Source organism: Arachis ipaensis, chromosome B4 (assembly GCF_059453495.1).
Source record: "Arachis ipaensis isolate K30076 ecotype BB chromosome B4, ASM5945349v1, whole genome shotgun sequence".
NCBI classification, from domain to species: Eukaryota; Viridiplantae; Streptophyta; class Magnoliopsida; order Fabales; family Fabaceae; genus Arachis; species Arachis ipaensis.
In genome coordinates this window covers 116,399,276-116,471,364 of record NC_142439.1, presented here as the reverse complement: position 1 = coordinate 116,471,364, position 72,089 = coordinate 116,399,276, and the positions used below count along the sequence as shown (strand labels likewise).

The 72,089-nt window shown below is 35.5% G+C and overlaps 3 protein-coding genes, 1 non-coding gene and 2 pseudogenes across 4 annotated transcripts; 2 read left to right on the top strand and 4 right to left on the bottom strand.

Annotated features, from left to right (window-relative positions):
• Positions 1-8,543: 8,543 nt before the first annotated feature.
• Positions 8,544-8,651, bottom strand: LOC148568895 (small nucleolar RNA R71). The gene has a single exon (XR_015882688.1). It is a non-coding gene; the product is annotated as a small nucleolar RNA R71 (small nucleolar RNA).
• A 6,732-nt stretch (positions 8,652-15,383) lies between these two features.
• LOC107636930 (protein FAR1-RELATED SEQUENCE 5-like) lies at positions 15,384-18,154 on the bottom strand (annotated as a pseudogene).
• An 8,934-nt stretch (positions 18,155-27,088) lies between these two features.
• LOC107639693 (uncharacterized) lies at positions 27,089-29,465 on the top strand. The gene is made up of 4 exons (XM_016343262.3): positions 27,089-27,160; positions 28,310-28,437; positions 28,732-28,975; positions 29,397-29,465. Exons 1-4 carry the CDS (start codon positions 27,089-27,091, stop codon positions 29,463-29,465), a joined length of 513 nt encoding a protein of 170 aa, XP_016198748.1.
• A 4,585-nt stretch (positions 29,466-34,050) lies between these two features.
• LOC110271553 (receptor like protein 24-like) lies at positions 34,051-38,083 on the bottom strand. The gene has a single exon (XM_088485465.1). It carries the CDS (start codon positions 38,081-38,083, stop codon positions 34,745-34,747), a length of 3,339 nt encoding a protein of 1,112 aa, XP_088341591.1. The 3' UTR covers positions 34,051-34,744.
• A 1,998-nt stretch (positions 38,084-40,081) lies between these two features.
• Positions 40,082-40,657, top strand: LOC110271552 (uncharacterized). The gene has a single exon (XM_021122525.1). It carries the CDS (start codon positions 40,082-40,084, stop codon positions 40,655-40,657), a length of 576 nt encoding a protein of 191 aa, XP_020978184.1.
• A 21,402-nt stretch (positions 40,658-62,059) lies between these two features.
• On the bottom strand, positions 62,060-65,031 carry LOC107636933 (receptor-like protein 49; annotated as a pseudogene).
• Positions 65,032-72,089: the final 7,058 nt, after the last annotated feature.

Here is a 72,089-nt window from a genome sequence, read left to right as displayed (position 1 = left end):
GGAAATATGGACGAAGTTGTCGAGATGTTAATATGAGAGCATAGGCGAATTTTTCTATTTTTTGGTAGTTCAGTTCGGATCCTTGCAGTGCTTTGCTGATGAAGTATATAGGTTGTTGCCCACTGTCGTCTTCTCGGACCAATGCTGAGGCTACTGCCCAACTTCCTACTGCGAGGTACAATATAAGTGGTTCTCCTTCTCGTGGCCGAGTTAGGATAGGTGGTTGTCCCAGGAACCTTTTGAAATCTTAGAAGGCCTGCTCGCACTCCGTTGTCCATTCGAACCTCTTTCCCTTCCTTAGAGTGGCGTAGAAGGGTAGAGATCTTATTGCCGATCTGGCTAGAAATCTGGACAAGGCTGCCAATCTTCCATTGAGTTGTTGTACCTCTTTGACGCAAGTCGGGTTTTTCATATTGAGTATGGCCCGGCATTTATCTGGATTCGCCTCGATTCCTCTTTGCGTGAGCATAAAACCCAAGAATTTGCCAGCTTCTACTGCGAAGGTGCATTTTGTAGGGTTAAGTCGCATGCCATGCCTTCTTATAGTGTTGAATACCTGGGTGAAGTCGGACAGTAGCGTCTCTTCACTTTGTGTCTTTATTAACATGTCGTCCACGTAGACTTCCATGATTTTCCCGATGTGGTCTGCAAAGACCTTATTCATTAATCTTTGATAAGTGGCTCCTGCATTTTTGAGTCCGAAAGGCATGACGATGTAGCAGTAGTTTGCTTTTGGGGTTAAGAATGAAGTTTTTTCTTGATCGGGTGGGTACATCGGGATTTGGTTGTATCCCAAATAGGTGTCCATAAACGAGAGGTATTTGTATCCGGAGGAGGCATCCACCAGAGCGTCGATACTTGGGAGTGGATAAGGATCCTTTGGGCATGCTTTGTTGAGATCAGTGTAGTCGGTGCACATCTGCCACTTCCCATTTGATTTTTTCACCAAGACGACGTTAGCTAGCCATAGTGGGTACTTAACTTCTCTTATGAATCATGCCTCCAGTAAAGCTTGTACCTGCTCTTCCACAGCTTGGGATCATTCTGGTCCGAGCTTTCTACGTCTTTGCTGTACTGGCCGAGATCCTGGGTAAATTGCCAGTTTGTGGCACATTAATTTAGGCTCTATGCCCGGCATGTCTGCGGCCTTCCATGCAAAGAGGTCGACATTGTCTCGTAAGAACTGTACGAGCGATTCTTTTATGTCTCCTTTTAGGATTGTACCAATATTGGTGGTTTTGTCTGGGACATCTCCGATCTGGACTTTTTCTATTTCGCCGTCGGGTTGTGGACGAAGTTCTTCCCGTCCTCGAACTCCCCCGAGTTCGATGGTGTGGAATTCCTCTCCTCTTCCTCTAAGGTTTAGACTTTCATTGTAATAGCGGCGCGCCGTCTTCTGATCTACTTTTATCGTAGCTATTCCTTCTGTAGTTGGGAACTTCATGCACAGGTGTGGGGTCGAGACTACTGCACCGAGCTGATTTAACGTTGTCCGACCTATTAGGGCATTGTAGGCTAAACTCACGTCGACCACGATGTAGTCTATATTGAGTGTCCCTGACCGGTTTCCTTTTCCAAAGGTTGTGTGTAGTGAGATGTATCCAAGTGGTTGGATTGGAGTGTCTCCCAGCCCAAACAGGCTGTTTGGGTACGCTCTGAGTTCTTTTTCTTCCAGGCCAAGTTTATCGAAGGCAGTTTTGAACAAGATGTCGGCCGAGCTTCCTTGGTCTATCAATGTGCGGTGGAGATTTATGTTGGCCAATATGATAGTGATGACCATGGGATCGTTATGTCCCGAGATGATGCCGGATGCGTCCTCTTTAGTAAAAGTGATTGTGGGGATGTCAGGTGCTTCCTCAGCTCCCTCGATATGATATATATCTTTAAGATGTCTTTTGCGAGATGATTTGGAGATCCCTCCTCCCGCAAATCCTCCGTGTATTATGTGGACATGTCTCTCAGGTGTACGAGGTGGTCGTTCAGTCTGTCTGACATCTTCGTCCCTTCTTCTTTTTCTTGGTTCATCTGCTTGGCTGGCTAAGTACCGATCTAATTTTCCCTCTCTTACCAGTTTTTCTATGACATTTTTTAAGTCGAAATATTCGTTGGTAGAATGTTCATAGATTCGATGGTATTCACAATATTCAGCCCGATTTTCTCCTTCTTTTTTTTGAGTGGTTGAGTTGGGGGTATCTTTTCAATATGGCATACTTCTCGGTAGACATCTACAAGATATACCCGAAGAGGGGTGTAATTGTGGTATTTCTTGATCTTTTCTCCGTGCTGATCTTCTTTTTTCTTGGATTCTTTATCCTTTTCTCGGGAGGAGTAGGAGAATCCAGATTTTGAGGTCTCTCCTAGTCAAGAGTTTTCCTCCATGTTGATGTACTTCTTTGCTCGTTCTTGCACTTCGTTCAGAGATGTGGGATGTTTTTTCGATATAGAGTGGCTAAAAGGTCCCTCTTGCAAGGCATTGATGAGACCCATAATGGCGGCCTCTGTTGGTAGACTTTGTATGTCCAAACATGCTTTGTTGAATCTTTCCATGTAGCTGCGAAGACTTTCCCGATCTCCTTGCTTGATTCCTAATAGACTTGGGGCATGCTTAGTTTTGTCTTTTTGGATGAAGAATCTGGCCAGAAACTTCTTGGCTAAGTCGTCGAAGCTTGATATGGACCTAGGGGCAGATTGTCGAACCATTTAATTGCTGTCTTTGTTAAAGTAGTCGGGAAGGCTTTGCAGTAGACTGCATCTGAGGCGTCGGTAAGGTACATTCTACTTCTGAAATTGCTGAGATGATGGCTGGGATCTACTTTGCCATCGTATAAAGTCATGTCAGAAAGTTTGAAGTCCTTTGGGATTTTGGTCCTCATGATCTCTTTGGTGAATGGGTCTTGGTCCTTACGGGAGCTATCTTCGTGACCGGATCGAGTAGTTTTGGTCTTGAGATCTGCTTCGAGTTTGTCCTCTAACTCGTGGCATCGCCTAACTTCCCTTCGTAGGTCTCTCTCAGCTTCTCGTTGATGCTCCACCTCTTTTTCGATTTGTTTTAGGCGGTCTTGAAGTGCCTTCATAGCTTCCGCGTTTCGCGAATTCTTGTCTTTGTTAGGTTGAGGAGTATTTTTTGGTGTAGTATCCGCGTTTTTGTGCGGCGTTCTATCATCTAGATCAGAGTTGTGGTCATTGTCAAGGTTGTCCGCCATAATGATGGGATGACTTCCAGGTTTCCCGGCAACGGTGCCAATGTTCCGAGGGTTACCTGAAACTTTAGGTCGATCTCAGACGAGATCTTCTTTGCTAGTTGGAGATGACATGTCCGGCTGGTGAATGGCGGTCGGAGTAGTCGTGTCTGACTTGTTAGACTAGTTATGCTTCTGATCCTTTGTCACCGGAGGGTGGTGGTACCTGCAAGGGACTCCGATGCTTAAGTTAGCAAAGGTATTAAGCAGGTTTTTAGTAGAATCAGAGTATGAGTTATACCTGGGTGCTCCAGTGTATTTATAATGGTGAGGAGTGACCTTCTTGGAAATAAGATAGTTATCTTATCTTATCCTATCATATCCTTGAGTGAGGTCATCTTATCTTCAAGGGAACTGCCCTTATCTCTGTAGGCTTGGACTGCCTTTGGATTTGGGTCGTGTTCCTCTGTTTGGGCCCTACTTGGACTTTTCCTGGCGATTTGGCCGAGCTCTTTGAGTGAGGTCGGATAATCCTGACCTGAAGAGGTTGGTTGACTTGTCGTCTGATCATCCCGGGTCGGACAGTTCGACCCAGGATATGAATAGTTTCAAAGTTCAAATTTCAAGAACCAGAGGTGCCCCAACAAGATGCTCAAGCGTAAGTATCATAAATCAATTACCTAACCCATGATATAATTTAGGATGATACATACTATGTAAGTTAAATGCTTAAATTTAATTCTTTGATGGAGGAGGCATTAATTTGTTGTAAAAAATAATGAAACTCTTGTTTTTTAAGCAATGACTGTGTTGTATGGGTTGCACAATGGCAGACACTCTGTCATCTATGGCGGTGTGGTGCCATACCGGTATGATCACATGTCCAATTTGCATTATATGCTACAATTTTTTTGTTTTTGTAACATCTATCTCAATTTAATGATGGAGGTATACGGATTCAATATTAGGTGGTCAACGATTACAGTAGAGTAAGGATGGCCATAAACTTGGTGTATGGACCTCACAATCCAAGGAGAGAAGACATTCAAAGACTTGCTATTGAAAATTGGAATAAGATGCCAAAGAATGTCACTCAGTCTTAGGATGTAATCTTTCAAAGTCCATGTTAAAAACCGTATAATTTCTAAAATTTTGGAAATATAATTATCCATATTGCCTTGTGTTTTTTCACTGCTAACCCCTATAATGGGAGAATTTTTATGCCCAGAAGTGATGATGACATGATTAGTATATCTAAATCTAACTGGGTTCTTCATTCTAATAATTCTGGTCTCATAGGCATGAGTGGTTTGTCTTTCAAAATTACCTTTACACAAGATGGTTCAAATAAAAACTAGTTCAAATACCTCCTATAAATACTTGATAGAATATTCAGATTAAGATGTACATTTGGATTGGTTTCTTTACTTTATTTTCATAAGTACTTTTTCATTACAAAAATGCTTTTGCAATTGGATTGGTTCGTTCAATATTTTTCAGCAAAAAATTTACTAGGAAAATCATGTTGGATTTGAATATACAACTTAAAAAAGGCATTGATGAAGATAATTTGATAGAGTTTACAAGTCATGAACTCAAGGTATTATTGATGAGCGGATAATTTATACGCTTTTTGGCATTGTTTTTAGTATGTTTTTAATATATTTTAGTTAGTTTTTATTATGTTTATATTAGTTTTTAAATAAAAATCACTTTTCTGGACTTTACTATGAGTTTGTGTATTTTTCTGTGATTTCAGGTATTTTCTGGCTGAAATTGAGAGACCTGAGCAAAAATCTGATTCAGAGGCTGAAAAAGGACTGCAGATGCTGTTGGATTCTGACCTCCCTGCACTCAAAGTGGATTTTCTGGAGCTACAAAAGCCCAATTGGCGCGATCTCAATTGCGTTGGAAAGTAGACATTCTGGGCTTTCCAGCAATATATAATAGTCCATACTTTCCCCGAGATTTGATGGCCCAAACAGGCGTTCCAAGTCAGCTTAAGAATTCTGGCGTTTAACTCCAAAACTGGCACAAAAGCTGGAGTTAAACGCCCAAACTGGCACAAAAGCTGGCGTTTAACTCCAAGAAAAGTCTCTACACATGAAAGCTTCAATGCTCAGCCTAAGCACACACCAAGTGGGCTCGGAAGAAGATTTCTGCATTAATTACCTATTTCTGTAACCCCAGGCTACTAGTTTTCTATAAATAGGACCTTTTGCTATTGTATTTTAATCTTTTACTCATACTTGGATAGACCTTTTCACGTTTGGGGCCTGGCCTCACGGCTATGCCTAGACCTTGTTCTTATGTATTTTCAACGGTAGAGTTTCTACACACCATAGATTAAGGTTGGAGCTCTGCTGTTCTTCAAGAATTAATACAAAGTACTATTGTTTTTCTATTCAACTCAAGTCTATTTCTTCTCCAAGATATTCATTCGTTCTTCAACTTGATGGATGTGATGATCCGTGAAACTCATCATCATTCTCACCTATGAACATGTGCCTGACAACCACCTCTGTTCTACTAGCAATGGCTTGAATGCGTATCTCTTGGGTTTCTAATCTAAGATTGGAACCTTCGTGGTATAGGCTAGAATTATTGACAGCCATTCCTGAGATCTGAAACATCTAAACCTTGTCTGTGGTATTCTGAGTAGGATCTGGGAAGGGATAATTGTGACGAGCTTCAAACTCGCGATTGTGGGGCGTGTGACAGACGCAAAAGGATCAATTGATCCTATTCCGACATGATCGAGAACCGACAGATGATTAGCCGTGCGGTGATAGCGCATTTGGAACGTTTTCACTGAGAGGACGGGAAGTAGCTATTGACAACGGTGATGCTCAACATAAAGCTTGCCATGGAAAGGAGTATGAATGATTGGAAGAAAGGCAATAGGAAAGCAGAGGTTCAGGAGGAACAAAGCATCTTCATACGCTTATCTGAAGTTCCAACCAAAGAATTACATAAGTATCTCTATCTTTATTTTATGTTTTATTTATCTTTTAATTATCAATTCTCCATCACCATCTGAATCCGCATGACTGAGATTTACAAGATGACTATAGCTTGCTTCAAGCCGACAGTCTCCGTGGGATCGACCCTTACTCACGTAAGGTATTACTTGGACGACCCAATGCACTTGCTGGTTAGTTGTGCGGAATTGTGACAAAGTGTGATTCACGTTTAAGAGCTCCAAGTCCTTTGGCGCCATTGTTGATGATCACAATTTCGTCCACCAAGTTTTTGGCGCTGTTGTCGGGGATTGTTCGAGTTTGGACAACTGACGGTTCATCTTGTTGCTTAGATTAGGTACTTTTTAGAATTTTTAAGAATGAATTCTAGAGTTTCAAGGTGATGTTCTTAGCATCACAAAAGCTGATTGATTCTCATCAATTTAGCTGCTGAATGTAATGTCCTGCTGAAGCTTGGCCAAACATGTCTAATCTTTTTAGACTGAAGCTTTAGACTAACATTGCATGATTCCTGGAATTCTCATTAAAAGTTTTGAATCCCTTTATTTTCTTCTCCTTATAAGTTTCGAAAATCACAAAAAAATTTATAAAATTATAAAAATTAAAAAAATATTTTATGTTTCTTGTTTGAGTCTAGTATCAATTTTTAAGTTTGGTGTCAATTGCATTCTTCTTGCATTTTTCGAAAACATGCAATATGTTCTTCATTGATCTTCAAGTTGTTCTTGATGATTTCAGTGCTCTGATCTTTAAATTCTCTTGTTTTGTGTGTTTTGTTGTTTCTCATATGCATTCTCAATTTCTTAGTGTCTCTTATATGAAAATTTTTAAGTTCGGTGTCCTGCATGCATTGTTTATTTGATCTTAGTTGCAATTTTTATTGTTTCTCATCATTAAAAATTCAAAAATATTTTTAAAATTGTGTCTTTTCAAGTCAATAATATAGAGAATTGAAGATTCAGAACATTCAGCAGAGGAATCAAACAGAAAAAGCTGGGCGTTCAAAACGCCCAGTGAAGAAGGAAAACTGGCATTTAAACATCAGCCAGGGTACCTGGCTGGGCGTTTAACGCCCAAAAAGGTAGGATTTTGGGCGTTAAATGCCAGAATGGATGCCATTCTGGGTGTTTAACGCCAGGATGACACTAAAGGAAAGATTTTGTTTTTAATTTAGATTTTTTTCAAATTTTCATAATTTTTCAAAATCAAATCTTTTTCAAATCATATCTTTTCAATCATATCCTTTCAAAATCAATTTCTTTCAATTTTTTATTATTTTCGAAAATCCTTGTTATAATTAATGATTTACTTCAAAATTTTCAAGTTGTTACTTGCCTATTAAGAAAGGATCAAACTTTAAATTTTAGAATCATATCTTTTTATTTCTTGTTAGTCAAGTAATCAACTTTAATTTTAAAAACTTTCTTTTTCTAGTTTGATTTTCAATCATATCTTCTCAATCATATCTTTTCAATCACATCTTTTCAAAATTAATTTTCAATCATATCTTTTTAATTTCTAATTTCAAAATCTTTTTCAAAATCACTTAATTTCTTTCCCAATTCTAGTTTTCGAAAATCATCAATCAAATTTTCAAAATTTCTTTTAATTATTTCAAAATCTTTTACTTTATTTTCGAAAATTCTTCCCCTCTTCTCACATCCTTCTATTTAAAGGATTAACACTCTTCCTCAAGGTGCAATTTGAACTCCCTCATTCTTTATATGTTCGAATTCTCTTCTATCTACCTCCTCCTTCTATTCTTCTTTTCCTCTGACACCTCAAGGAATCTCTATACTGTGACATAGAGGATTTCCTACTTTCTTGTTCTCTTCTCTTTCATATGAGCAGGAACAAAGATAAAGGCATACTTGTTCAAGCTGATCCTGAACCTGAAAGGACCTTGAAGAGAAAGCTAAGAGAAGCTAAAGAACAGCTCTCTTTAGAGGGCCTAACAGAGCTTTTCAAGGAAGAAGAAACCATGGCAGCCAAAAACAACAATGCCAACAATGCAAGGAGGGTGCTTGGTGACTTTACTGCACCTACTCCCGACTTCTATGGGATAAGCATCTCAATCCCTGCCATTGGAGCAAACAACTTTGAGCTTAAGCCTCAATTAGTTTCTCTAATGCAACAGAATTGCAAGTTTCATGGACTTCCATTGGAAGATCCTCATCAGTTCTTAGCTGAATTCTTGCAAATTTGTGACACTGTCAAGACCAATAGGGTTGACCCTGAAGTCTACAGACTTATGCTTTTTCCTTTTGCTGTAAGAGACAGAGCTAGGACATGGTTGGATTCACAACCTAAAGAAAGCCTGAACTCTTGGGAAAAGCTAGTCAATGCCTTCTTGGCAAAGTTCTTTCCACCTCAAAAATTGAGCAAGCTTAGAGTGGAAGTCCAAACCTTTAGACAAAAGGAAGGAGAATCCCTCTATGAAGCTTGGAAAAGATACAAGCAATTGATCAGAAGATGTCCTTCTAACATGCTTTCTGAATGGAGCATCATAGGTATTTTCTATGATGGTCTGTCTGAACTATCCAAGATGTCATTGGATAGCTCTACTGGAGGATCTCTTCATCTGAAGAAGACGCCTGCAGAAGCTCAGAAACTCATTGAAATGGTTGCAAATAACCAATTCATGTACACTTCTGAAAGGAATCTTGTGAATAATGGGATAGCTCAGAAAAAAGGAGTTTTTGAGATTGATACTCTGAATGCCATATTGGCTCAGAATAAAATATTGACCCAACAAGTCAATATGATTTCTCAGAGTATGTCTGGAATGCAAGCAGCAACAGGCAGTACTAAGGAAGCTTCCTCTAAAGAAGAAGCTTATGATCCTGAGAACCCAGCAATGGAAGAGGTGAATTACATGGGAGAACCCTATGGAAACACCTATAATCCTTCATGGAGAAATCATCCAAATCTCTCATGGAAGGATCAACAGAGACCTCAACAAGGTTTCAACAACAATAATGGTGGAAGAAACAGGTTTAGCAATAGCAAGCCTTTTTCATCATCTTCTCAGCAACAGACAGAGAACTCTAAGCAAAGCCACTCTGACTTAGCAACCATTGTCTCTGATCTAATTAAAACCACTCAAAGTTTTATGACTGAAACAAGGTCCTCCATTAGAAATTTGGAGGCACAAGTGGGTCATCTGAGTAAGAAAATTACTGAACTCCCTCCTAGTACTCTCCCAAGCAATACAGAAGAAAATCCAAAAAGGGAGTGCAAGGCCATAAACACGTCTCACATGGCTGAACCTGGAGAGGAAGAAGAGGCAGTGATCTCCACTAAGGAAGACCTCAATGGACGTCCACTGACCTCCATGGAGTTCCCTGATGAGGAACCATAGGAATCTGAGGCTCACACTGAGACTATAGAAATTCCATTGAATTTACTTCTGCCATTCATGAGCTCTGATGAGTATTCTTCCGCTGAAGAGAATGAAGATGTTACTGAAGAGCAAGTTGCTAAGTACCTTGGAGCAATCATGAAGCTAAATGCCAAGTTGTTTGGTAATGAGACTTGGGAGGATGAACCTCCATTGCTCATCAAAAAACTGGATGACTTGACTAGGCAGAAATTACCTCTAAAGAGACAAGACCCTGGAAAATTCTCCATCCCTTGTACCATAGGCACCATGACCTTTGAGCAGGCTCTGTGTGACCTGGGATCAAGTATAAACCTTATGCCTCTCTCTGTAATGGAGAAGCTAGGGATCATTAAGGTACAAGCTACAAGAATCTCACTGGAGATGGTAGACAATTCAAAGAAATAGGCTTATGGACTTGTAGAGGATGTCTTGGTAAAGGTTGAAGACCATTACATCACTGCTGATTTCATAATCCTAGAGACTGGGAAGTGTATGGATGAATCAATCATCCTTGGCAGACCCTTCCTAGCCACAGAAAAAACTGTGATTAATGTTGACAGAGGAGAATTGATCATTCAAGTGAATGAAGACTCCCTTGTGTTTAAAGCTCAAGGATATCCCTCTGTCACCATGGAGAGGAAGCATGAAGAGCTTCTCTCAATACAGAGTCAAACAGAGCCCCCACAGTCAAACTCTAAGTTTGGTGTTGGGAGGTTCCAACATTGCTCTGAACATCTGTGAGGCTCCATGAGAGCCCACTGTCAAGCTATTGACATTAAAGAAGCGCTTGTTAGGAGGCAACCCAATCTTTAATTATCTATGTTAAATTTCTATTTTCTTTTGTTATTTTATGTTTTCTATAGGTTGATGATCATGTGAAGTCACAAAAACAATTGAAAAAGCAAAAACAGAAGGAAAAACAGAATGAAAAATAGAACACCCTGGAGGAGAAACTTATTGGCGTTTAAACGCCAGTAAGGGTAGCAGAATGGGCATTAAACGCCCAGTCTGGCACCATTCTGGGCATTTAACGCCAGAAATGGGCACCAGACTGGCGTTTAATGCCAGGAATGGGCAAGAAGCTGGCGTTAAACGCCTGAAATGGGCAGCAGCCTAGCGTTTAACGCCAGGATTGACAGCAAGGGGCGTTTTACATGCCACATGGTGCAGGGATGAGAAATCCTTGACACCTCAGGATCTGTGGACCCCACAGGATCCCCACCTACCCCACCCCTCTCTCTCTTCTTCACCCATTCACCAATCACCTCAATACCTCTTCCCCAAAAATCCCTCACCTATCAAATCCTACCCTCTTCTCCATAAACCCTTCACCAATCCACATCTATCCATCATAAAACTCCACCTACCTCACCATTCAAATTCAAACCACTTTCCCACCCAAACCCACCCTTAATGGCCGAACCATACCCCCCTCTCCACTCCTATATAAACCCATCTTCACTCCTTCATTTTCACACAACCTAAACACTACTTCTCCCCCTTGGCCGAAACACTAAGCCCCCTCCATCTCCTCTATTTCTTCTTCTTCTACTCTCTTCTTTCTTCTTTTGCTCGAGGGCGAGCAACCTTCTAAGTTTGGTGTGGTAAAAGCTAAAGCTTTTTTGTTTTTCCATAACCATTAATGGCACCAAAGGCCGGAGAAACCTCTAGAAAGAGGAAAGGGAAGGCAAAAGCTTCCACCTCCAAGTCATGGGAGATGGAGAGATTCCTCTCAAAGGTGCATCAAGACCACTTCTGTGAAGTTGTGGCCAAGAAGAAGGTGATCCCCGATGTCCCTTTTAAGCTCAAAAAGGGCGAATATCCGGAGATTCGACATGAGATCCGAAGAAGAGGTTGGGAAGTTCTCACCAACCCCATTCAACAAGTCGGAATCTTAATGGTTCAAGAGTCCTATGCCAATGCATGGATCACTAAGAACCATGATCAAAGTGTGAACCCGGATCCTAAGAATTGGCTTACAATGGTCCGAGGCAAATACTTAGATTTTAGTCCGGAAAATGTAAGGTTGGCATTCAACTTGCCCATGATGCAAGGAGATGCACACCCATACACTAGAAGGGTCAACTTTGATCAAAGGTTGGACCAAGTCCTCATGGACATCTGTGAAAAGGGCGCTCAATGGAAGAGAGATTCAAGAGGGAAGCCGATTCAACTAAGAAGGCATGACCTTAAGCCCGTGGCTAGGGGATGGTTGGAGTTCATCCAACGCTCAATCATTCCCACTAGCAACCGGTCTGAAGTTACTATAAACCGGGCTATCATGATTCATAGCATCATGATTAGAGAGGAAGTAGAAGTTCATGAAGTTATATCCCAATAACTCTACAAGGTGGCAGACAAGTCCTCTACTATGGCAAGGTTAGCCTTCCCTCATCTCATTTGTCACATCTGCAATTCAGCTGGAATTGATATAGAGGAAGACATCCTCATTGATGAGGACAAGCCCATCACTAAGAAAAGGATGGAGCAAATAAGAGATTCCACTCATGGACAAGAGCATGAGGAAACTCCTCATGAAATTCCTGAGATGCCTCAAGGGATGCATTTTCCTCCACAAAACTATTGGGAGCAAATCAACACCTCCCTAGGGGAATTAAGTTCCAACATGGGACAACTAAGGGTGGAACACCAAGAGCATTCTATCCTCCTCTATGAAATTAGAGAAGACCAAAGAACCATGAGAGAGGAGCAACAAAGGCAAGGAAGAGACATTGAGGAGCTCAAGCACTCCATAAGATCTTCAAGAGGAAGAACAAGCCGCCATCACTAAGGTGGATCCGTTCTTTAATTTTCTTGTTCTTTATTTTCCTGTTTTTCGAATTTTTATGCTTATGTTATTTATGTTTGTGTCTTTATTACATGATCATTAGTGTCTAAGTGTCTATGCCTTAAAGCTATGAAAATGAATCCATCACCTTTCTTAAATGAAAAATGTTTTTAATTGAAAAAGAAAAAGAAATGCATGAATTTTAAATTTTAAAACAGTTTAATTATCTTGATGTGGTGGCAATACTATTGTTTTTCTGAATGAATGCTTGAATAGTGCATATTTTTGAATTTGATTGTTTATGAATGTTAAAATTGTTGGCTCTTGAAAGAATGATGGGAAAAGGAGAAATGTTATCTGATGATCTGAAAAATCATAAAATTGATTCTTGAAGCAAGAAAAAGCAGTGAAAAGCTTGCAGAAAAAAAAGGATATATGCAAAAAAAAAAGAGAGAAAAGAAAAAGAAAGAAAAAAGAAAAGCAAGCAGAAAAAGCCAATACCCCTTTAAACCAAAAGGCAAGGGTGATAAAAAGGATCCAAGGCTTTGAGCATCAGTGGATAGGAGGGCCCACAGGAATAAAATCCTGGCCTAAGCGGCTCAACCAAGCTGTCCCTAACCATGTGCTTGTGGCGTGAAGGTGTCAAGTGAAAACTTGAGACTGAGCGGTTAAAGTCAAGGTCCAAAGCAAAAAGAAGAGTGTGCTTAAGAACCCTGGACACCTCTAATTGGGGACTCTAGCAAAGCTGAGTCACAATCTGAAAAGGTTCACCCAGTTATGTGTCTGTGGCATTTATGTATCCGGTGGTAATACTGGAAAACAAAGTGCTTAGGGCCACGGCCAAAACTCATAAAGTAGCTGTGTTCAAGAATCAACATACTTAACTAGGAAAATTAATAACACTATCTGGATTCTAAGTTCCTATAGATGCCAATCATTCTGAACTTCAAGGAATAAAGTGAGATGCCAAAACTGTTCAGAAGCAAAAAGCTAAAAGTTCCGCTCATCTAATTAATACTGATCTTCATAGATGTTTTTGGAATTCATTGTATATTCTCTTCTTTTTTTATCCTATTTGATTTTCAGTTGCTTGGGGACAAGCAACAATTTAAGTTTGGTGTTGTGATGAGCGGATAATTTATACGCTTTTTGGCATTGTTTTTAGTATGTTTTTAATATATTTTAGTTAGTTTTTATTATGTTTTTATTAGTTTTTAAATAAAAATCACTTTTCTGGACTTTACTATGAGTTTGTGTGTTTTTCTGTGATTTCAGGTATTTCCTGGCTGAAATTGAGGGACCTGAGCAAAAATTTGATTCAGAGGCTGAAAAAGGACTGCAGATGCTGTTGGATTCTGACCTTCCTGCACTCAAAGTGAATTTTCTGGAGCTACAAAAGCCCAATTGGCGCGCTCTCAATTGCGTTGGAAAGTAGACATCCTGGGCTTTCCAGCAATATATAATAGTCCATACTTTGCTCGAGATTTGATGGTTCAAACAGGCGTTCCAAGTCAGCTCAAGAATTTTGGCGTTTAACTCCAAAACTAGCACAAAAGCTGGAGTTAAATGCCCAAACTGGCACAAAAGCTGGCGTTTAACTCCAAGAAAAGTCTCTACACATGAAAGCTTCAATGCTCAGCCCAAGCACACACCAAGTGAGCCCGGAAGAAGATTTCTGCATTAATTACCTATTTCTGTAACCCTAGGCTACTAGTTTTCTATAAATAGGACCTTTTGCTATTGTATTTTGATTTTTTACTCATACTTGGATAGACCTTTTCACGTTTGGGGGCTGGCCTCATGGCCATTCCTAGACCTTGTTCTTATGTATTTTCAACGGTAGAGTTTCTACACACCATAGATTAAGGTGTAGAGCTCTGCTGTTCTTCAAGAATTAATACAAAGTACTATTGTTTTTCTATTCAACTCAAGTCTATTTCTTCTCCAAGATATTCATTCGTTCTTCAACTTGATGGATGTGATGATCCGTGACACTCATCATCATTCTCACCTATGAACATGTGCCTGACAACCACCTCTGTTCTACTAGCAATGGCTTGAATGCGTATCTCTTGGGTTTCTAATCTAAGATTGGAACCTTCGTGGTATAGGCTAGAATTATTGGCAGCCATTCCTGAGATCCGAAACGTCTAAACCTTGTCTGTGGTATTCTGAGTAGGATCTGGGAAGGGATGACTGTGACGAGCTTCAAACTCGCGATTGTGGGGCGTGTGACAGACGCAAAAGGATCAATGGATCCTATTCCGACATGATCGAGAACCAACAGATGATTAGCCGTGCGGTGACAGCGCATTTGGAATGTTTTCACTGAGAGGACGGGAAGTAGCCATTGACAACGGTGATGCCCAACATAAAGCTTGCCATGGAAAGGAGTATGAATGATTGGAAGAAGGCAATAGGAAAGCAGAGGTTCAGGAGGAACAAAGCATCTTCATACGCTTATTTGAAGTTCCAACCAAAGAATTACATAAGTATCTCTATCTTTATTTTATGTTTTATTTATCTTTTAATTATCAATTCTCCATCACCATCTAAATCCGCCCGACTGAGATTTACAAGATGACCATAGCTTGCTTCAAGCCGACAGTCTCCGTAGGATCGACCCTTACTCACGTAAGGTATTACTTGGATGACCCAGTGTACTTGCTGGTTAGTTGTGCGGAATTGTGACAAAGTGTGATTCACGTTTAAGAGCTCCAAGTCCTTTGGTGCCATTGTTGATGATCACAATTTCGCATACCAATTATCTTATCGAAGTGGTTGATCTAAACAACTAAATAATAAAATAGAAACTTTGAAGCTTTCTTTACTCAACTACCAGGGAGTGTGTTACTGTTCACAAGAATCTCCAAATCAAATACTTGAACACAACCATCAGAATTCATTGAACCAATACTGTGAGTACTGAGTATAATACATTTAACAAAAATAAATTACCAAAGGACAAAATATATGCACAATTCGCATACTAACAACACTGGAATGGTTCAGCAAGGTAATGTAACATCCCAGAAAAATTAAGTTATTTTTCACTATTGTTTCAAGGTATTCCTAGCTTCCATGGCCTATATAAACATATGAATAGTTATGTCAAAAATCATGAAGAATTATTTTGTAACGGTTAAAACACAAAATACAAATAATTTTCACCTGTAAGAGCCATTGATGCCTAATATTTTGCAGAGTGGTTGGTTGGCCAGGTACTCCACCCTGTGGCGTTGGAAATAAGTTACTAAGAGTTGGATAAAATTGGACCCCTGAAAATGCTCCTATACCCGCCAGATTTGATTGAGAACCCATGAGCTTAGTACTAGATTCTGCAGTACAGTTGCGCCCATTATTCTCACTCCTTGTGGCACCAAGAGGCTCTTTTGCTGCGTATCAAGCATGTCAAATAAATAAAAAACAATTCATTACAACCTAATGTCACATTTCTTAATTTTTACGTCTATAAATAGATGAAATTACACAACCAAAATTTTTAACCATGCTAGGAGAATAAATATGATTAACATACTAATATGAAAATAATTGATCAAACTTTTTTCAACAAACAAAATTTAGCAATCTTTGCATAAATAGTCTCATCTGTGTCTGTACATCGAGAAGGGAAATGGTCATGGCTCCGGTCACCTTCATCAACCAACTTTGGACAATGCCTCTTTGTATGACCCTTCACGAAGCAATTTGAACATGACCTTTTCCTAGTTTCATTCTTCTTGAGTTTGGGTGCACCTTTAGTCTTAGCGACACATGGATCACCAATAAATTCAGCAGCAGGATGCAATACATTAGTAACACCATTTTGCCTTTTAATGTTGCACCTTTTCTCTAGATCTTTGGTCCATCTAGTAACTTCATTCATCGTATCACCAAAAAGTAGAACTTCTTGAGCCGCAAGGAATGACATCCATATTGTGGCAACTAACATAGCACTATATCTCATTAAGAAACCTTTTTCAGCATCATTTGCACTGCTTTCGACTGTTTGATCATTAGTATACTTCTTTGCATCTCGGGTCCATCTTTTTAGAATTAGACTTTCTGGCAATTCATCTATGTCCTCTCGTCTCAGCACACACAACATATGACTACAAGGATACCCTTCATGATCCCAATGACAGCATTCACACTCCAATTTCTTCTCATTGCGATCATATACAACTGTAAATATTTTGACCCTCTTTTGAAAAGCACAAATCTTGTATACCATAGTTGTCGAAAGGGGCTGACTATGTATAATGTCTAAAGAAACCACTTCTTCAATTTGCTTCCTCACTAGTTTGAATATCTCTCTAGTGTAGATGTTTGCAGCACAAAGCTCGAGAGACGGTAAGCCAGTTGTCAAAACAGGATCAGAATTGATTGTCTTGAATTGAGCAACCATCTCATTATTGCGGTAATCTCTTAAAGCCCGCTCAAGATTCTCCACCAACTCTAAAATATTGTGCCTTGAATGAACAAATCTCTTTATGAAGTTTTTAATGCCTTCACATCGTGAAGTAGTTCTAAAACCAGCACAAAATTTATCCTGAAGAAATTCCCTGGCCCAACTTTCTTTGTTTTCATATTGTTTGTCAATCCATGACATGTCACTACCACCAAACTCTTCAACCAATTTTGACCATTCCTCCTCAAATTCATTAACATCCCACTTGGCATAAATGAACTTCTTAAATGATTTGCGTAAACCTAGGTCCTTGATATTCAAAGTAGCATTTTTCTGAAGATGCCATCCGCACAATTTATGGGTTGTATTTGGAAAAATCTCATTAATCACCTCTTTCATAGCCTCGTCTGCATCAGTCACAACAACTTTAGGATGCTTGTTCATCATGACTTCCAAAAAGTTAGCCAGTAGCCACTTATACGTGGATGCCATTTCATTATTAAGTATGGTAAACCCGAATATACATGTTTGCCTGTGATGGTTATTCCCAGAAAAGATTACCAATAGTTTTTTGTACTTATTCTTTTTGTATGTAGCATCAAATGCAAGGACATCACCAAAATATTGATAATCATCTTGGCATATTCCATCAGTCCAAAATAAACTACCTAACCGATCCTCCGCAGTTGAACTATATCATGCCATAGCCGTCGGGTCAACGTCAGCCTTTCCAAACAGGTAGCTTATGGTGGCGTTGGCGTTACCACCTAAAATACATAAGCGTCAACTCCTGTCAAGGTGGTTATCTAAGTCTTTCTTTGTAAAACCAGCTCTGGCATACCCATCGGCTTGCCCAGCCATAAACCCCATCATTTGAGATGTTGACACACCATACATATACATGATGTCAGCTTGTGCCTTGTTTGCATCAGTTAACTACCGATGGTTCGGAATTAGGTGAACCATGCATTGTGGAACTAAGTCATGGTTATGTTCATCGAACAAATTCTTAACCCTCCAAACAGTTGCACTTTTATCAAAGTATAAACACGATTTAGCTTGACAATTAGTTCGTGTCTTAGCCCTTTGTTCCCCTTTTCGTGAAATATTGTCATAGTATTTCTTCTCTCTCAATCCGGCCCTATTACAAAAAAACCTTCGCCTTGAGTAACAACCATCTTTGGTTTTCACAAAATCTCCCTTCCGAATTCCAAAGCCAACACATTTGGCATATCTCACATACACATCATATGCTACCTCAGATATTGGAAATGTATGATTAATAATATCTACAGCGATAACAATTTCACACTGTTTGCAACCACAACATTTACATTTTTCTGTTTCCATCTCTTGGTCCAAGCTACAATCATCGTCATTAGCTGAACTCACTTCTGTCGTTTCCATCTCCATCTGAAAGTTACATAAATAAAGTATATCAATGTGCAATTTAATATCAACGTAAATATCGCATATAATAATATTACTCATTTCACTAAATTAAGACCTAGCCTAATAAATTAGAAGGGACAGTTACTCTTTTTTAGAATAATGATAAAAAAATATAAAAATTGTAATTATATTGTAATAAGTTATATTATGATAAAAAAAATAACGTGGTAGAAAAAAGGAGTGAATAAAGGAAGTTGAATAAAGGACAGTTACTTCATTTTTGTTGGAAGGGAGTGAATAAAGGAGTTGAATGCTAGTGGTTCGTGGATGCTTACCTAATGAAAGATGCAGCAACAGCTATTGAGGAGAACCACATCGTTGAGGGCAAACTGCTACTGGTGACGAGATTTAAACAGTCATTGACAAATTAATGATGAATTTTTGCGAAAAATATTTGTTGTCACTAATTCGTCACTAACTTGCGAGGAATTAGTGACGCACTAACGACAAAATTAATAAGCGATCACAAAATACCCGAATTTGAGAAAAGCGACTGATTAGCGAGAGATTTACGAATAAGTTTGTTTCTCGCAGATTGACTTTTGTAGCTAAAAAAAGAGCGGGGAAAATTTCCTCGCTAATTTGTCACAAATTAATTAGCGAGTGACAATGTTCTAGCAAATCAGTCACTTAGGGGTTCAATCGAATAAAAGTAAAGTAGCGAGTGATATTATTGTCACTATTCGGTCACAATTGTTTGATATACAACTAGCGAGAAACAATTTACACATTATTTCATCGCTAAATAAACTTTGTGCGAAAAGGCAAATTAGTGAGGAACAATGTTACTAGCTAATCCCTCACAAAGACTTGAAATGTATTTTGCGATGGACAATTTCCTAGCTAATTTGTCACCAAATTTTTATTTTTAGCGATCATCTAGTTTCTCGCTAATTTGTCACATAATATTGTAAAATTCAAAATTAGGGTAGCGACAGAAAATAGTCGTTGCTAACTCGTCGTAACGGATAAACCATTCAGTTAGGGAAGTATTCCTTGCAAATTAGTCGCTAAGTGAAAATATGGATATTGAGGGTCTATGACCTAAGTAGCGAGAAATTTGCGACCATTTAACAACTGAAACACTTCATTCGCTGATTTCAACTCGCTGATTAGCGGGCAAAATGCATTTGTCGCTAAGTTGTCGCAATTTTACTTTAGCGAGCAACTTGGCAACTGCAATCTTGTCGCAAAACAAAAGCTATATCCTACCTATTTTGTAGCAAATTACTCGCTAATGTCGTTGGAAATCCGTTGCAGAGTTATAACAAATACAAAGCTAATCGTGAAAATTTTAGAAGTAACTAGTCGTAATTAAGTCACTAATCAAAAGCTTATCTAGTGAGGAATTAGCGACGGCTTAAAAACTGATAGACTTTCCTCGCATATTTCATGTTGCTACTAATTTGTGAGGAAACACGTTAGTCCTTATTCCGTCATTACTTTAACTAGCGGCTCACGTGCTTGTTCAATCGCTTTTCTGAGTTTAAGAAATTAAATTTAAATTTTTATTTTAAAATTATAAATTTAATATTAATAATTAAAAATAAATTATAAAAAAATAAAATACCTTAAGTTATTTAACATGTAAAATGTATAAAATAAATAAATTTAATTTAGAAAATAAGATTAAAAAAATATTTTGTTGTTATTATGTGTAACAAAGTCAATATAAACACTTACTAATATTATATAAAGATTAGTTATGTATAAATATATTAAATTTATTTATTTTCTCAATTCTGTTTAATTAGAAGCAAATTTAAAAATTTATATTCAAATCATTCTTTATCTCCATCAATAATTCTAATAGATAAAAAAAATGTATTTTAAAAAATCTTATCTTGAACATCTTTAATTTTTTTTAATTTTATTATTTTTAAAATTTTTATTATATCATCTCATCATATTATACATTATCTTTTTCTCTTATCATTTTTTATACATGTATAACTATTATTGTCTCTGATTAATATAACTGTCATCTTAAAAATTGGTGAAAAATGTAATTATCACTTAATTTTCCTTTCTTCTTTTTAGAGTTACCTTTTTTTTTTTACACATAACTTCTATTTTTGTTGTCTTTTTTCTTATTCTATTGAGTACATGTTGTATTCTTTTTAGATATGTGTATGAAAAATAGTAAAAAAATAATAAAAATTAAAATTAAAAAATTTGAAAGAATAACGAAACTAAAGATTATTTAAGATATTAAATATAAAATTAAAAAAAAATTTAACAACTAAAATTATACGAAAAAAGAATTCTTTACATTTAAATGTTTATATCTGTTTCAAATTAAATAAGATTGAAAAAATAAATAAATTTACAAATATTTATAAATTTTTTATCTTGATTGTTACCTATAATAATAACGTAATAATTTTAGTATTATACTTAAATTAATTCAAAATTTATTATTCTATACATTAAAAAATTAAATAATTCATAAAATTTAAATTTTATATTTTTATATTTTTATTTATTAATAATTTATTATTTAAATGAATTTTAATTTTTTATCTCAAATTTATGATTTAAAAATCATAAAAATTAATTTTTATTCGTTCTAACTCAATTTTCCCCTTCCCCTCCTGATCTAATTTATTATTTACAAAATTTTAATTTTTTATTTTAAAATAAGATCATTGATATTTATATAAATATTTTTGTATTTATTAAAAAAAAAATCTTATCTACCTTATAAAAGATTCTTTAAAATGTAAATTCTTTTCTAAAAAAATTAAAATAAAAATTTAAAAACAAAAGAAAAAAAATTGTAACTAAAAAAAACATTTAATTTCAAAAATTAAAAACGTACCTATAACTATAAATACTTATTTTCATGATTTCAAATCAAATATTGCATATAAGCGCCATTTCAAATTGGAGTATTGGACAAAGACGGTACTCAAGGAGAATGAGAGAAGGAGAGAGCGGGCGTGAGCGGTTGAGGGTGAAACACGGTGAGGAAGATGGCCATGCCATCGGAAGAGATAAGGGGGAGAGCGTGGGTGGGTGTGTATCCGGTGTTAAGGAGGGTTCTTCTCGAGAGGGGTTAGAAAAGCCATCCAATGTCTCTTTTAGAGATAAAGTCATTGGTGCAGAAAAGTCTAAGGCCTTTGCATTAGTAGGGTCTTTATCTGGGGATGGTATCGCGACGGTGACAGGTAAGCAGGGTGATTCTCGTCCACCAAGTGTCAGTTTTACCAAGGAGGCAAAGAGCTGTCTAGCTGAACCTTATAAGGAAGCCATCGTGATCAAGGTGCTGGATAAGCATTATGGCTACACGGCTCTCATGCATAAGCTTCGGATAGTATGGCGCATCAAAGGAGGGTTTGATTTGTTGGATGTGGGGTTTGGATATTTTTTGGTTAAATTTGATATTGCTGCGGATCGTGAGAAAGTCATTCTTGGTGGCCCGTGGTTGATAGATGGTCACTATGTTGCAGTCAAGCCATGGGATGTGGATTTTAGGCCATGCAAAAAATTCTTTGGATCAACGCTGGTATGGATTCGAGTCTCGGGACTTCCAATTTGGTGCTACCAGGAACAAGCAATGCTGCGAATTGCTTCTGCAATAGGAATTCCGGTGAAAGTAGATTTGGCTACTAAGCTTGCAGAAAGAGGAAAATATGCCCGAGCTTATGTTCAAATTAATCTTGAGTTGCTTGTAATCAAACATATTATAGTGGAGGGTGTGACTTATGAAGTGGAGTACGAGAGTTTACAGTTGATTTGTGCTACTTGTGCACGGTATGGGCATGATAGATCGTTGTGCATGGAGAAGGAGTCCTTGGAAGGAAACGGAAATTTCTTTGGTGATGAAAAAAATAATGAAGCTCTGACATTAGTGCCACACAACAATCATGAGATTCAACAAGAGGCTGAATCAGAAGCTCGTGATTTGGGTGAGAATCCTCGTAATTTGGGTGAGAAATTAGGAGTTGTTAAAGGGAAGGATGTAGTTACGGAATCATTGGCTCCTCACGTGCCTGATGGTCATGTTAATGAGGCATGCATGGATGATGGAGAGGGCTGGCAACAAGTGCTGCGTAAGGGAAAATTTACAATGGGCCAGTCATCAGGTTTGAAGGACCAAGATAGAAAGCAGCACAAGTTTGGTTCGAGAAGGGTTCCAAGGCCCAATTTGCATGGTGATGGAGGCAAATCAATTGGCATTAGGATGGGAAAGCGAGAAAAACATGAAATTGCGTCATCTCCATCACGCAGAACTCCTGCACGTCGTGGAATCTCTCTACGGAAGCGTCCTCGGCCTTCCTCCTTGCAGAACTCGCCAGTTGATAAAAATGGTGGCACAACGGAGGAAACCTTAATAGATGGAAGCATGGCAGGTGCAGTGTCAGGAGGTCCAAAGGTGGCAATTATTGAGGATCAGAGTGTGCCAGTACTGCAGGACAAACCACCTATTGAGGTTGGTGATTCTGTTTAGAGTTTATGTTCTTATTTATTCTGTCCCTATTATTTATGGATAGTTTAAATATGATTGTTTGGAATATTAGGGGTGCTTCTAATAAGTTAGCCCGGGTGCATTGTAAAGAACTTGTTAGGAAATTTAGATCTGTTTTCTTTATTGTGGTTGAAACTCACTCCCCTTTTCAGCATTTAAAATTATTTTGGGAAAGGTTGGGGTATCACTCTGTTGGTATAGTAGAAGCAGAGGGGCATAAGGGAGGTATTTGGTTTCTATCCTCTATGAAGGGTGTTTGTTGTAAGTTCATTGATGCTTTTGATCAGGGTGTTACTGTTGAGGTTCACTTTGATAATTTAATTTGGAGGTGTAGTGGTATTTATGGCAGTACTCAATTTAATAAAAGGGTTCTCCTTTGGGATTATCTTGTTGCACAATCCATGGTTTTTCAAGGACCTTGGATTGTTCTTGGTGATTTTAATGAAGTCAAATTTTCTCATGAATCTAAGGGCTGTCAATTTTCTCATCAAAGAGCCGACATGTTTGCTACTTCATTAGGGGATAGTGGTTTGTTTGATCTGAAGCCTATTGGGAGGCGGTTTTCTTGGTACAGAAGGGTGAAAAATTATGTTGACGTGGCAAAAAAGCTTGATCGAGTCTGTATAAATAGTAGTTGGTTATCTATCTTTCCAGAGGCTTATGCAGAAGTTTTAAATAGGCTTCAGTCTGATCATTGCCCTATTTTGGTGCGTTGTAAAGGTCGTCCTCAGCCTAAAGGGAATCGACCTTTCTGATTTGTTGCTGCTTGGGCTACTCATCCTGGGTATAGGGATATTGTGAACCAGTCATGGTGGTCTGGTAATAGAGAAATTCATGGTAAACTTTCGGAAGTACAGAAGAATTCACTAGAGTTTAACTCGAAGGTATTTGGTAACATTTTTGTTAAGAAATGTGAATTAGAGCAGCAGATTAATTATTTACAAAAGCGTTTGGAAGTGGTGGATAGTATTTATTTGCGTCAGAAAGAGCAACAGTTGCTTGATGATTATAATAATACTCTAGTGCATGAAGAGTTCCTATGGTTCCAAAAGTCCAGAGAGCAGTGGGTAAGGTTCGGGGATAGGAATACAAGATTCTTTCATATTCAAACTCTTGCGCGAAGGAAGCATAATAAGATTCATGGCCTTTTTCTCAAGGATGGAGTGTGGGAAACTGATCCAGAAGTTCTGAGTCAAGAAGCAGAGTCTTTCTATAAAAGCTTATTCTGTCATTTGGATGATGTTGATTTGGGTTGCCTTAGTGATGTGCCTCTTCCTTCTCTGAATGAGGAAGCTTGCAATAACCTTACGGCACCAGTTACTATGGAGGAAGTCAAAGCAGCTGTTTTTCACATGAACTCTTTTAAAGCTCCGGGTCCTGATGGGTTTCAAGCTTTCTTCTTCAAAGAATATTGGGAGATCATTGGTCTTGATGTTTGGAAGATGGTTAAGCAGGCATTCTCTGGTGTTCCTCTTGATCCGAGAATGTTGGAGACTTTACTGGTTCTCATTCCAAAGGTTGAATCACCGGTATCTATGAAAGATTTCAGGCCGATTAGTCTCTGCAATGTAGTTTACAAGATCATCACGAAGGTCCTCGTTAATAGGCTTCGTCCTCATCTTGCAGAGATTGTTGGCCCTCTTCAAGGAGGATTTATTCCGGGACGAGGAACTCCTGACAACATCATTATTGCTCAAGAAGTCCTCCACTTTATGAAGAAGACTAAATCAAAGAAAGGCACACTGACCTTTAAGATTGATCTGGAGAAAGCTTATGATAGAGTTGACTGGAGGTTTTTAGCTCATACCCTTAAAAGCTTTGGTTTTCCTATTCCTACACTTAATTTGATTATGAATTGTGTCACTGCTTCTTCCTTATCTATTCTTTGGAATGGGAGTCGTCGGAATGGCTTTACTCCTCGTCGAGGTCTTAGACAAGGAGACCCTATGTCACCCTATCTTTTTGTGTTGTGTATGGAGCGATTAGCATGCTTTATTAGTCATCAGGTTGATTTGGGCTTGTGGGAGCCGGTTGCTATTTCTAGAGGGGGACCAAGAATATCCCACTTAATGTTTGTGGATGACTTGCTTCTGTTCTGTAAAGCTACAAAGAGACAAGTGCAAAATGTGATGTTAGTTTTAGAGACTTTTTGCAAAGCATCTGGGATGAAGATTAATGTCGAGAAGTCTAAAGCACTTTGCTCCAAGAATGTCTCTGCAACAAGGAAAGAGGTTTTTACTGGGGTATCCTCTATCAGATTTGTCCAGGACTTGGGCAAGTATCTTGGAGTTACCCTTAGCCATTCTAGGGTGACTCGTTCAGCTTTCAATGGTGTCCTGGATAAGATTCGGAGTAGGCTAGCAAGCTGGAAAGGAAGTTTACTCAATCGGGCTGGTAGGCTCTGCTTGGTTAATTCTGTTGCTGCTGCTATTCCCACGTACCAGATGCAGGTCTCTATTTTTCCCAAAGGAATCATTAGTAAATTGGAGTCTATGATGAGGAATTTTCTTTGGAAAGGACAAGTTGATGGAAGAGGATTGAATCTTGTTAGTTGGAAGGTACTGGTTACTCCAAAAAAATATGGAGGTTTGGGGATTAGAGATCCTTATTGTGTAAATATTGCTCTTCTTGGGAAGCTAGTTTGGACTTTTTTCCAGTAGCCAAACAAGTTATGGGTCCAATTGTTGGATGCCAAATACCGATCATCTCTATATGACTGTTTTAGTTATCCTAAGAACAAGGACTCTCCCATTTGGAGGTGTCTTTGCAAGGCTTGGGAAGTGTTGAAGGATGGGTTTGCTTGGTGTATTGGAGATTTGAACCAGAATTTTTGGTTTTCTAGCTGGAGGAGAGAAGGACGGTTATCTAATGAGATGGATTATGTTCACATTTCTGATTCGAATCTCCGGATACAGGATATTTGGTCGGTTGGTAGGTGGCATTTGGATACTCTTTATTCTCCTTTATCTCAAAATTTGAAAGATAATATTCTCTCTTACAATCCAGATGAACAAACAGGTCCGAAAGTGGGTTGGTATTGGAGTGGGTCTGCTGCCAAAGTCTATGACTCACGCAATGGTTACTTGTGGTTGTGTAAGCAGCTGTTTGGTTGGGAGGAGCGGGAGAATTGGCTTTGGCTTTGGCGTCAGCTTGTTCCGGAAAAGCTTAAGTTTTTGGCTTGGTTGTGCCTTAAGGAGGCTCTTCCTACTGCAAGTTTTCGCTTTAGAAGAGGGATGTCGTCATCGGATAGGTGTCCAAGATGTCTTTCTAGCCAGGAATCGGTTTTACATTGTATTCGGGATTGTCCAAAAGCTCAGCTTGTCTGGCATAGGTTGGATATTTCTTGTCATCTTTTGGATTTGAAGAACTGGTTCTTGTATCATAGCAGAGAGCGTCCGTTCAAGTTCTTTTCGGAACTTTGGTGGATATAGCGAGTAAGGAATAATGACATCTTTAATCCCATGAAACTTGGCCTCCGGAAAAAGTGATTTGTCTGGCATTAACTTCAGAAAAGGAGCTTAGGAATATTTTTGAATTACAACGTATGTCCCTTCCCTCTACTCTAAATGGTTTTTGGAATCCCCCATCTATTGGTATTTTTAAGATTAATTGTGATGCTAGTTATTTTGGTTCGGGTGATAGTGTTGGTTTTGCTTGTGTTATTAGAGATTGTAATGGGAGCTGGCAAAGGGGGTGTTTGGGAATGATTGAGAGTAATATTATTCTTCAAGGGGAATTGTTTGCTATTTGGAGAGGATATCTCTTAACTTGGGATGTGGGTCAACGAGATGTTATTTGTGAGACAGATTGTGTGGAAGTATTTAATCTTGTTACTCAAGATAGTTTTGGATTTATTGATCCACTGGTGCTCAAAATAGGAGATATCATGCATTGGAATTGGCGGGTTGACTTTCGTTTGATTATGAGAGATGCAAACACGGTGGCAGATACTATGACAAAGATGGCGATGAAGTTACAACTTTCGCATGTGGAGCTTCTTTCACCTTGGGAAGAGTTTAAGAGTAGTCTTGAACAGGACTGTCCCTCTATTTAGGCAGTTCCTTTTTTGTTTGTTTTGTTTTTCTTTGTTTAATTTATTTCGTTCAGTCACTAAAAAAAAATCAAAAATTGAAAACCCATTATGGCTAAGTGAAAAAACTAAAATGACTCATATATGAGATTTGAGATTGAGCGCTTGTTAACCTAGCCGTCCCTGTCAAATATGATGGTCTTCACTCTTCAGTCTTCACCCTCAAACCCTCTCCTCTCACGGACTCACTGTCTCACCATTCCATACTGCCGACTGCCACTGCCACCTCTCACCCCCTCAGTCCCTCACCGCCACCTCTCACGGACTCTCGACGTCACCGTCACGCTCACCGCAGCAAGGACTCGTCGCGCCCTTGAGTCCTCGCCGTCTTCCAATGTTCGCCATCTTCGCTGTCTTCGTATCGGAGCGTCATCGCCTCTTCGCCGGTCATCTGCTCTTTCGTCGGGTAAGTCAGTTTTGGGAACTCTCATTTTCATTATTTACTTTGATTTTGAAGCATTTGTTATAATTTCTGTGAATTAGGTTAATTATAATTTATATTTCTGCCCAATAAAAAAATAATTTATATTTCTGATTCTGATTTATGTGATTTATGTGATTCTTTGTGGAATCTATGATTTATATAATTTATGTATTTATGTTATAATTTCTGATCCTTTGTTAATTACAGTAACAGTGTTATAATTTCTGCGCTCTGATTCTTCGAGTAATATCAATTGCTTTTCTTTTTTAAAAACATTGTTTCGTGTAAATTGTGGTGATTAAAGCCTTATGGATTGATACAAATTAATTTGGATTCATAAAAAGAGAGCTTTCTTTGCTCTGTGGCTATAGCTTATAATTGTCAAAATACATCTCATTTTCTATTGTCCTGACGATTACTGTCATTATTACTACCATCTATTTGGGGCCTCCGAGGACGTTTAGCGTGTGTTCTTTTGGTTTTGCTAGGAACCAATTACAAGTTACTGATCTTTTTTTGGGGGGTGGGGAGGGGGTTGGTGTTAATGTTAGAAGCAGAAAACTCTATCACCAAATGGAACAGAAAACAAAAGTGGAAAGTAGCTGAAGGAAATGAATTATCCCTTTTGAAATTTTAAATTATTAGCTGAAGATATATAAATAGTATTATATTCTTTATTATGTTTTTATGCTATAATCAAATATAAATAATGTACGAATTAATATTATCTGATATGCCTAGATTGTGGAGATTAAAGCCTTAGGGATTGATACAAATTAATTTGGATTCATAAAAAGAGTGTTTTCTTTGCTCTGTGTTTAAACAGTGGCAAATAAGGTAGGTGAAATGAGCAAGTATAGCTTAAACCTTAGGCATGTAAAATAGAAGCAGCCGCCAAATAGGCCTCCCCTTTGAGCACCTTTTGGATTCAATGATGATGAAGAGAATGATGTCGAGAGAGAAATCACTCTCCAAGGTAGCAAGAAAAAGACTCTTAAGGACTTAAGTTGATGCTTCTCTAGTGTAATAGAACTTGTGAATGACATGGTTATTATATTTTTTAGTTTATTTGTTTAAGTAAATATAATCTCACATCCTTGTGTGTGTGGGTGTTGTTTGTTAAACTTAAAGATTGAGGAGCAGCAAAAGAAAGCCTTAGAAGAAGATCCAACTGTATTTGATTATGATGGAGTCTATGACAAAATAAAAGAGAAAGTTGCCCGCCCATTGATACTAGATCGCGAAGAGAGAAAAGTATGGTAATTATTTTTAGAATAACATGATTTTTGTTCTATCAAATCATTTTTGTAGACTAATTGTCAGCATGTAGAATTTCAGCATGTGATTTTAGGTTCTAGCATTTTTAAAATTTCCCATATTCATTATCATGTCTTGGTTATCAGCTTGATTGGTAATGGAAGAACGGTATTGTTTTTCGTTTTCTTCCATATTTTCTAATTGAATTGATGTACTTCTTTATGGTTCAATTCCTATATTTCCAATTCTCTGTTTCTTGCATATTGCTGACCTACAATTTTCATATTTGTATATAGGTTACAAAGAAGGACTTTTTGCTTGATTTTTATACAATCCTTGATAAAAATGTTGCATATTGTGCACAAGATCCTCGAGGGAGAAAACATGAGAATCGAGTTGAGAAAAGAACTGCAGAGACATGCGAAAGTGGAAGTCAAGGTAATCGATGACAGGGAAAGTGGAAGATCAAGAGGCTTTGGATTTGTGACTTACAGCAGCCTTGAAGAGGTCAACAGTGCTATTGAGTCCTTAGATGGCGCGGTAATCATGCGAATCTACTCCTAGTATCCCGTTTGCTAATCACAAATAACAATTTAATGAGTTTGAACTTGTCCATTTGTATATGTTACATCATATCATTGTTTGATTATTTTGTATTAGTTATTTGTTTTTTTGTTCTTGAAAACATATGAAAAAGCTAATATTTCTGCATTTTCTTATTGCGACATGTATATACTTTTTCTCTGTTGTTCTATGGAATCATGAGCTTCCCCTGACTTATGATTTCCACAATTATATGCTTCAAAGCATGGATGATGAATTTCGTGATATTGTTGGTGTTAGGTAATTGCTCTAAGATGCATTTGGAGCCTTTCTTTAATTAGCCTTTCTCTAAGATATTATTTACTGATATTTTTTTTAATATTTTTGCATATAACTGACAACATTGGTGAAACTGAAGGTCGGTGGAACTGAAAGTCGGTGGAACTGGTGGACATGTTCTTTATGCAGTGGATATGCCAAGTCTTAGGTGTTGTTTATATTTTTCATTTTTTTTTTATTTTCAATGTGCAATGAGGAATTGAGATGTGTAATGTATAATGAATTTATAGAAGCAAGATCACATTTGTACAGCCATATTGAAACATCTCTAAAGAAGTGAGTGAATATGTATTTTTATGATATTTTAACTAAGCCTTTTTCTTTGTTACTTAATTAAGTCATGTTTTAGAGCTATTGAATAGATAGAATAATATTTGACCAAACTCAAAAGCTTGGCTATTATTAGGTTAAGATTGGCTAAAATAAAAAAATAATGACGTTTATTTTAGCATGGCAACAAAATTAGTATTCTAACTAATATTCTGGGAAACATTAATGACATACTCGTTATTGATGATGGTGACAAATTAAATATTCCATTGCGACTAAAATATTTGTAAGATACCTATCGATTTACTAGTTTGAAAGGAATCTGCGATGAATTTTTGCAATAATATAGCAATTAATTGACTACATATTATTTCCTAGCAAGTTAGCGACTACTTTGTAACCCTATTTTCTCATTTAGAATAGTTTGGGTTTAGCGACAAAATTCCTACAGATTTGATTAAGAATTTTCAAAGAATAACTATAGATTTGCTACAAAATGTGACAGATTTACGATCATATTAGTGGACAAGAGTTAGGTTCGAAAAAATTCCTCGCTAATTAGCGTCACCTAAGCATTCTATTTTGTCTACGAAGTTAGCTTGCATTTAGCGATGAGTCTACTGCAATAGAGTTTGTCGCTAATTAGCGACTACCATTTAGTCTATTTCTTCTCTGGAATTAGCTTTTATTTACGTGATGGATTTGCGACTATCTATTCAGTAGCTAAAAAACTTTCTGATGAATTAGCGACTGTTATGTTTGCCTCACTGATCTGCGACTTGTATTTAGCGAGAAAAGCATTAGTTGCTAGGTGGTAACTAATCCGTCACAAACTCTATTTTGCGTCAGATTAGCGGCGATTTTACGACTCTTTTTGTAGTAGCTAATCGGCCATATTCTTGTATTGAAGGGACATGGATTAGTGAAACACTGATCTCTTTCAAAATCACCACTGGACTTACCTCTTGTTGCAGAAACACGACTTCCATTACTTCTTCTGACAAATTATTACAAAAAATTCTAACAAATTTTTATTCTGTTCTTCAGAAATCCTTAACCCTTGATAGCTTAGAGAAGGAAAAGAGGTGGATGGAGGGATTGCTGGCTCAGAGAAAAAAGAGAGGTGGGATTGAGGGATTGATGGTTCAAAAGAGGGAGGGTGAGATTAAGGGTTTTGGAAATTACTGGCAAGAGAGAGGGCGGAAATAGAATATACCAGCTCATAATTAATAGAAAAAATAAAATAAAATTTAATTATTGTTATAAACCGGATTATTTTTATATTGGTCTAATCAGATTCATTCAACATGTTAAACCAAAAAAAAAATTATGCTGCACCAACTTTAATTTGGTCCATCAAAAAAGACACATGTCCATCAAATCTTCAATCTAAAATTATATCCAACGGTCCAATTTTGAGATTAAGCAAAAGTCATTTTCCATGACTTCATTTGAGTGTCTGCCCTAATTATAGATTCCCGACAAATACGGCTAATTTTTTTAGATATGGTATTGGGGTGAGTGTTATGCTGGAATATGATGATTATGGGTGATTTACACTGTTATGACGGCGCTGCGTTTTTGGAATTTAGGGGGAAGAAATCGGTGGCACCGATTTGAAGTAGGAGAAATCGGTGGCACCGATTTGTGTAAGTTAGGGTTGAAATCGGTGGAACCGATTTGTGGAAGGGGAGGCTGTTTGGTATGAAATCGGTGCCACCGATTTGTGGTTGGTCCAATTTTAATTTAATCGGGGTTCACCAATCGGACCCACCGATTTGGGTGTGCAGCGGTCGGTTCCTCCGATTTCAAACCTTAGTCAATACAAAAAGCGGATGGTGGCCTCACAGAAGTCCCATTTCTTCCTCTTCCGCTAATGTTCATCCTCTTCTCCTCCCTTCTCTTATGTTCTCTGATTCTTCTCTTTCATTTTTGTAAAAAAAATTTCTGTGAGGCTGGAAATAGATAGTGTTATGGATGATAGAGTTGTATTGAAGATTTATTACTACGGACAGATCTTATTACAAACATATGAGGGAGTTCAATTTGTGTGTGAAAATCCATTGGATGTTGTTATTCCGTTCACATTGTCATTTGAGGAGTTGAAAGGTGTGATTTGTGAGAAGATAGGCACGCAAAGATGTAGGAGAATTTCGTGTATTTTGTACAGGTATCCTTTACCTGTGTTTGGCGGGTTTGTTCAATTTCAGACCAAGTATGTGATGGACGAAGTGAGTATGCAGGAAATGTTTTCAATGTACATGGAAAATCGCCACCGAATATCGTGCATCGAGTTATATATTGAGTTTGAGCAATCTGAAGCGGACCGTAACATTGAGTTGGAAGATTATAATAGTGAAAGCGAAGATGAATTTGAAAGTAACTATGAGATCGTCGGTCCAGGTGAGGACGAAGAAGCAGCTGTTGGCGCCATGAACGCAGATGTGGCGGAAGTTGCAAATGCACTAGCAAACCCGCATCCGTTTCAAGAGCCATCTTTCATGCGGTCGTTGGATTTGGGGGCTATGCACGCACCGGAGTTTCCGCAATATATGAATACAGGTGCGTAAACCTAGCTAGCTACGTGAATCTCTGAAGTAGCAGATCGATAAGTCAGATGAGTAATGTATGTGACCAGGCATTTGTGAGCATAGCGTTTGATTTTTTTATTAATTAATAATAATTTGTTGTGAATGATATGTAATTGTTGTTTACGTAGATGGAATAGCGAAAAATAAGACTATAACGATCTTACCTAGTAAAGTATGTTCATCATTCAACACTATACGATCTCTCACACCCCTAAACCACGTTAATTTTATAAAGCTCCCTCTACATTCATTTTTGCTGGGTGCAATTCCAAATTGGTGCAAGCACTCGGCTTCCAATGCCTCAAAGCTACTCATGGTCGGACCTGTAACCGGAAGACCATTTGTTGGCAGACCGAGAATTACCGCCACATCCTCCAAGGTCACGGTACACTCACCAACCGAAAAATGGAAAGTATGAGTCTCGGGCCGCCATCTCTCAATCAGAGCATTAATCATTGCTGACTGGCCTTTAATAACTCCAATTTGTGATACATAATAAAATCCAGTCTCGCGTAACTGTGCCTCAACAATTTGGTTATATGGATCCGGCGGGTGTAAATGATCGCACATCAACATCCTTGAAGCCTACAATACCACATTTTCCAGTATAAGAACAAATATAACATAACTATATTATTCAAAAACACAACTATGCTTAACATGTCCATTACAACTAACTCCCAGTATAATAGCAATTCAAACATGTCCGTTACTACTATTCATATAAAAAAAACATAATACTAATTTTTCTATTATTATGATTATTATTATTGTTATTATTATTATTATTCAAATAAAAAAACAGCATACTAATTTCTTATTATTATTATTATTATTATTATTATTATTATTATTATTATTATTATTCAAACAGCATACACACTAATTTCTCTATTATTATGATTATTATTATTATTATTATTATTCAAACAACATACATACCTACTAATTTCTCTATTATTATGATTATTATTATTGTTATTATTATTATTATTCGTATAAAAAAAGCATACTAATTTATTATTATTATTATTATTATTATTCAAACAGCATACATACATACTAACTTCTCTATTATTATGATTATTATTATTGTTATTATTATTATTATTATTCCTATAAAAAAAACCATACTAATTTTTTATTATTATTAACATTATTATTATTATTATTATTATCATTATTATTATTCAAATAACATACATACTAATTTTTCAACTATTATTATTTATTATCATTACTATTATTATTATTATTATTATTATTTACATAAACCAAACAACATACTAATTTTTTTATTATTATTATTATTCAAACAGTATATATATACTAATTTTATTATTATTAACCATAATAATTCACGATCATAAATAAATAAAATAACTAATAAAATTTTCATTATTAATCGTAATAACTAATTAAATTCGATTACAATAGCAACAACAATATATCAATATCTCCCTATTCCAATTTATTATGTACAGATTGTCCTTTTTTTTTTTCATGTACTATTTTTTTTTCAAACATTTCTTTTTTTTTTAAATAATATACATGATCCAGATCCAGAGCTTCATCTTCATCACCCTAAACAAACATTCATCTCATCTCCATACATACATACATACAAGGTTTATTCCTATTTTTATTTCTATTTCTAACCACCTAATAATAAAATACATACATATATGTTTAATTTCTAAATTCTACTTAGTGTCATTACAATATATACTGTTAATAAAATAAAAAATTATCACTATCATTATCATTAAATAAAATTATTAAAAAAAAAACTTACATGATTTGGATCTCCAAGATAGTTAACAATATGAAGCTCCGGTTGATTTACTTCCTTAGTTTTCCTTTTCTTTGGCATTTTTATTTTACCCTTTCCTGAGCTTCAGTGGTCCAACTATGGTGAAGGAGTGGGGTTGAGAGTAAGAAGAAAGGGAAAGTTGAGAGTGAAAGAGAGAGTGTTGTACCGTGTGAAAGAGAGAGGGGTATAGGGGAAACGGTCACGGGCCACACCAGGGGAGCCAGCTGCATGTGCGACGTGTGGCAAGGGGTCACCAATCGGTGCCACCGATTTCAGACGTCCCTCTCCCAGAAATCGGTCCCACCGATTTCCTTCCCCCCAATCGGTGCCACCGATTTCTTTCACGGCGCCGTCACATCTCCGTCAAACACCCCAAACTCCCATAACTTTGAAAAACACCTACACCTCCCCCATATCAAAATTAAAAAACTCGACAAATACATATATATAACACGAAAAATCATAACAACCAATTACAAAGGTAGATATAGCAATAGCTTCACTCTATTTTAAAAAAAAATTCAAAACGAATGAAGGACATGTAAAACCCATAGGCATTGTAAATAACAATGACATATTAGCTACAACTTATATCATTTTGAGAAAGAAAAAAAAAACTCACCTGTAATTCTTTTCGTGTGAAGTTAATAGTAAAAAATCATTAAATAATTTGACAGATTTAATTAAATTATCTTCTAATGATTCTTAATTATCAACTGTATACGAAGATAACTGCATATGAATTTTCATCCATCAACCTCGAATCCACCTTAGATTTCTGTACCTTTGCTCTCCTAGTTGCTCATAAACAAACTCAAGTTGAGGAAAGATCTTGTGAAGTAAATCATCCATGTTCTTGCAATACCATAGTCTCCATCTCTTCCAAAAAATAAGAGGAAGGATAATAAGTCCAAACCCAAATGTGAATCCCAACTCAACACTTAAGAAACTCCAGTTAATTAAAGTTTTCTTTTCAGAAGATGGTGACAATGGTTCTTTGATTCCATTTTCACCACAATTCTTGGTTAATGGAAGGCCGCATAACCCATCATTACCTTCAAAGGAGTATGCATCAAAAGTTTGAATCTGGGAACCTGTTGGAATTTCCCCCACCAAATGATTGAAAGAGAGATTCAACACTGAAAGAAAATATAGACTTGAAATCTCAGTAGGGATCCTTCCACTCAAATTGTTATACGATAGATCCATGGATTCAAGATTCATCAAGTTTCCTATAGAAGATGGAATGTGACCAGAAAATGCATTGTGTGACAAGTTAAGAACATGAAGTGCTCTCAAATTCACAAGCTCTTCAGGAATTGAACCTTCAAGGTGGTTGGATGAGAGATCCAATGCAGTAAAGATGGAAGGAACTGTGATGAAATTTCTATGTGACCCTTTGTTGACAACTGTAACTGAATCCAAATATCGGCCTCCGAGTTCATTCGCAGTCACAAGATAAGCAAACAAGTGATCCACCACAGAAGGAGATTCTCCTACTAACATTTGATTCAATTTCATTACTATGACTCTGTCAATGATAGTGATCAAATCCTTAAAACGTATGGTATCATGATTATCAAACATGTCAAAGAACAAACTTCCATATCTTTTATGAGCTTCATTATCATCACCCATCATTTTAGTCCATCTCTGCAAGAGAGATCCAGATACCATACCAGTCAAATTATTGGAGGCTAGATCAACAATATGAAGCATCTCCCAATTGTTAGTGCTATGTTGGCATCTGATAGGACCTTGGAGTCGGTTCGACCTTAAAATCAGAACTCGGAGGGTGGAAATGTTGCCTAGAAAGCATGGGAATTCATTGTTGAGCATATTGTTTCCCAGGTTCAAGACTTGAAGCTTTTGACAGTAAGCCAGAGACTTTGGAATAGCACCAACCAAGGTGTTTGAATCAAGATCAATAACTCTCAAATTACATGAATTGGAGAGTGTATCAGGAATATGACCTGTGAGTTTGTTTCCAGCAAGATTCAATACTCGAAGATTATCGTTTCTTGCTGTCAAACACTCAGGAATTGAGCCATCAAAGTTGTTATGGGAAAGATCGAGCAACCGGAGAGAAGAACTGTTGCAAAAGGATTCAGGAATTTGTCCACCAAAGCTGTTGTTTGAAAATGAAAGTAAATATGTGAACTGAAGATACTTGTGAATGTCACTTGGGAAAGAGTTGAATTTGTTGCTTGAATAGTCCAAATGTGATCCATATTTCGTGATCATTGGAACCGTCCCCTGAAGTTGGTTCGAGTGAAGATCAAGCCGGAGAAGATTAGACCCTGGATTTTCAAAGGGTTTTTCCAAGTCTGTGAGAAAATTCTTGGAAAGATTCAAGATAATCATGAACTCAAACTTCCAAATCCATTTAGGAATTGTTCCATGAATTTGGTTGTTGGAAAGGTCTAGAAGCCGCAACTGGGATTGATTTCGCAAGAAACTTGGGAATTCCTTTAACTTGCAGGAAGCTAACAACAACATTGATAATCTAGGAAATGGAGGAAGGCTAGGATTATTCTCAATGGTTGTTGCATCAACTAACAAGTTATTATGTGAAAGGCCTAAAACATCTAGATTTGGTAGTGTCTGAAATCTCTCAAGCTTTATGGTGCCATTGAATTGATTCAGTGAAAGTTGGAGCAAGCTAAGTCTTTTAAGAAGAGAAAACGACATAGGAATAGGCCCTTGTAATTTGTTGATACTTATATCAACCAATTCTAACTTGGAGTTTGTTGCATTTGGGAATTCATCCAAGAAACCTTCAAATTCATTATGAGACAGGGTAAGCTCTTGTAAAGATGGAAGTGTGAAGAGAGTTGAAGGAACTCTCCCACTGAAGAAGTTATCACCTAAATCAATTGTGTGGAGATTTGAAAGTCCTTCCCAAAGAGTAGAAGAAACAACTCCGTTCAATTCATTGTGAAATAGGGACAAATATTGGAGATTCTTGGACTTGTTAAAAGATGGAAGAAAACCAGTGAATTTATTGAATGACAAGTCCAAATGGACCAACTTCGCGAGTTCGGATAAAGAAGCAGAGAGTGTCCCATTAAATTGGCAGTCAGATAGATCTAAAGTTGACAAATGCTTCAAATTTGAAATAGAACTTACTAACTGCCCAGAGAAATTTGTATTGCTGAGATTCAATGCTTCTAGAAGATATCCATCTTGCAGGAGTTCTGGCAAAGATCCTTGGAGATGTTCATTGTCAGATACATCAAGAATCTTCAGTGCTTGAATTTGGAAGATACCCTTTGGAAAGACACCAGTCAGGCCGCAATTACCGAGTTGCAAGGTTGTCAAATTAGCGAAATCAACAAAGAATTTTGGCACAGAACTTGACATATTATTCAAGTTGAGTCGAATCACTCGAAGCGAGCGAAGTTTTGAAAGTGAAGAATCAATTGGCCCTGATAAGTTGCATGATGCCATGCTCAAGACTTGTAGCTTTCGCAACAACGATAAGCCTCGGCACCACTCCTTTCCGCCACTAGATACTCTTACACCATCCAAATAGAGTTCTTTGATCTCAGTAAGATTCTGGAAATAGATCGCTACATTCGGATTCTTGAGTTCTAGAGTATTTTGTGAGGTAAATGGAGTGGACAAGTCCAAAGTGACCAGATTTTTGAGGTAAGAGATCTCTTTCGGAATTTGTCCATAAAAACCAGCATTTGACAAGTTCAAATGCTTCAAATTCTTTAGCTTCTTGATCTCAGAAGGAATTGGAGAGCGAAAGACATTGTAAGCCAAATTCAAACTCTGCAGATAGTGCAGGTTGAAGAGACTTGAATTGTTTAAACCTCCAGTGATAAATTCCTCACTCAAATCAAGACCAATTACATGTCCCTTGTTGCATGATACTCCCGTCCATTGACAATAACTATCACTTTCATTCCAATGAACTAGTTTTTTGGATTTGACAGGGTTGAATTGAAGGCTTTCTTTCAAATGGAGAAGTAAGGATTCTTGGTGAACAAGACTATGGCCGGTCACAACATGAACATTGATACTAATTATCAAGTTTATCAAACAAAAGGATACTAAGAAGGACAAGACTCGATGAAGACTCATTGTATGTATTTGATTATTTGGTTAAGTATGGTGATGAGGATAGTCTAAAATAAATTGAAGATATGCCTTTTATAGATAAAAACAGCTCATTGTTTTAGTTGATTTCAAATTCTACTATATTATAATAATATGCACTATTTCTTTGACTCGTTAACTTATCAATTACTCATTGCTATCTTCCATTTTCTTTCTCTGGTTTGATAATTCAAAGTACTCAACTCACCAAAAAAAATGTGGAGTGAAGTACATAATACGTTACCTTTTAGAGGGAAAACACAAAACATCAGTACACTTACGTTCTATAATATTTGTAATTTTAGAAATTTAGTACATTTATAATTTAATATAAGTTATTGCTGTGAATTTTGGGATATTCTCATGGGTTATTAAAGAAACTGGATAGAATAGTAGTGGAATTTGATTTTTATGTGATAGCCTATTCGTAAACTATCATGTTGCTATATCGCTAATCTTAGCCAATCTAAATTTTGTTATTTTTTACTTTCTGGTTTTTATGTTTTTAGCCGTTTGCCTAATAGTGTTTTTGTGTGTTTTTTTCTGAATTTCACTAAGTAACCAACATTCAACCGGTCAATTATCAACAAATTTGTTATTAATTGGTACTTTTGATTTTTTTTAAATTATTATTAATTAGTAATTATTTAAATTTTATTTTTTTTAAAATATAAAATTAATAATTATTAATTATAATTATTTAAAATTGACTGATTAAAAATTATTTATCTATATTTTCTCTTATTTTTTACCAATAATTAAGGTTGGCTTTTTCGGTGGAAGTTGGTTTAATTTTTATTTTAGGGTTAATTTTTAACGTTTTCCGTAGAAGTTGGTTTAATTTTTATTGTTACTCGTATTTATCCATGAACCCATATTGGAAGCTGATATATAACATACTTTATCGTCCAACTTTTAACATAACTAAAGTGAGACTGATACGATGCGTAAAAAAGTAATTTAATTATACTATATATAGTATATTTTAATAATAAGTATTATATTATTTAAAAATTAATTAAATAATATATAAATTAATATTAAATTTCAATTATTTTATATTAAAAATATTTTGTAAAATATTTATTTGATAATTTATATATAATTCTATATAATTATTTAACTTAAATGTAATACATATTAAAATATAATTTATTATTTTAAAAATTAAATTATTTTATTTAAAAAAACAAATTTTTATATTAAAATTGTACAAAATTATATTTTTATTTATTGTTTATATTTTTGTATTTATTTTAATTATTATATTTTGTCCTCTTATGTAGTGTTTTTTTGTTAGCAAATATAAAATAATGAATAAGAATAAAAAATACATAAAAAATATAATATAAAATTATGAATTAAGTTTATGATATATATAAATGTATCTAGTAAAGAGATATTTTAAATTTGGGATAAGTATTGTTTTGGTCCCACTTTTAGGGTCAGAATCGAAATCGTCTCTTACGTAATTTTTTATTTAGAATCATTCTTAATGTTATATTTGGTATTAAAATCGTCCTTTTTGACTATTTTACCCTTCTACTCCCTCAGGCAGTTTTCGTCCATCACTGGTCGTCGAAAAGCTGAGATGGACTGGTTCCTGCCATGCTGGCACGCCAACGGTGTAGTGACGTGGCAAACAAAACTTTTTTGTTTGCAATGTGGTCTCTTTCCCTTTTAAATTTCTAATCCCCAATTTTTGTTTCATGAATTCTCTTTTTTATTCTCTTTTTCTTCAACCCCATTATCTACTCTCACTCTTTCAAATCTAATTATCTATGCAACAATAATGTAAAACACCAATAGTTATTTATCAACAAAAATATAATAAATCACAGTACAAACCTTTCAATTGGTACCTTCAACTAGTACTCGTATCAAAGATAAGAGAAAACAAAGATCATTTCGTAACTAACACAAAATAGAATTCAATAAATTTTGTATAATTCTGTAGAATTACTAATCAATTTATCATACACAATGGCTGACAACAACGATAACATTGATAAAGTCTTAATCTTCCCTCCCCCTTCACTCGTAGCTAAGGCCGCCTTCTCTCGCTGGAGTTCCACCCGCTATAGCTCTCCATCCAAGGTCACATTCACCACCGGCAACCCCACAGAGCCAACCCCTGTCAGCAACATGCTATTCCGGCCTCAACTTTCACGACGGAACTCCTCCGACATGGTGTTGGAGCCGTTTCGGAAGGGGCGCATGGTGACGTTCCGGGATAACTTCGACGACGAGGAGCAGGACGACGAGGATGGGTCACGTCCGGATGGCAATAGGACACTAACAATAAGAGAGGCAGTTACAGCACAAGAGGCGGCAGAGGCGGCTGCTGCAGGGGAGGTTGTTGGAGAGGGAGAGGAAGACGAGGTAGCACAACCAGTGATGATGTCACTGATGGACTTGTTGGAGGAGATTGACAGAGAGATGGGGCTTGAAAGATCGAGGTACATTCTGAATGATGATGAGAAATTTGTTGAGGATGAGGAAGATGAGGATGGTGATGGTGATAACTTGGAATATAGATTATATGATAAAGGTCATTGATGATTGGATTTAGAAGAGTGAGAGGAAAGAATGGGATTGAAGAAGAAGAGAATGAGAAAGAGAATTCAGGGAATAAAAATTGGGGATCAGGGTTTTAAAAGGAGAAAGGGAGTAGATTGCAAACAAAAAATTTTCGATTGCCACGTGGTAGAAACCAGTCCACCTCAACTTTTCGATGACTAGTAATGGACGAAAACTTTCTAAGGGACTACTATGAGTCCCGGAGTGTAACTTCGAGGATAAAATTGAGTAACTATTAACTTCATGGACCACTTTGAGCTTCGAGTGCAACTTTAGGGACCACTTTGAAGCTTAACTCAATGAGTTGTCTTAAGGTGATATTCTTCGTTCATGCTCTGTGCCTCTTCCCAAATAGCATCCGGTTCAATTCTTTTGCTATCAAAAAGCTATTTGTTCCTAGATATCCAAATCCTCCATAGGACTGTCGCAGGAAGACTTCGATGCTTCTTATTAGAACACTATTACTTTATCTTTAACTGCATCTCACTCCACTAATTGCAAAAACTGTCATTCCTATCAACTTTATTTGGATTGTTGAACAAGAGCCCAATGTGATTCTACACTTGTCGCAAGTGATTGTAGGTAAGCAAGTAATGGGCCAAGGTTTTGTCTTCCATTTCACATCTTGGGCATATTGCAAGGACAACTTGAATGTGGGCGTGCAGTCAATGTCTCACTAGAAAGCGACTGTGGAGAGCTTTCCATGTAAAGACCTTAACTTTAGCTGGACAGTCAAGAGCCCAAATCGAGTTTCATAGATTTTTGTCTCCGAAAACTGGTGGAAGAATTTTGAGTGGCGGATGAAAAAAATTGAAGCATACCTCATATTCTGACCATATCGAGTAGACAGTCACGGACCCAGCAACAAGCATGAGGGGCACTTGCCCCATTGTGTTTTTATTTTTTTAAAAAAAAATAGTTATATATAATGTGCTCTTATTTCAAATTTTAAATGACTCCACTACAAATAAATTAAATTCAATTGGCTAAAGTTCTAAATTTATTTTTTATTTTTTTTATTATTTTAACTATTATTTAACCTAATCAAATTTAGTTTTTGTGTCATCATTATTTTATTCCCTTAAATCTTCTTCTTATTTTTATATTTTCAAGCTTTTTTTTCTATTCCTTATCTAGTAGTCATCTTCTCTTCATCAAAAGTAAATTTTAAATTCTTCATTTTTTTATATAGCTCTCTAGGACTCTATGTATCTTTCAATTTCATTGTTTCTCTTTTTAAAATTTTCAATTGTAAATTTTAATTCAAACAATTATAGTTTAGATATTAATCTAATGTTTTACTTTTTTCATGACTTTATATATTTTATTTTATTCTCAATTTATTTATCCTTATTACTTGTTTTATATCTTTTGTTCTATTATATGTACCTATGTTGCATATAAAATTTTAAAATGAATTGATTAATTTACTAATTTAGAATATATTTTTTATTTTTAAATATAATAATAAAAAATATTTAAATTACAATACATAATTAAATAGATGCATAAAATCTTTTATCTAACATTATATCAAAATTAAATTAAAAAATATATAACAAATTTAATTATTTTAAAAAGAAAAAAAGAAAAAAAATCGTAAATTATGTTTTTATTATTTTATATAAACATACTTTTTATATACAAATTTAATTTTTCTAGTATTTATATATAATTCTAATTTCAAATTATAAATATTAGTGTACCATTAGTCGTTAATGTGCTAATTGATTCAGTTTTTTTATTATTAAATGTGTATAAAAAATTAGTTAGGATAACAAATTTTTTATAATTTAATTAAAATATTTTAAGTTCAAGTTTTAGAAATAAAAAAAATAATTTTTTTATAAATTATATATAATGAATATTATTTTAAAAATAAAGGTGCTCATTAATTTTTTTTAATTTTTATATCTCCATATAATTAATAATGTTCAACAAATTTTATTTTAGTGTATATATTTTTGTCCCTACTCCTAAAATTTTCTGGATCTGTCACTGAGAGTAGGAATCCCCTTTTTCCTTGTACCAAATCAATTTATCTTCTTCTTTAATACTTACTTGAAATATTTCTTGTGTAATTTCTATTGTGAAGTTGCTGGTTATTAGAGGTGCATTCCAATTACCTTTTTCAGTGATGAGTTGAGAGACCCAAATTAAACTTGGATTAAGCTCCTGATTCTGTCCCAGTGTCAATGGTCCTTGTCTTCCAACTCAATAATCTTCTATCTTCACTGTTGATCTTCTTCCAATTTGTCAAAAAATTTTCTTTTTCAGAACTTTTCGCCCTTCTAATAGACTTCTCCAAACCCATGACGGATTGTAGCCAACATCTGCTTTTAGAAATGAAGAATATCTAAAATGTCTGCTTCTGAATACTTTAGTCACTAAGGAATTCGGTTTGGTCATCAATCTTTATCCTTGTTTTTCTAGCATAGCAAGATTAAAAGCTTTTATATCTTTAAATCCCAAACTTCCTTGATTTTTTTGTCTACACAGTGTGTAGGGATGGCAAACGGGTCTAAACCCGCCGGGCTGGCCCGCCTAACCCACCAAAAAAGGTGGACAGGGCTGAAAAATTAGGCCCACCAAATAGCAAAAGCCCTCCTAACCCGCACCGCTTAAACCGCGGGTTTTGGCGGGGCGGGGCGGGCTTCCCTGCCGGGCTTAGTATTTTTTTTGACAAGGGGTATTTTTACAATTTTTTTGGCCAAAATCTAACTTTTTCCAACCCAACTTACAAGAGAATGATGATGAAAATTGAGTATTTTTTATTATATTTATTTTATTTTAGAGACAATATTTATAATTATGTTTTGGATTATATTTATTTTGCTTTGGGAACAATATTTATAATTATGTTTTGGATGAAAACTTGGTTTATAATTATGTTTATTAGATATTTATAATTACAAAGACTTTAATGTTTATGAATATAAAAATTATAATTTGTTTATATTTTTAGAAATTATAATAGTTAAAAGTAAAAAAACAGAAGAGATTTTTTTATGCCTTTATTTATATTATTTAATGGTTAAAAATAAAAAAAAGAGGATATTTGGCGGGCTTAGCCCGCTAAAGGGCGGGCTTCTGGTGGGCGGGGCGTGCTTGCCCGCTTGCCACCCCTAACAGTGTGTCCCACTTAATCCAGTGAAGTCTTCTTTTTCCTTGTCTGCCCCCACAAAATTGCATAAGCAGTCTCTGAATTTCGTCTATGAAATTTTCAGGCAATTTAAAGCACTCCAAAGTGTATATCGGGATAGGCATACCCACAGATTTAATTAGAACTTCACGACCAGTAACTGATAGTAACGATCTTTTTCAGTGCTGTAATTTTTTTTGTAACTTTATCTTTGACATAAGCAAATGTTGTATTTTTTATTTTTGGATTGGTGTTGGTAAACTCAGAAATTTGTCTTAAGCGTCAACATTTGGGACTTGAAGAATGGTTGCAAGGATTTTTCTCTCTGATTGCGGTGTATTCCGACTGAAAAACACAATAGATTTATTCAGGTTCACCTCCTGTCCACTTATACTGTTGTAGTCATTCAAAACCTACATTATATTTTGGCATGCCTATTAATTTGCTTTGCCGAAAAATATAGAATTATCTGCAAAAAATAAATGCCTGATAGTAGGACAACTACTGTCTGTGCTCGATAATATCATTATTCTGCTCTCTTCTTTATAGCAAATGGGAGAATCTCTCTGCGCAAAGAATGAAAAGATAGGGTGAAAGAGGATCTCCTTGTCGGAGACCTCTTGTAGGTTTAAAGAAACTTTTAGGTTGTTGACCATCTACAGTAACATAATAGGAAATAGTAGTTACACACTACTTCATCCATCCTATCCACCAATCACAAAACTCCAATTGACTCATAACCTTTCATAGGAAGCATCATTCCACTTTGTCATATGTTTTGCTCATGTCGAGCTTTAAAGCCAAATCCAATCACCAAATTTTTTATTCTTCAAAAAATGAATGTACTTATGTGCTATTAGGACATTCTCACTAATCAACAACCTTTTTATGAATGCACTCTGATTATTATTGATCACCCCTTTAAGATTTTTGACAATTGATATAAGAGATTAAAAAACGAATAGTAATAAAAATGTTATGGAGCATGTATAAGTGGACTGAATAATTTAATAATAAAAATCTTATTATGTATAAGTTATAGAATTTAAATATTTGTAATTTAATTTTTTATAATAATAATTATTATTATTATAATATTTTAATCTATATTTATTATATTTAATTAATATTTTATGTTTTAATTCAATAATAAATAAGATTTTTTTATTTTTAATTTTTTTTATTAAAAATAATTAGTTAATTTTCATCTTTTGTTAAATTATTAAAATTGTTGATGTAACATCATTAATAAAAAAATGATTTAAATTTATTGTAAAAATAGTTGTTATCAACTTTATATATTATAAATAGCTAGATAGATAGATAAACAAATAGATAGATTATTATGTTTTTGATATAACTTAGAAATTGAGAATGTATACCAACTGATAAAATCATCGCTTCCATTAATAAAAAAAAATGTGCCATGCATTATATAAAAAAAATTTAGCTAACATATGTTCTAACGACACATAATAAGTTTATTATTAATGAAAAGTTTTAAATTTTTTATTTAATAAACATAAAATAAATATCTTGAAAACTTAAATTTTTTGTATTTTTAATAAAAGATTTTCTCAGTTTATAATCTTAAATCTTAATATATGTTCTTAAGACACAAGATAAATAAATCCAATATAAAATCAACCCTCAAAATTTTCGTCATATTAAAAACTTTGTTCTTTAATAATTAATTGCAAGCTGAAATTCAATATTATGAATAGAACAATAATTGAAGGAACCTGTCCAAAAAATAAATGGAAAAAAAAAATTAAGGAAGCTTAAATATTCATTGAAACAAACTATTGAGATCATAAGCTGAGGCAGGCCTAGCAACAATTTCTCGACAGAACCAAGTCTTCAGTTAGAATTTAGCAACACTTTGACTTGGGTCTTCCCTCTAAAGTGGGTCTCCTTCAACAATAGTCAACATGTGTGCTTTGTTTTCTCTTCCGAGATAAGTGGGGTTTTCTTTTTCCACCAATTGTGATAATTGGTTGTCATTTACTAGCTAGTGCTTGTGAGTTGACTTACTCGTCTTTGAAATTGTTCTTACATTGAATGACTCACTCGTATTTTGTTATTGTCAAAATTAAAGAACTAAATTTTGCCTTGTGGAGTCCTGGTTTATCATTCTTCGAATAAACTGTGGGTATTCCCTGTGATGCGCGCAAAAATATTATGTAGAAGTGAAAAAAATTTAAAAGCAAATCCATATGACACAGCATAGTTAAAAATTTGAAAGTTTAAAAGTTTAATTGAGATTTAAAAGTTTAAAATAATATATTTATGTATAAAAATATATTAATATTATTTTATAATTTATTATTTTAAATTAATTAATTATTAAAAAATTATGCTGATTTGATTAATTATCCAAATTTTTTACAATTTCTTAATTTTTAACCGATTCACTTATAAATTACTTTTATTTTGAATTAGACTGATCTAGTAATCGATTTTTAATTAACCGGATTGAATTGATTAGGGGTGTGTATGCCCGACTCGACTCGAAGAACCGGCCCGGCCCCAAACACTTTAGGAGCTATTTTGGTGTGATTTCATTGGGTCTAGGGCCGGGTAAGGGTTTCAAAAATAGACCCGGTCATTATTTCGGGTCGGGTCCAGGCTATGGGTTGGGTCACCCGAAGTCGGCCCGGTGGCCCGGTTATTATATACAATTAATATTTTGTGTTATTAGTGATGGATGATGGCTATTCTTATGTGGAATTTAAGTATTGTACACCTTAATATTTTGTGTTATTAGTTATTATAAGACTATAAGTTAATGTTTTATGTTTAAAAAGCGTAAGATTTTAGACTAATGCATAATATTGTGTTATTTATATTGATTTAAATATTTGGTGTTATTAGACAATATTAGTATTAATTATGGTTATGCTTTAATTTTAGAGAAGAGTTGGTTCTTGTTATATTTTTCTAAGTGAATTTTACCATGTCAAATAATGGTTGGAGTATTGAAAATTTGGATATTTTCACATGCTAGCTTATAAGAAGGTATCAAGGTAATGTAATGTTAATGGCCCAGTTTTCACCCGGTTTTTACCCGATATAATCGTAGCCCGAAAGTGTATAGGTTTCATCAGGTCTAGGGCCGGGTTCGGATCTAATAAATAGACCCGGTATATATTTCGGGTCGGGTCTGTGTCACATCAAACCCGGTTTCACCCCACCCATGCACACCCATAGAACTGATCTAGTTTGATTAGTTGGTACATATTTAAAAGTAAGTAATTTTATGCATTCCTAATTAGAATCACATAATACTTTATAACATTTTTATAGAGTAAAGTGGTAAATAAATTTTAAAAAATTTATATTTTGGATAGATTAATTCCTAAAAAAAATATCAATAAATTTTTTTACCATAATAAACATAAATAAGTTAATTTAAATTAAGAGTTTTTATCTTAATTATAGGACTATCTTCAAAAACTTTATTAATATTTTTTTTTAAATTAATCAATCCAAAATATAAATTCTTAAAAAACAATTATTTGTCACTTTATTCTTTTTTATAATAAAAAAATAAACCATCACTTTGTACTTATAAAAAATTAATTAATTAGTACACTAATTTTAAACTAATTTGGTTTTTTTGTCAGCTTGCCGTGTACTCATGGTTATTACATATTTATATGTAGAGGAGGGAAGGGAAAAAAAATACATATGAAAAATTCAACTAACAAAACTTTTGCAAATGTATCTGTAACGGGAAGCCTTTGATTGTGTACTCAAAAAATCAAAAGTCATGCCCTTAAATTTCACCTTAGGGAATTATTAATTTTTTTGTTCCAGAGTCTTTTTATTTAAAAATGTGTAAAAAAATAAATAATAAACCAGAAATGAAATAGAAATTTCTTACTAATGTTTACAGTATTTTTATTTTCTTTTTTACAAATCTTACAATATATTGTGGAGAAAAATAAAAAATAAACAATCGGGGTAATTTGCATTAATAAATTAAATGAAGTTTAAAATTACGCATATGACCTAAATTAATTTTCATTACACATCTATCTTAAAACGGTAATACTAGATAGAGAAAAAAAAAACAGTCAAAACTTATCTTATTTAGCATTCATTAATTGTTGTAATAATTTATGTGTCTACCAACAAAATAATAATTTATTTCTATTATCAAAAGTTGAATTCTACAGAAATAGCATTATATTTCAACAAATCTAAACTCAATTCCACAAGTTTTACAGAAATAGCAACGACGTATTTCAAAAATTGAATTCTACAAGATTTACATAGTTATAATCCATAAGATGTAAATTCAAAAAATCTCAACTTAATACAAGCATGTAAAGCTAACAATTCAATCATAATTCTCAATGTTGGATGGTCTATATTGTTTAGGACTTTGACACTTCTTTATTAACCTTTTTCTCTTATATATATATATATATATATATATATATATATATATATATTTCACTTTTTGTTGTTTCTTCCCTTTTTTTTCATTTACCTTGAGGAGAAGTATAGTGGATTTGACATTTATCTCCCAGAGCTTGTCAAGGACTGAGTCTTGTGTTTGCAAGATGGGTTCCACAGAAGGATTCCCAGCAGCATTGGATACAACATCATCTATCTTTCCATACTTCTGTAACAAACTAGGCATGTTAACTAACCACTTCTTAGAGCATAGCTTTCAAGTATTTTTGCAAAGACTTAAGTTTAGGTAAAAGGATTAAAGTAATTCTTAGTCTATAGCTTCCAGAGCAGCATAGTACATATAAATTCATGGTGGTGGACCTTAATAGAACATGTTGCTCATAAGCACCAAGATTGCAAAAACAGATCATACAACACAGTTTATTATCTGAAGAAACTTTTCAACCTCACCTGTATGGTTTTGTTTATCATGAACTTCCTCTGTTGTGCATCTGAAACATGGCAAACCAAAGCCGACACTTCAATTCCTTTAGCCCTTAGCTTTTCCGCAGCTGCATCAACATTTTGCTGCAAAAGTGTTCAATATTATTCCTTTTCGTGATGCAAGGTGGAAAGATAATAAAAAGGAAAACATATAAATATCATATAATAGCTACACGCTTGCTCCAATCCAGAAGAAGCTTTCTGATAAGGTCAGATATAGAAGCAATTTATACATCAAAACTTGATGCAGTATGCTGCATATTCACTCATTTAGTGTTTAGAGAAGTGAAGATTGCTGACCAAACAAGACCTAAATTTATTTGAGAAAATTTGTACCTAAAATTAGCTTCAAGATTTTGTGCTCCAAACTTCCTACTAAGAGGGAAAAAGGATAATCATAATTAGATGGCTAGCTTTGGAGCTTGAATATATGAAATCATGACAAAAGAGAAGGGAAAAAAGGTTTCTTGGCTTAGAAGTTTCTTGAATATATGAATGTTGGCGAAAGGATAATGCTTTTTTCTCATCTTTCCTTTCCCATAAAACAAATAGAGCTACAAAAACTTCTAGTCTTGCAGGATCAATATTTAATAAATCATGTACTAACTTGTTCAACTTTGAATAATCAGACCTTAGCCTTAGAAGCATTGCATACTCATCCATGTATGTTATGATGTATGGATCAATTGAGCGGCCTGTAATCACAAAATAGTTAATATAAATTAATAATTGCAGCTAGTAAATGCATGTAATAAGGAGGTTGGGAAGCAGGAAAAATTAGTGGTGTTAAATTAGTAATCATAATGGCCTCTTCATTGTTTCCAATAATAATAGCTTCAACCTTCATATACAATATACATTAGAAATTACATGTCAAGTGATCAATTCAAGTAAAAATTATGTAAAATTAAGTTAAGGAAGGGAAGGGAAGCCTTGGAGTAATGGTTGAGTTGCCTTTATGTGAACTCAACATCATAGATTCAAACTGTGATGGTTGAGCTGTACACCCTTTGGGTGTGGCTTTTCTCTAGACAATGTTAGATGCTTGTGCACCATACTAGTCTTTTTTTTTCTTTTTGTCAAGTTATTAAAGGAAGGACTGTTTGGAAAGCGATTCTTTCCAAAACGAGAATCTAAAAAGTATAAAAGTGTAAAAGGATGCATAAGTGTGTATTATTTGGGAAATGTTGTAAAAGATCTGCAAAGATGTCCAAGCCACCTGCCAATATTGGAAACAAAGTAAAACGGCTAGCATGAGATAGATATCACATGTAAAAGGTGAGAACTAAACTATAAACATATATGAATTTTTTCTTTGTATAACAGGTTTGATTAAGACAAGAAAACATAAAAGCCATTGCATTGAGTTTCTAAACAAGAAAACAATATAGATACAAGTTTATTATTTTGGGTTACATAAATAGGGCCAAAGTTTATATTGTGAAACATGAGACCCTTCAGCTCCAACATGGAAGCATGAATCATAAAATTTCATAAAAGGATAAAATATAATGGCACACCTTTGTAAATCATTTGAAGTCATGCACCTAGGGGTGAGCACGGGTCGGTTTGGTTCGGATTTATGGTAAAATTAGAACCGAACCGATCAAAATATAATTGGTTCGGTTTGATTTAGAATTGCATTTTTTTGTATATATACTCGAACCAAACCAAACCGATTAAGAACGGATTGGTTCGGTTCGGGTAATTGGGTATCCGATGACTTTGAAATTCATAAAAAAAAAAAAAACCAAATTTTTATCTTAAAAAATTCAACGAGTACAATAAACATGTAACATCAATAGAAATAATCCAAACATGTTAAACACCAAATACATTAAAAACTAAACTCATTAAAATCCAAACATATTAATAATGAATAATCATTGTCTAATGGAAAAGTCATATATATTTTTTTATTTTTTTATTTAATTAATATATAATCGGGTTCACGGGTTGGTTTGGGTTCCGCACCCTCAAAACCGATACCCGAACCAATCACTAACAAAAGCCATCGGTTTGGTTCGGGTTGGACCCGATTACCCGTTAGTTTCAGAACTAATTTAATTGGTTCGGTTCAGGTTCGGACGGGTAATCGGGTACCCGCTACCCGTCCTCACCCCTACATGCACCACTGAGCTTCAACATATCGCTGCAAGAATGAATAGAGAAGAAAACAATTTAATTTGTTCTAGACTCACTAGCATTCATCTCTTGTTAGTTGTAACATCCTACCACACAGAGTTTTACGCTATAGTCGTAAATCAAAGGTGGTAAGGCATTCCAACACCTAAAAGAAAATATATATATATACATAGTTTTCTTCTCCACCAGCTTCTCCCTCACTCTCAATGGGTGAATGTAGCTGAAATTGGTGTTGAATGGGGGTTTTATAAGTGTGGACTTGGGCTTTGGGTCAATATGGGCCCGTTTGCGATTTTTAGTTTGTTTGGCCTAACCTTGGGTTAAAACCTTTAAGATAAGTGTTTGGATTTTCGTTCTAAATATTTTTTTCCTTATCATTTTCACATTTTTACATTTTCAATTTTTCTTCACTCATAGTATTGGGCAAACTTAAGCCGGTATAATCGATTTTAACACCCATGTGCATTTTTCCGCAATTAATTATATTTTTGCGCTCAATTTTATTTTCTAAATTTTTTTATTTTTCCAAAATATAAATTTTTATTTCCTAACCTCCTTTGCTTATAATTAATTTATCAATTAATTATCTATCATTTTTTTGGGTTTTACATCTTACCCACCTTAATAAAAATTTTACCCTCAAAATTTCGATCACCAAAAAGAAAACAAGTGAGGGCGCCTCTTTTATATCTCAACGTATTGTTCCTCAATCCTTTTACTAACCCTTGAATTAACTTTGTGTCCCACAACTCCTCCTTCACATCATAGTCGCCCCAAAGCCATCAAAATCACTACGCTTTTGCTGTACCACTCTGATCGTTTGTCATTAAGAACTTATTATTCATCAATCGTCAACCAAATTCTCCTTGTTTCTGGCCAGTCCTAATGGCAGCATTCTCAGCAGCGCAATTAAGAGTAGTCCCATTCCTGGCACTCATTTCTACTACAATTCACCATAACAGGATTCAGCTAATAACCTTGGGATACTACCACTCCTTCTAACCCTTCTTGTAGAATTTCCGGCCGTCACTTCCTGCCACTGCACTCTTCCTTGCACAGTCTATACTCTTGTTAACCAACTCTGAAAAACTCCTAATTTTCTATACTATTGTTAACCAACTCTAAAAAACTCCTAATTTTCATCGGAACCATTGTACTCGTAATATCATCACCAACACCATGTCCATTACCACCTCCATTTTCATTTTCAACTAGTTGTGTTAACCTCATAATATCATCTCCAGAACGGCCGTAAGATTCAACTGGATAACCTCACTCATGCCCATGAGATGTCATTTGGGTCTTGTCCACACCGAACAACTAATATCAATGTAATCAGTCTTAATATCTCAAGTCTAGTGCTTCGAATTCCCAAAGGTATGCTCATTAACATTTATGCTATATATGTTAAGCAGACATCCTAAATAGCATGTACACACAACCCAGAGTATGCTCAGAAGCATAGTCAGTCCATTTTTCAGGCTCTACAGAAACGAACTGCTCTGATACTATAATGTAACACCCTACCACACAGAGCTTTACGCTATAGTCGTAAATCAAAGGTGGTGAGGCATTACGATACCTAAAAGAATATATATATATATATATATATATATATAAGAAATAGTATTTATAACATACATAGTATTTATAAGAAATATGATATTCTAGGAGCCCGTGAAGAAGAAATAACAGAACAACAGTTGAATCACACTCGAAAATGTCAATGATATACAGAAATGACAGAAACAATATATATAATCCAAAAGGAGATACATGACAATACTAGTCTCAACCTGCGAAGACAAGGCTGACTAGAAAGTATAATACAACTCAGAAGTAAACAAAATACAACCTGTTTCTCCATGAACCATCCTCTAAGAGGGATATACATATGCATATATACAAAAGGGGAGAAATAAAAATCTTAAGTACAAAATAAAGAGGAGTCTTCGCTTTCCACAGAGAGTTCAGCATGCTCAATGAGGTGCATCACACCTTGCATCTGAAAATAAACAATTCTCAAAACGGGTGAAAACATCATTCTTTCGGGTTCTCAGTAGGGTAACAGTTCCAAATAGAGACAATGTAAGATACAAACTGTTTGATAATCATTGAATGTTTGGCAATATTTCTGTGAAAAGATTGTTGTTACCAAGTTATAAAAAACTAAAATTCAGGGGGAGCTTGAAGATCAAAATAAAGGGGGAGTTTCATGTCATTGAAAACATCAAAGGGAAGTTCCTTATGCTCCTCTCATTTCCTTTCAATTTATTTAATAATATTCGTCATCAAGGGGAAGATTTTTGAGTATAGTAAATTAAACTATGATTAAGATAATGACTAAATATTGTTGAATTAATGTTAAATTGTTTGTGTGATATATTCTGTTTAATGTGCAAAAAGTTAGTTTAACTAAAACTGGTCCAAGAATCAAGTACTCAAGCTCTCACACACACACTGGCCCATTATCGAGTTCAACATAAACAAACTTTGCTTCCTTAATAAGTTGCTAAACCATATAGGAAAGAAAGAAAATGAGCTCATATCCATCATAAGTCCATTCGGTGATCCAACACCCAAATCCATACACTTTACTTAGACTCCAACTAGGTAATTCAAACTTCATTTCATTCGAACACCACACCACCGAAAAGTGAATTCTCGCTTCTCTTTCTTCTCTTTCTTTAACATCACATCACTCTGAAGCAAGAAAAAAAAGAAAATTTCTAGAGTTAGGGCACAGTCAAAAACAAAAAGGTTGTTTCCTAATTCAAGCAAGAAGAGAAAAGGAAAAAATCTACAACAAGAGGGAAAATCTCATCTGGACAGAGGATCACAAAAAAAAGGTGATTTTCTCATTTGTGCTTCATCAAGGAACGTTGAAGAAATCTTCTGAGTCACAAGCACCATTTTGAAAAAATGAAGAAAGTGAAGTTAATGGCACTTTGCTATGAATTAATGGTCAAGAAATAAACTTGGGGCCAAAGATGAACAGATCAGATTCAAGATGCGTGAAGAAAAAGGTTGAAAGAGAAAGGCATGGTTGCATGTCACTGCTTCGGTCATCTCTCTCTCTTTCTTTTGTGAATACCGCTGCTGATTCTGATTGTTGGAGAAGAAGACAAACAAAGTGCTAAGTATGGTTCAAGCCCTGAAAGCTTCACTCCTCTATAATATGGGTGAACGGCTAAGGATTGATGCAAGAGAGAAAGAGCACTTGTTTCCGTTCTCATATCTCCCTGAGTTGTTCTTGTTCTTCTCCTTCATGGTTTTCATTTTGTAATTCTTTTTCTCAGTTTAGACTGTCTGAGTTTCATTGGTAAAAAAACATGGTGAGGTTTGTAAGAAAAAGCCAATGAGTGGAAAAAGGCAGAGAGCTAGACTTGGAGAAAAAGCCTAAGTTTTTTCAGAAATCCTTTGTAAGCGTTTTTATTTTGTGTCATGATCCTGAGTGGATTCCCTTGTAAGTTGGGTTAGCACTTTGTAGTTGAAAACTAGGGTGAGTCCTAGTCAAGTTCAGGTTGGATTAGAATCTAGACTTATCCCAGATAGAATTGGGTAGATCCTAGGAAGAATTGGTGATTGTAATCTGTTGAAAAGATAGTAAAATTTCATCATTGTTGTGATGGAGATTGGATGTAGCCTATATTGCACTGGGTAGCCAAACCAAGATACATCTGTGTATCATTCTCTACTCTCTTCTCTGTTTCTGGTTCTATACTAAAGGAGACAAAAACAAAATATCTCCTAATTTATTCACTAAGCTTTATTTCATTACAACTATCCTTGCAAGTAACACTGGTTTGGCTCCTACCATATCAGGAGACAAAATTAAAGTCTCTCCTATATTCTCTCAACAGAATGCAAGGTTACAAGTAAAGAAAAAAAGAGAGGCCAAAATTCAATCCTTGTTCTCTTAGCCACTGATTACCATCATATATATATAAATTTTTTATTTTTCTTAAAAAAATAGACATACGGTAGGTTATCTTATATATCATTATTGAAATTGAAAATAATAATAATAACAAACCCTTGTATTACATGAGTTTTTTTTGTTGCACACGGTATCCTCTAACCCAAGAGATCAAGGATTAATTCGTCGTAGATCTGAGCTTCATTGAAGGGTCTGTCACTGGCCAATAAGTTGTTGCATGGATAAGGTATAATTCAAACTCCTAACATTTACTTAAGTAGACGAGTGAACTGACTACTTGACCAACTTAAATTGCTTTGCATTACACGAGTTAATCCCTAGTTTAACTACTAAAATGGATTTTATATTAATTTTTAAGGTACTATATGCTATATTATTTCCTGAAATGTTAGCCATCAAATTAATTTTGATCTTGCTCATAGCATGGACCTACACCCAATGATAATAATAATACAATCTCTCTCCGTCAAACTAGATAAGTGAGACTCAACATTCGAATTCTACGTTCAAATAAATTTTGATTAAGACCTTTCACTTCTGCTAAGCCAACTCTCCAAGAATATCTGTTAAATTCTATGTAAAATAAATATTTATAACTAGAGTGATGAGAGAGCGAGAGCGACAGAGCGTTCGAGAGAGAGTGAGGTGGGGAAACACAAAGATCCTAGGGTTTGGAACAAAGAAGAGTATCAACGATTAGAGCTTGAGTCCTTCTCCGTCTTCGTTGATAATTTGCCGGATGACATATCAAAAAGAGAACTATTCAATATGTTCAAATGGACAGGCAGAATCATTGACATATATTTGTCCCGGAAGAATAAAAATGGACATATCTATTTGTTTGCATTTGTACGATATACGACAAAAGGAGGAGCTTTGAAGGCCATTGCACATATGAACAGGGTGACGATGAGAGGTAAACGAATCTTTGTTGGAGAAGCGAAGTATAGAAGGGGAGCTCTGTGGCAAAATAAGAGGGGCAAAGAAGCGGAAGTGTTCGACAAACAAGATGCTGCAGGGAAAAATTCACATATAAGGCGTGAGAGAGGAGCTGAAGAGAAAGTTGTTAGGCAACCATCTAATGCTCCCGGAAAGGATCCAATTAACAATGGATTGACAAAGAAGGTAGAAGTACCGATAGCAAATGAGAATGTCGTCTGGCTACAGAGAAGCATTGTAGGAGGTACGAAATTGGCGATTGATTTTAAGACACTACAGCAAAGGATTCATAGGGAATGGCCACATGTGATGCAAGTAAGGGAGTTAGGAGCGTATAAAGCATTGTTAACGTTTGATACAGTGCTTAGTGCGGAAGAAGCTTACACCTTTAGAATGAATGATCTATTAAAATTGTTTCATATGATATGGAGGTGGGACGAGACTGAGAAGAGCGAGTCTAGAAGAGTTTGGTTGGATTGTTACAGAGTTCCACTACATGCATGGTCAAGAGACACCTTTCACAAAATAGGAGAGCAATGGGGTGAGATGGTGGCATGTGATAAACTGACAGAATCGTGTACCTCATTCAGTGTGGGTAGAGTTCTGATTGATACTTGTGTCTTCGACATGATCAACGAGTAGATTCATGTTACAGTAGGTACAAGTGGGTTTGACGTCCTTGTAAGAGAAGTGGGTGGAGAAATGTATCGGGAAGAATGTTTCCGGACGTGGCAGAACAAAACAGAAGCTAGGGACATGATGAATGGAGAAAAGATGCAAGATGCAGGAATTGGGGGTCTATTGAATTATGGTGAAGAACAAAGGGTGGTTGGTTGGGACATCGCGGCAGTGCTGGCAGACGAATACAGGAATGACGAACAAAACAAGGGCAGGACGGTAATTTCATAGGCTGATTTGAATGAATGGAGTTATATGAATTCGAAAATTTAATATGATAACAGTAATAGTAATTACGAGGCATTAAAAGCGAGAGAGGATTTTTAGGGATCTTTCCACATTAATAAGGATATTGACTCGGAGGATACAGTATCAAATAATTATGAAGTCTATTATGAAAACCAAACTTATGAGAACACAAGAAAGGATAATGGGTTGGTAGCTTCTAGGCCCAATAAGCTAGTAATGGGACATGAGGCTTGGCTGTTGGAGCGGGCCCGCTAGAAAGCAGTAGCTGTTGGTCCCTCAAACCGGGTAGGGCCTGACCCAGCTCCCAATGCGACCCGGCAGCAGACGCGCTCTATTCTCCAGCTTGCTGCGCGAACGGCGCATCCAAGCAGCGGTTCGGCAGACGATAGGAGGAGGAGACGGGCAGACGGATGCGGTTGGCCAGTGTCGGAGGCGAGCGAACCTGGGGCCTTGCTGATCTGGCACGGGATGCAACCTCTGACCGTGGAAGTGACGCACAAGGAGCCTGGGTTCGAGTGCCGTGGACTTCAACGCAAGATGGAAGAGGACCGGGGACAGCAGCACCATCTGGAGGAGGATGCAGGGAGGGCGATGGCTGAGAAGCTTGTAGGAGCGCGAAGTACTGATGTGGAGGCCATCGAGGATGACATAGATTGACGGAAGTGGGGACAGGAAATTGACAAATCTGTCGAACAAGCACAAACACAAATTGAATCATGTAAGTTGGGAAAGGAGAGACTGATGAGTATTGGTGCAGACGCGGGAAAGTACACTAATGATGGCATAGTAAATAGAGCAGCGGAAGGAAGTCAGATCCAAAGCAACACAGGATTGAGACTGGAGGAGGGGGGAATCTTGATGGATGGTCGGCTTCAATGTAACGGGACTGGGCAAGAGGAAAAAACCGTGCACGATACCGATTCAGGATCAGGAGTGGAGGCTGGAACGGATGGTGGTAGTAAATTCTATAGAAAGGAACAACGACCAAGTTGGGAAGAGGAAATGGCAGAGAACAAAGAGGCCTGGAAACTAGCGGTAGAGTCAGGTGCTCAGTGCAGTGATGAGGAGGACATTATGACTATTTTACAGGAACAAAATGAAGCAATTGCTCTGAAGCGACGACAAGCAAAGCAGAAAGTAAAAGTCCGAAGAAGCCGGCCCAAAAATCGAAAACAGGTGTGCAATAATTTTTTTCAATGATTTTAAGTTCTTGGAACGTAAGGGGGTTGGGAGGTGTTGCAAAATTTAGTATGCTAAAGAACTTTAAGAGTAAGTCTAGATTGGAAATGTTGGGGTTGATAGAAACAAAGAAGGAAATGGTGACTAAGTTTGATGTTGCTCGTATCTGGAGAAGTGACAGAGCCAGTTGGGAATTTGTAAGTTCAGTTAGGGCATCTGGAGGGTTATTATTAATATGGGATGAAACAGTCTTTAATTTGTAAATTTCTATAAAGGAGATAGATGGATGTGTGTAGAAGGAGTTGTGGTGAAAGACAATTTTCATTGCCTAGTGTATGGATCGCATGTGAGAGGTGAAAAGATTTTGATGTGGAAAGAACTGAGTTATATTGCAGGACTATATCAGGTGCCTTTTTGTTACTTGGGGATTTTAATGAATTCTGCATTTGGAAGAAAGAAAAGGAGCGACCAGTCTATCAGCGTCTGCAGAAGATTTCAGAACATGGATAAATGACATGGAATTAATTGATCTGGCACTAAACGATCGTAAGTACACTTGGTTTAGAGAACAGTCGTGCAGTCGTATTGATAGGAGTCTAGTTTCTTTGGGGTGGCTGGATGCATATCCAGAGACGTGCCTGAGGGGAGGCCCAAGAGGTTTATCAGATCACTTTCCTTTGATCATGGAAGATAGCAGGAAATTTGATGGCCCGAGACCGTTCCGAAGCTTGGATTCGTGGTTCACACATGAATGGTTCTTGAGAATAGTGAAGGAAGAATGGAGGGGATTAGGTAACATACAATTCCTAGAGAAGATGAAAGCACTGTCAGTTCCACTCCGCATATGGCATAAACAGCATTTTGGAAATATGAATGAGAGAATAAAGAGGTTTGAGGCAAAAATACCGAAGGTGGATGATATGGTTAGTAGTGGACACTATGATGGTACAATGGAGGCAAGGAGAAGGGCACTAGTGAAGTGCTGTGAAAAGTGGTATGTGAGACAGGAGATGCACTGGAAGCAAAAGTGGTATGTGAGTCTTTGGTGATTAATGGAAGGATAGTCAGGAATCAAGCAAGAATCAAAGTTTCAGTTCGGGACGTCTATAAAAGACTGTACCAACAGGAAAGTTCTCCAAGTGTGAGCTTTAGAGATGCATTAGTTAATCGATTAGAGAGGGAGGAAGCGGAGGCTTTAGAGGTGTTACCATTAGTAGAGGAGGTGAAAGAGGCAGTGTGGGATTGCGAATCTTCTAAGGCTCCAGGGAGTGATGGGTATAACATGAATTTTGTAAAAAAGTGTTGGAACGAGATAGGAACAGAATTCACTACAGTTGTGATGGCTTTTTTTGAGACAGCAAGACTACCAGCAGACTCTAATATCACATGGGTAGCACTGGCGCCAAAATTTGTTGGGGCTAAGGAGATTAAAGACCTCAAACCTATCAGCATGGTTGGATGTGTATATAAGGTTATCTCTAAATTGTTGACACGGAGAATGAGGAGTGTAATGCTAGGCTTAGTTGGGGAATCACAGAGTGCCTTTGTGAAGGGAAGGAAGATACATGATAGAGCTTTAATTACATGTGAAACGGTGCAATGGCTAAAACAGAAAAAGAAGGCATCAGCGATTATCAAATTTGATTTTCAGAAAGCCTATGATAGAGTTAAATGGTGCTTTGTTGATACTGTATTAGAAAAGCTGGGTTTCGGTAGAACATGGAGGTCATGGGTCAGAGAGTGTGTTACATCGGCATCCATTTCTATCCTGGTCGATGGGTCACCATCAAAACCATTCAACATGCCGAGGGGCCTACGGCAAAGGGATCCGTTATCGCCGTTTTTGTTTGTTCTGGTGGTGGATGTGCTTAACCGGATGATCGGGGAGGCATTGAGGAACGGTCGGATATCTCCACTCTTAGTCGGGAGGGATAATATAGAGTTGTCACACTTACAATTTGCTGATGACACTATATTATTCTGTCCTCCGGAGGAGGAGACAGTGAGAAACTATAAGAGACTTCTGAGGTGCTTTGAAATGATGTCTGGGTTGAGCATTAATTTTGAGAAGTCCAATTTGATATCGGTGAACTGCAGTCAGGAGTGGGTAAGCTGAATGTGTCAACTACTAGGATGCCATGAGGCAGCACTAACGGTGAGGTATCTCAGAATTAGCCTAGGAGCAAACCCAAGGTTAGTAAAAACTTGGAAGCTGGTTCTAGATAAGGTGGAGGAAAAACTAAGCTTGTGGAAAGCGAAGGTTCTTAGTGAGGCTGGAAAGCTGGTGCTCATTAAGTCGGTGATTAATAGCCTACCTATCTATTACCTGAGCTTGTATAAGATGCCAAATGTAGTTGCACGAAGAATCATTTCCTTGCAGCGGAGGTTCTTTTGGGGGAAGGATGATGGACGACCTGGTATGGCTCTCGTGAAGTGGGAGGTGGTCCAAGCACCAAAGAAGCTCAGAGGCTTGGGGGTGGGTAATGCAGTGGTCCACAATACTGTCTTACTATTTAAATGGTGGTGGAGATTCTCAAAGGAGGACTGTCCTCTATGGAAGAAGATTGTGTGCTCCTGTAATAGCTTGAACCCGAATCACTTGTTGTCAACTCAGGAGTTACCAAGGAGAGGGGGCCCGTGGAGAGACATATGTCAAATACAAATAAAGGAGCAACATGTCAGACAGAAGATGATTGATGGCTTTGCCATGGAAGTAGGAGATGGTAGATCAACCAGGTTCTCGGAGGATACATGGTTCCAAGTGGGAAAGTTGAAAGACTCCTTTCCGAGACTCTTCCCTATTTCAAACCAAAAAGGATCAGTAATTGGGGATTGTGGGTTCTGGGATGGAATAGAGTGGGTTTGGCACTTCCAATGGAGGAGGGAACTCCGCCAATGGGAGACTGATACATTGGATCAGCTGCTTCACGTCTTGCAATCTGTTCGATTAGTAGCAGATGTACAAGATAGAGTGGTGTGAAAATTTGGCAAGGAAGGAGTTTATTCTATTAACACATTTGTGCAGGTTTTGTAGGAAGAGACCATGAATGAGGAGCTTCTGAGCTATACATTCACGAAGGAAATTTGGAAAGGTCCAGTCCCACCGCGGGTTGAGTTGTTCGTTTAGTTTGTATTGGTAGACAGGGTCAACACAAAGGATTGGCTAAGTAGACTGGGAATCCTACAACAGAATGATAATGTATGCGTGTTGTGTAAAAAAGGTGTTGAAAATATACAACACTTATTTGTTACGTGTGAGCTCTCTTGGCATGTGTGGTGTGCATGGATATCGGCATTTGGACAAAAGTGGACTGCTCTTGGTACTTTGAAAGACCACTTTGAGAGTTGGAGATCTATGCCGATGAGAAGCGAGCAGCGCAAGTTTTGGCTAGTTGGGTTCTTTTCAGTAATATGGATTATTTGGCTACGACGGAATGATGTCATATTTCAGAGCAAGACAACAGGAGTTGTAGAGTGTGTGGATCAATCGTTTTCATGTGCTACAGAATGGTATAGTAAATAACTCATGTGGTCGATGGCTATGCCGGAGATGACAGAAGTTATTTGTCTTTTATGATTATTTTTGTCTTTCTTTGCTCCACCTTGAGTGTTGAACTTTTTCTTTTTTTTAAAAAAAAATTAAATATTTATAAGTAAATATTTAATAATTTATCTCTGTCCAACGGTTAAAAAATAGTAACTAAACAAAGCAAAGTTGTAAACGTAATCTCATACAATTTATTTCATGCAATTATGCTTACATATTCTCGTAAACTATACTCTGCATTAAACTGATAAACAATAAGAACTAAGAAGTTATAAAATCTAGCTACATCTTTCAAATGATAAGGAAAACACTGTGTATAATAGAACACCAGCAAATAAATAAGGAAAAACTATTTCTTAGAGAACCTCAAGTGTTGTATATTCTAAACACTCCTTTTATATTACTCTGCTATGATTCTTAGTTTTTTCTCTTCATCTTTTCACCTTCATCTAGTAGAACCCAAACCACTCAGACAATCCCTGCAATAATTTGAATTTGGATTGTTACTATTCATTAAAAACTTAGATAACGATTTCATTATTTAGTAGCTATATACTATTGGATAAAGTTCATGTTTATACAAAATCTTAAAATACTAGATATGAGAAAAGACTGCATAAAAATTTATATGCTCATTACCGACCATTCATGAAATCATGCAGATATCCACCTTAGAGTTCTGTACTTGTGTTGTCCACGTTGTTCATATACGAAATCAAGATGAGGAATGATCCTCCAAAGCAAATCATCCACATGCTTCGAATACCACAATCTCCATTTCTTCCAGAAGATAAGGGGAAGAATGATAACACCAATCCCAAAAGTGAATCCCAATTCAGCACTTAAGAAATTCCAATCAATTGAGTTATGTGTTTCAGAAGATGCTGATGGTTCTGGTGGCAACCCTTGAACTCCATCATCGCCACAATTATTAGTTAGAGGAGGTCCACATAAACCTTCATTGCCTTCAAAGGAATAGATATCAAAAGATTGAATTTGTGTTCCTGTTGGAATTTCCCCCTCCAAATGATTAAAGGATAGATTCAACACTGCAAGAAAAGTTAAACTTGAAATCTCTGTTGGAATCTCTCCAAACAAAGTGTTATTTGATAGGTCTAAAGACTCAAGCGCAGTTAAATTTCCTAAGGATGATGGAATGTGGCCAGAGAAAGCATTGTGTGACATGTTGAGTACATTCAGAGCTTTCAAACTCATAAGCTCTTCTGGTATTGAACCTTCAAATTGGTTGGATGAGAAATCCAAGGAAGTGAAGATTGAGAAAATTTTGACCAACTTCATTTGCATCCCTTTGTTGACAACTGTAACTGAATCCAAGTAGGTTCCTCCATATGGCAATTGATTGCCTTTGGTTGCATAATTCAACATGTCATCAAACATAAAAGGAGGGTCATTTGCAAAGATCTTGGCCAATCTTTTGACAATAGCAATGTTGATCAGTGCTAACATATCATTGAAATGAATATAATGACCAAAATCATACATGTTAAAAAACAAGTAGCCTCCATTTTCCCTTGCGTAATTTTCATCATCCATCATAGCTGTCCAACTTTGCAAGAGTTTTCCAGGTAGTATGCCGATGAATTTATTTGAGGCTAGATCAACAACACGAAGCATCTTCCAATGACTTGTGTTGTGGCTGCAATCAATAGGTCCATGCAGTCTGTTCGACCTTAAAACTAGTACTTGCAAGCTCGTAATGTTGCCCAAGAAGCAAGGAAATTCATCACTCAAAATATTGTTTCCCAAGTTTAGTACCTCTAGCTTTCGGCAATTGGCTAGTGATTTTGGTATGGTACCTCTAAGTAGATTTGCATTAAGATCAAGATACCTTAAATTACATGTACTTGAGAATATTGTGTCATATATATGACCTGAGAGTTTATTTCCAGCAAGATTCAGTAATCTAAGAGTATTATTTCTTGCTATCAAACACTTGGGAATGGGGCCATCAAAGTTATTATGTGAAAGATCAAGCACTCTAATAGAAGAACAGTTACAAAAGGATTCAGGAATTTTTCCCTGAAAGCTGTTGTTTGATAAGGAGAGGAAAAACATGAAGGAAAGATACTTTTCAATGTGAGGTGGGACAAAGCTGAATTTATTGTTTGACAAGTCCAAATGTACAGCATATTTTGTGAAATATGGAATTGACCCGCGAATTTGGTTGGAGTGAAGATCAATCATCATAAGACTTGAATTCGGATTTTTCAAAGGGCCTTCCAAATCTGTGAGAAGATTGTTGGAAAGATTCAGGGCAACCATGGAATCAAATTTCCAGATCCATTCAGGTATTGGCCCTTGAATCAAGTTGCTGGATAGGTCTAAATCAAATAACTTTGGTTGATTCTTCAAGAAACTTGGAAATTTCTTTAAATTGCAAGAAGCCAACAATACATTTGTCAGGTTAGGAAAGGATGAAAGGCTAGAATCATCATCAGTTATTTCAACTGACAGTTTATTATTTGAAAGGCCTAATACACTTAGATACGGTAGTTGTTTGTGAATTGTATCTAGATGTATAGTTCCATTGAATTTATTTGATGAAAGATTGAGGAGGCTAAGTCTTTTAAGACCAAATAAAGACAAAGGAATAGGCCCTTCTAATTTGTTGATACTCAAATCAACCAACTCTAATGTGGAAGCTGTTGCATTTTGGAATTCATCCAAGAGACCCTCAAAACCATTATCAGATAGAGTAAATTCTTGTAGTGATGGAATTGTAAAGAGACTTTTGGGAATCTTACCACTAAAGAAGTTATCTCCTAAATTGATTATGCAGAGATTTGAAAGTTCTTCCCATTGAGTAGAAAGAATTGTTCCGGCCAGTTCATTTTGAAGAAGAGACAAATATTGGAGATTCTTGGACTTATTGAAAGATGGAATAGGACCACTGAATCTATTGTATGACAAGTCTAGATGGACCAAATTGGTGAGTTCAGATAAAGAATCAGGAAGTGTCCCATTGAATTGACAGTTAGAAAGATCTAAAGTTGACAACTGTTTCCAATTAGAAATAGAACTTACTAACTGTCCAGAAAAATTTGTGTTGCTAAGAATCAATGTGTCAAGTTGTCCAAGTTGTAGGAATTCTGGTAAGGATCCCTCAAGATCTTCATTATTTGATACATCAAGCGTCTTCAGAGTTTGAATGTGGAAGATACCCTTTGGAATTTGGCCGCAAAATCCAGCATTAGATAAGTCCAAATGCCTCAAATTCTTCAGCTTTACAATGATGGTATGAAAGAGGCAAAGTTGTTGAAAGCCAAATTCAAGCTATGCAGATGTTCAAAGTTGAAGAGACTTGAAGAATTGTGTAGACCTCCAGAAATAGATTCTTGGCTCAAGTCAAGGCCAGTGACATGACCATTATTGCATGATACTCCATTCCATTGGCAGCAATCAACAACACCACTTTGATTCCAGTGAACAAGTTTTGTTGATTTGGAAGGGTTGTATACAAGGTTGTGCTTCATGTTTAGCAACATGAATTGTTGATGGCTTAGGCATTGGATTGTAGTAATAGATGCATAGATATCGGCAATAATGCTCATCATGCATAAGTAGTTTATGAAGAAAGAAAATAAAAGCTTTTGAAATGGCATCATGTCTTTTATTTTGGCAGTTAGTGTTTAAACTTTGAAGTAGGGTGAAGGTTGTGTATCTCTTTGACTGAAGCTATTCCTTTTATAGCTGAGTGTTTGATTAAAGCAAGTATATTTGAATGCGAATTTGATGATCCATGCCTCCATGGCAGGGGTGACTAGTCAGTTTTTCTGTTTTCTTTTAGAAAAGATTGGAACTAACTTTTTGATTTGTCAATATTTCTCTATTTTTTTTAGAGTAATGCTACATGTACACAAAAATTAGTCATTAAAGTCAATTATTAGTATAAAATACGTATTGTAATACAAATACACATTGAAAATAAATTAAACTGCACATATACTTATATACAAATACATTGGTGGTTGATTTTGGTGTACAAATAACATTGTTAATTTTTTTAATATATGAATTTCTTTTTTCTATCTAAATAATAATTACTTCCTTAACATTTGATCATGTATTATTTAGTAATATCTCAAATAAGTTATTAAAAAATTTTTAGTCCGACAATTTAATTTTTAATAAATTTTGATCATCAAATTAGCCTTTAATATTTTATTTTGTTAGACATATCCATCATTATGTAAAAAAAAATTAGTAAAAAGTTAGATCATTTAGTAAATTTTAGAAAAAAGTTAGATCATTTAGTCAATATCGTTATTTAATATAAGACATAATAGTTATTAAAAATTTTTAAATTTTGATTTCAGTCACTCTATATAAACGAACAATCTCGAGTAAGAAATCATTTATCTAATGAAATAAAAGTTTAGAGACTAATTTGACAATAAAATTTATTAACGACTAAAATGTTCAACTAAAAATTTTTTAGAGACTGATTTAGAGTATTACTATTTATTATTTTTTTAGTTTATTGGTGGTTAAAAAAAGTTGATTTTTTGAGAAAATTAATAGATATAACATGGCATTTTACAATGTTATTCATGATATCTAAGGAGATATATTAACCAACCTAAAAAAATACTTAAAAGAAAAAAAAAGTCTTCGAACTAGTAGATTTTAGTAATTTTGATTAGCATAAATAACAAGTTAATTAATAAATAAATTTTATTAATTTATGTGTATAAATTCTGATAAATATAATTACAAGCTATGTTAATTTATGTGTATAAATTTTAATAAATATAAATATAAATTATGTATTTTATATGTACAAATTTTTATAAATATGAATGTAAATTATTATTGATTAAATATTAGTCTAAAATAATAATATTTACTCGCGGTATAGTATTACTAAAAAAAATATCTAAAATAGTAAAATACATCAATTTCTTTGGGTGCGGAATATTAGATTCATTTTCATAAAATACTTGTCACCCTGTCTAAGATAGAATCCCAAAGATAAATAAAATAACTTAAAAAGTTATTCTTACCGTTTGACTCCCTTTGCAGATACGATTTCGACGTATTCAATTAGTTTTGTTTGTTTTAGGACTTACCGCTTGATATCTACACCTTTCTCTTTTTATTTCCACCGATAAAAGTAATTACATTGTTTTGTTTTTTATCCTCTTTATATTCATATTTATATAACAAATAAAATGTATATAAATATATAAATGCAATACAAGTTGATCTTCAACGTTTTAAAAATTTTTGGCCATTATTTAAGATATAACACCAAATTATCTCATCTTAATAATTACGCTGCAAGCTAGATTACAATAAGTAAAATTAGCCATCACTAATCTATCAGATATTTTTTCGGTTGTTATGATAGTAAATGAGAAAATTTATTCACTCCAATCAACTTTTGCCATATAATTTAAATTTATTTATTTATTTAAAATTTAAAATTGCCAAAATAATAAATATGGTAATCTTCGTTTGCTAATTGACTCTCACCACCTTCTTGATTTCTTTCTCTGTAACTTAACTCCTCGGAAAGGGTAAAAAAACTTAATAATCTATTAAAATGAAGGAAAGTTCTCTAATACGATTTAAGGGTAAAAGAAACTTAAAAATCTACTAAATGTTTAATAAATCACATTAACATCTAATGATAATAAAGTGAATATTGACATAAAATAAGATTGTGTTGATATTAAATAACATTTTCCAATATCTTAGTTTCACTTTTTTCATAACAGTAATTAGAGTTGGTACGTATGGTAAAATTTATGAGCAATATTATATGATTAATATTCTGCACATCTCTCAAAATTTGTTGATTGACATGTCTCACCAGGAATATGTTGTTCCCATGTCATATTTTGACAAATTCAAAATATCTTCTAGTAGTGGAGAGAAATTGTTGGCCCCAAAATGCTGTTGATACACGATAATGGGGTACAAATGTACGCATTGAATTTAGAATTGGGTATGAAGGTAGGTAATTCTGCACATAACAACAGTATGTATGACTTATGTCCTGTCTTTCTTCTTTTGTTTAGAGAATTTTGTTTAGTTTTAGTCTCTCAGCAGAATGGAGACACGATTGCCTTCTGTATAGAGATTTACTTTCTACCTCTTAGTCCAACCCTGTGTGTACGTTTATCAACTCCATTATTCAAGCAAATTGGAGTGTCATTATTGATTGGAAATATTCGTATGTCCTCGTCTCATGCACGCAGCAAAGAATAATATATAAAAATATATGAAGTAATTTTTGTTTTTTACTTTTTAAACGAAAATAGTAAAATACACAAAGATACTGAAAAAAGATTTTCATTACAGAATTTATGAACAAGAACAAAACTTTCAAGTCATTCTTATACTTAATTTTTAGAACCGTCGATGTGTGACAAAATTTAAATTCTCTAAATTTTAATTTTTTTTTGAAAAGATAAAGTATAAGAGAAAGTATAATATCTCACTCTTTGAATATTTTTTCTCTCATATTTTTTCTTGTCTCACCTATAATATAAATGATGAAAGATTATAATTTATCCTCTTAAATAAAATTCAAAATTTACATGATCCAAATCCGTGTGTTACATATAATAAGCTATAGATAAAAATTTGATGGTTATCAGTGGCTAAGAGAAGGGGGTTGAATCTTAGTTTTCCTTTTTGTGAATATTATTTTTTGCTTTTTCAAAGAAACTTAGGAGATATTTTTGCTTTTGTCTCGTGACGAGTTGAGAGATACTTTATTTTTGTCTCCTGAGTAACAGAACCAGAAGTGAAGTAGAGAAGAAGTGACACACAGATGTATCCTGGTTTAGCTACCTAATGCAATGTAGCCTACATCCAGTCTCCATCACAATTATGATGGAATTTCACTATATTTTCAACACATTATATACACTGATGTTTTTCCTAGGATCTACCCAATCCTATATGGGACAAATCCAGATTCAACCCAATTTGAACTTGACTAGACCCCAATAAAACTTTCAACAGCAAAGTGCTAACCCAATTTGCAAGGGAATCCCCACAGAATCATGATACAAAATAGAAAGATGTACAAAAAATCTCTGAGACGTCTTATGACTTTTTCTCACGGTTTAACTCACTTCCTTTTACTTCTCATTGACTTTTTCTTACAAACCTCACCATGTTTGCCTTTTTCAATGAGACTCAGACAGACAAAAATTGAGAAAAAGAAAATACTAAATGATCTACATGAAGGAGAAGAACTCAATCATCTTAGGTAGTTATGAGAATTGAACTCTGTATTTTTACTTACTCTCCTTACCTTTAACCCTGGGCCGTTCACCCTTATTATAAAAGAGTGAAGCTTCCAAAGTTGAATCAAGTTCAACCATAATGTTGTCTTCTTCTTCATCATCATAGCTTGCAGCGGCTTTGTCAGTGATGAGAGAGAGATCTGAATCTGTTGCATGTAGCTTATCCATTCTCTCTCATCCTTTTTCTTCAAGTTTCTTCAATCTTGACTGTGGAGCTTTGCTTTGGCTCTAAATTTTATTTTTGAGCGTTGATGAGCTTCTGACCATAGTTGACTTCATTTTCTTCATTGATGCTTGTTCTGTTCTTGATGCTTGGCTGATTTCTCCTTAGTTCCTTGGTGAAGCACAAAAGGAGAAACTTTTTTATGTGTTCTGACCGACGAGTGACTAGCTTTTTGATTGTATCCCTTTCTTCTTACTTGGATTTGGAAACAAGTCTTTTGTCCTTCAATCCACCATAGCTTCTGCACTTTCTTTTTCTTTCTTTCTTCCTTGCTGAGTGACGTGACCGAAGTGAAAGGAGAGAGGAGAGAGGACTTTTGACTTTTGGTTGAAGCTTCAAGAAAATTAATTGGAATGAATTTGAGATTCAAGTATCTAAAAGTGGAGGTAGGTAACCGTATGAGGCTTGAGAGATTTTGGGCTCATTCCTTTATTTTCTCATATTTGGTTCATGGACTTGTGATTGGACTTGGCTTAGTTATGATAGACCACTATGTATGGGATTGATTATTTGTTCCTTGGGCCATGTTTATAAAATTATTTTTCTGCACACAAACACAACATAATCATATAAACAATTGATTATTCTCTAATAATGTTTGTTCATTATTTTAATCAAATATTAGTTTTCAAAACTTAACAATCTCCCCCTTGATGACAAACACTTTTAAAATAAATTAAAAAATATTAGGAGAAAAAACTTCCCTTTAATTAATGATTCTCGTAATACTCCGCCTTTCTTTTGATCACCATGCTCCCCCTTAATATGTACTTTGATCAACCTGATTTGAACAATTCATTCATAGAAATAATGCCTAAGCAATAATATGCTCATTTGATCAGGCAATAAGTGACCCGATTTGAAAGGATCAAGATAAAATTTTTTGAAGAATTGTAGATCCTTTAAACAGAACAAGATTTTAACAATTAAAAACTCAAAGCCAATCAAGATGGGAAACATGTATAACCCATGTTCTCACTCAAATTCAATGCTTAATCAAGAGGCATAATGAACAAATCAGAGCAAAATATTCCATTAAACCAAAAATAGAACTGATACAGAGTTCAAAACGGAATCATAGCTAAAACAGAGCATGAAACAGAGCATAATTTTCTGTTTCTGTTTCAATTCATTTTTATCCTTTCTCCCCTTTTTGTTATCAAAGAGAGAAACCTGCAAGCACAAATAGTATTTAACACAGCCAAAGATAGCAAATTATACATACCAAAAGGAGTGTAACAAAGTTAAAGTTATTACAGTCATCCAAGTTAAAAATAAAGTTCAAAATAGATTGCAAATGTATCAAAGCTTTGATATCAGAGGCAGCAAAATATGAGTCATTCAGAGGTAGCAGAAAGCAAGACTAGTCATCAAAATCTTTGTTCAATCCTCAGTGTCCAAGGCATCTTCATCTTTGTCGGACATAGCTTGGTCCTCATCAAGTGAATCAAGATGTTTCAGAAACACTTCGGCCCTATCATGAGACTTCATTAATGATTTTTCATTTTGTAAAGCAATTTTTTACTGTTCCTTACTTGACGGTTTAACTCTTAGATTTTGTCCTCATAATCACCGTTACTTATAACGGCTCCACTTTGGTTTTACTAATAATCCACTACAACTCATAACGATTTAAATGTAATACTAAAACGCTACAAACTTTTAGCGATTTATGCAAAAAATAAAGGAGATCATTTCGATAAAGACATTAAAAATGTCTTTTTTTTTAAAACGTTTACATGTGTCATGATCAAGGTTCAGAAAACCGGACCGGTTATCAAACCGCTCTAGCTACTGGTTCATTGGTTCACTGGTCCAACCGGTCTAACCGGTGGTTCAACCGGAAAAACCGTTTTAAAATAAAATAATAAATAAATTATAAATAAACATGCTAAAATATAATTATAGTATAACATAAATATTAAAATAGTTTTCAAATTTAAAAAACTACATTAAATGTCATCAATCAAATTCATATAATCTTATTAATATGTTGATGGTGGTGGTGTCTTCTGAGGCATTAATGTCTCCTCATCCAGCCCCTCCAATTTCTTCAGCTAAAGCCAGCAATTAGAAAACAAAGCCAGCAATTACAAAACACTAAACCTTCACCCAGCAATTACAAACAAAGCTAGCAAAACCAACACAACCACAACTACAAATCAAAGCAAAACCAGCAACTACAACACAATGAAAACAGAGTAGCATTCAGCAACAACCATTACAAAACAGCAGCATAACAACAACAGTGCCATAACAAAACAGCAGCATAACAACAACCGCACCTTAACAAGTCACTAATCAGAAATTTCAAATTTAATTAGCAATCCTATTCTTGTTTTGTGCATTTAATTACTCATAAACAAAACTCAACTCCACCTGAATTGTTAATTTAACCTTGGTCTTAGGGAATCATAAATAGGAATACATTACATTGCTCTTTCTCCTAAAATTCAAGCAACAACACATGATTTCACAGTTTAAAACCTTATTCACCGGCTTCTCTTCTGATGCTATGACTGGGAAGCAACAAATTCAGCAACAAGCAACAAATTTAACAAATCCTAATAAAGTCCCGATTTAGCAAAAAGGCAAATTTATTGATTACCAATTCAGCAACATGCAGAAATACAAGAGAAGGGAAATCTGGAAAAGAGAGAACACCAAACCAAAACATTAACCAATAATCACAAAACACTAAACTTTCACCCAGCAATTACAAACAAAGCCAGCAATTGAGCAACAAACAGAAATTGAGCTACAAACAGAAATTGAGCAACAAACAGAAATCTGCAAACCAGCCAGTTAATTTTCAGATTATTTATTTCTCATGCTAACCAACAAATAGAAATTGTGCAACAAAGAGGAATTAAGCTGCAAAATAGAGCAGAAATTGAGCAGAGGACCAAACACAAATTGACCAAACACAGCCACTTACTTTTCAGATTATTAATTTCTTATGCTAATTGCTAACCAACAAACAGTCAAACAGAAATTGAGCAGAGGAACGAAGAAGGAAGAAGATGAGCACTGAAATCAGAAAATGCACAAAGCAAGTTCACAGAAATTGAACAGTTCACAAATGAAGTTCACAGAAAATTAAGCCGAGGTCTAAGTTCAGTTCACATTGAGGACAAAGAGAAAGAGAACATGAGCAGAGGTCTAAGTTCAGTTCAGT

Coding starts and splice junctions, on each gene's coding strand:
- LOC110271553 (XM_088485465.1), bottom strand. CDS start 38,083: ATGAGTCTTCATCGAGTCTTGTCCTTCTTAGTATCCTTTTGTTTGATA.
- LOC107639693 (XM_016343262.3), top strand. CDS start 27,089: ATGTTCGCCATCTTCGCTGTCTTCGTATCGGAGCGTCATCGCCTCTTC. Junction 28,438..28,731: donor CGCGAAGAGAGAAAAGTATG/GTAATTATTTTT, acceptor ATTTGTATATAG/GTTACAAAGAAGGACTTTTT. Junction 28,976..29,396: donor TTGAGTCCTTAGATGGCGCG/GTAATCATGCGA, acceptor GTGAAACTGAAG/GTCGGTGGAACTGAAAGTCG.
- LOC110271552 (XM_021122525.1), top strand. CDS start 40,082: ATGGCTGACAACAACGATAACATTGATAAAGTCTTAATCTTCCCTCCC.